Source organism: Vitis vinifera, chromosome 8 (assembly GCF_030704535.1).
Source record: "Vitis vinifera cultivar Pinot Noir 40024 chromosome 8, ASM3070453v1".
NCBI lineage: Eukaryota > Viridiplantae > Streptophyta > Magnoliopsida > Vitales > Vitaceae > Vitis > Vitis vinifera.
The window spans coordinates 12,694,428-12,755,375 of NC_081812.1; the positions used below are offsets into that span (position 1 = coordinate 12,694,428).

The 60,948-nt window shown below is 35.3% G+C and overlaps 6 protein-coding genes across 6 annotated transcripts in view; 4 read left to right on the plus strand and 2 right to left on the minus strand.

Moving 5' to 3' along the window:
* The window catches only part of LOC100263596 (uncharacterized), a 14,020-nt gene extending 9,396 nt beyond the window's left edge, over window positions 1-4,624 (plus strand). The window contains exons 10-13 of the mRNA XM_010655360.3: window positions 349-456; window positions 1,686-1,811; window positions 2,002-2,053; window positions 3,890-4,624. Coding sequence (XP_010653662.1) covers window positions 349-456; window positions 1,686-1,811; window positions 2,002-2,053; window positions 3,890-4,042 — 439 coding nt within the window. The 3' untranslated portion in view covers window positions 4,043-4,624. The remainder of the gene's footprint in view (window positions 1-348; window positions 457-1,685; window positions 1,812-2,001; window positions 2,054-3,889) is intronic.
* Window positions 4,625-6,544: 1,920 nt separating this feature from the next.
* On the plus strand, window positions 6,545-9,533 carry LOC100265395 (probable E3 ubiquitin-protein ligase RHC1A). The gene is made up of 2 exons (XM_010655359.3): window positions 6,545-6,731; window positions 8,169-9,533. The coding sequence occupies exon 2, from the start codon at window positions 8,254-8,256 to the stop codon at window positions 9,196-9,198; it is 945 nt and encodes a 314-aa protein (XP_010653661.1). The 5' UTR covers window positions 6,545-6,731; window positions 8,169-8,253; the 3' UTR covers window positions 9,199-9,533.
* Window positions 9,534-10,751: 1,218 nt separating this feature from the next.
* On the minus strand, window positions 10,752-14,914 carry LOC100243098 (nascent polypeptide-associated complex subunit alpha-like protein 1). Its single transcript, XM_003632571.4, has 4 exons — window positions 14,419-14,914; window positions 12,462-12,549; window positions 11,424-11,551; window positions 10,752-11,291 (listed from the first exon to the last, which is right to left on the minus strand). The coding sequence occupies exons 1-4, from the start codon at window positions 14,476-14,478 to the stop codon at window positions 10,959-10,961; spliced, it is 609 nt and encodes a 202-aa protein (XP_003632619.1). The 5' UTR covers window positions 14,479-14,914; the 3' UTR covers window positions 10,752-10,958.
* A 214-nt stretch (window positions 14,915-15,128) lies between these two features.
* On the minus strand, window positions 15,129-27,144 carry LOC100241331 (transcription elongation factor SPT6 homolog). Its single transcript, XM_010655357.3, has 17 exons — window positions 26,906-27,144; window positions 26,729-26,815; window positions 25,856-25,985; window positions 25,692-25,779; window positions 25,425-25,578; window positions 25,188-25,311; window positions 24,829-25,075; window positions 24,534-24,734; window positions 24,322-24,447; window positions 23,841-24,227; window positions 23,648-23,758; window positions 22,750-23,529; window positions 21,781-21,922; window positions 20,523-21,700; window positions 18,280-18,489; window positions 17,246-17,747; window positions 15,129-15,921 (listed from the first exon to the last, which is right to left on the minus strand). Exons 1-17 carry the CDS (start codon window positions 26,937-26,939, stop codon window positions 15,425-15,427), a joined length of 4,998 nt encoding a protein of 1,665 aa, XP_010653659.1. The 5' UTR covers window positions 26,940-27,144; the 3' UTR covers window positions 15,129-15,424.
* Window positions 27,145-28,799: 1,655 nt separating this feature from the next.
* Window positions 28,800-46,503, plus strand: LOC100246460 (uncharacterized). Its single transcript, XM_010655356.3, has 10 exons — window positions 28,800-29,036; window positions 36,124-36,346; window positions 36,444-36,601; window positions 36,702-36,847; window positions 41,412-41,474; window positions 41,578-41,670; window positions 42,004-42,165; window positions 44,841-44,932; window positions 45,057-45,226; window positions 45,907-46,503. Exons 1-10 carry the CDS (start codon window positions 28,952-28,954, stop codon window positions 46,221-46,223), a joined length of 1,509 nt encoding a protein of 502 aa, XP_010653658.1. The 5' UTR covers window positions 28,800-28,951; the 3' UTR covers window positions 46,224-46,503.
* Window positions 46,504-53,234: 6,731 nt separating this feature from the next.
* Window positions 53,235-58,990, plus strand: LOC100248215 (uncharacterized). The gene is made up of 5 exons (XM_002283506.5): window positions 53,235-53,738; window positions 55,872-55,984; window positions 56,091-56,459; window positions 56,866-57,676; window positions 58,567-58,990. The coding sequence occupies exons 1-5, from the start codon at window positions 53,513-53,515 to the stop codon at window positions 58,635-58,637; spliced, it is 1,590 nt and encodes a 529-aa protein (XP_002283542.1). The 5' UTR covers window positions 53,235-53,512; the 3' UTR covers window positions 58,638-58,990.
* The last annotated feature ends 1,958 nt before the right edge of the window (window positions 58,991-60,948 follow it).

Below are 60,948 nucleotides of genomic sequence, written 5' to 3' on the forward strand. Positions count from 1 at the left end.
ATGAAATGCATTATATATTATATGCTTACTTATCAAAAAAAAAAAAAAAAAGAATGAAATGCATTAAAAGTGCCTGAAAAGGACACACTAAAATACGTCTGACTGCAAGAATCCTAGTCACATCCTCTAGGGCCAAGAGCATCATTGTTGGGCAAGCAGTGTACTAACACAAATTTCTATTGTGTTCTGATGGGTTGATCTTATTTCGATAAAAAAAAAAAAAACCATTTTCATGGGTTGATCTTATTTCAATTAAACTTTTTTTTATTGAAGCATATTGGTACTTGTGTATGTTTTGTTTTTTCTATTTTAATTTTTAAATTTATCTAAAAGCTATTTCAAATGCAGAGTTCTCAACCTTCCTCAAAGCCAATACTTGGCATCCAGTTTGCAGCAGCAATCCAGAAGTAATGTGAATATCAAAGGAGATTCAGAGAGAAAGCCTTCTAAGCAAAGGTATCCTATCTTCTGTTGAAGCATATATTTTGCTTAAATGGCTGGCTTTTTGAGAACCTAAAATACACTTAAAAGTTTTTTTGAAACAATCATTTTTACATCTATGCCTGATCTGCAAGTATAACCTTGCTTGAACTTCCACCTCTTCCCCTTCTTGAGGTTTGGATGTGGAAGAAAGGATCTCCATCCCAAAGGGATCAGGCAAAATTAAGATGGTAGTGATCTTCTGCTTTGCTGGAAGTTCTAAAACTATAGGACTGCACTCTTGATAATTTCTTCATTAGTATTCCTTTGTTTTAGTCAGAAACAAGAATATTATTAAAGAAAGGAAAGATTTCAAGAGCAGAGGAGAATTTTCCTTGAGAAAAATATAAACAAATAACCAAGTGGATCAAAAAAACAAAAGCAGAACCACCACAAATGGGAATTGACTGAAGACTTAAGGTTGAATATATTCCCTGAGGGACAATATGAAAAGAAAACAAATTACCAAGGGCACCTCATGGGTGAGCACTCTTCATTCAATTGGGCTAAAAATTTGTCTGGAGAATGTGCTTCTTCCTAGCATGTAATTAATTGACTGAAGCAATATCCTTCAGATGTCAACAGTGTCTTTTGAGGATGGAGACTTCCAAGAACTTTATATGCCTTCTCTGACCAATTAATTACATTGTAACTATTATCCTTAAATATGGTACTGATATTCTCCCTGAGCCTCGTTTGGATAAGACAAAAAGGCAGTGATACATGATTTTAATGGTATTCACTACCAGAAGATGCAGAGAACAAGAAAAATGCATTGTTTTGGGTCTTACCAATACTTGGCCTGAGGTTTCCTAGATAACTTTTTTCAAAGAATTGTACTTGTTTGGAGTCCTATAGCCCTGAGCAGGACACAGCTGGGGCTCCAGAATTTGCCACCATAGTTACTTCTCACATTTATATTCTTGAAAAGGAATATTCACTGCCACCATGCTTTTAAAGATGGAAGAAGTTTAAGTAGTCCATCAAAATAGAGTGGAGGAAACTTCACTGCTTGAATCTACTGCCCAAGTCCTTACTCTATCACTCAACTAATAAATGGAAACGCTGAGGTTGAGAAACTCCTCAGGCATCCTTTTTATTTTGAACTAATAGATGGTGTGTGAACTGGAACCTTCTTGGAGCTTCACTTTTGCCAATAAATATATGTACATTCTGAACTGATTTGTCTCTCTGTGGGTTTCCAGGTCCAACTTAAAACCCCCAATAGGAAAAGGCAGTAAAAGGGACAGCAGGAAACGGGCCTACACAGAGGATGATGAGTTGGATCCCATGGATCCAAGCTCTTATTCAGATGCTCCCCGGGGTGGCTGGTATGTCATATGTCTCACTCAACTAACTTTTTTTGGCACTAGCACTGTGTGTGTGTGTGCATGCGTGCATGTGCATGTGTGTGTCTATATATATTTATATATGAACTGCACAGTTACTGCGTTTTGGCCTACATAATATTGAGAAAGGTTTGAGTAGTTCACTATTGATTTTATGTAATGCTGATTGTAGGGTTGTAGGGCTGAAAGGTGTACAGCCACGGGCAGCCGATACCACAGCCACGGTAAATAAATTGATTTTTATGAGTTTATTCCTTTGAAATGACTTGAAATACGTTGCTCTTCTTCCTGTTTGTAGCAGACATGTCAAGAGACCAGATTATACATAGCTTAATTTCTTTTCCTTGCGTATGCTATAAGCTAAACTAAAGTTGCCTTGCAACTTAAATCTTATTTGAAATGGGGATGAAAACATAGGCAGCTTATTTTCTTTTCAGAAAATATATGGAAACAATCCAGAAGTTTCTAAGGAACAGTTAGGAAATGCTTGGAATATTCCCCAGGAAGTGTTTCAGAAACATAGGAACATTTTTTAACTTCTGGTTGAGAACTTCAAAATTTATAAGAAACATGCTTCCTTTTTTTTTCTAATGATCCAAGAACTCCTATTGCAAGTTTATTTGTCTTTCCCTTTTTGGTTGCAATATTTTTTGTTGATGTTTCCTAGTCATGGTGCCTAGGTTTCTCTTAGGCTTCCCTGCAATCTGAGTTGTTTTTAGGCCATCTTCTTGTGTTACAAGGTGTGTGTATTGTGTTTACTGTCTTTGTTTTCACTTTTCCCCATGTTATTTCTTTTTTTTTTTTCATACTGGCTACTGTAGTGGCAATGTTTTGCATCCTGATTGGTGACATGGTCAGAAGTGAATATAGGCATTTGGTTTTGCATAGGAACCAGGAAGAAGTACTTTAATATATCTATCAGCAAAAGCAATAGGAAAATCTCCAGAAACTTGTTAGCTGTGAGAATCTGAACTTTGGTAGAGTGGAACCTCTTCTACCTCACATCTGCAGTGGAGCAGAATGAAAAATAGCTAGAAGTTCCGCTTTCTAGTATTAATTTATTTTCTTAAATGGAAAAAGGGTGTGGTTGATGAAATCATTTTAATGGAATAAGCAATAAGATACTGACTTGTCGCTTGAGTTCTTCAAGTTCCAACAAATTGGCAAAGAGATTTTTTTTCTTCCTTTTCTCTACTGTAAATTGGTCAAAGTTATCAATTGTTCTAGCTAGCCGATTTGATAGACCCTGCTTATTCATATGGTCTAACAGATTATTAAGGTTAAAACTTCATATAGGGTGTGCTATAGTTTTTGTGATCTGTTTTGATTGGTTTGCATACATATTCCAAGCATTGAAGTGTAGGACCAGAAACTATGGGCCAGTTAATATATCTGTTAGACATTGTTTGTCTGCTGCTGTCAAGTATGATTTTAAACTAGAACTTCCATAGTGTGCTATGAGTTGTGATCTGTCCAATAGTTTGCACATGTTTTGCAAGCATAGAAGACTAGGATCAACACCCATCTGTGTGAATGTCGTTTTGAGTTTTGGCATGGACAATCTCATTGGTAGGACCCATCCAATGGCAGATGATTTTATGCTTCCAAACCTCTCTTTATTTCAAACAATGGTCCACTTACTATTTTTCTGTTGGGCTGTAAAAAAAATGAAATTTATATTAAAGAAGAAAAAAGAACTACTGGACAAGAAGTATGTTCAAGCAAGGAAGAAAAAGGAAAATGTAGAACCTTGAACATTAAAGGTAAACAAAAACTACCATCACAATTAGATGGGAATGCAAGATGTTCAAGCAAGGAAGAAAGAGGAAAATGTAGGGGAACCTTTTAACATGAAAGATAACAAAAGCTTTTATCATAATTAGATGGGCATGAGTCAAATGACGTTTCCTCTTAATCCTCCAATATATACACACACATAATGCATGCATGCACATGCCTGTGGTTTTTTTAATCTTTGCCTTTTAGTTGAAGCTTACTGTCTGACCATAAAGAGGATGCTATGCTTCAAAGTAAAACATTATTGTTTCTGTGGATTTCAGGGTCCCCTCTTTCAGCAGCGTCCATATCCCTCTCCTGGAGCTGTCTTGCGAAAGAATGCTGAAATTGCTTCACAATCAAAGAAACCAGGGTCTCATTATGCGCCTATATCCAAGAAAGGGGATGGAAGCGATGGACTTGGTGATGCTGACTGAGAATCTCAACTATGCAAACATGCAGTCATTAGCATCTTTGATTCTGCAGCATTCATCCAAGCCATGTGAATTGTTTGCCCTTTGACCAAGCACAGTATACCATAGTTTACCCTATTGTCAGCTGCACAATACGCTCTTCAATGCATGGAAGAATTTCACTCTTTACCAGAATCAGAACCGTTGAGGAACTGGATGGCTGTTCAAGTGAGAAACTTAATAGGGTGACTTTCTAAGAAGAAGCTTGAACCAATGTGAAAGTGGTTTTTGTTGATTCGGCTATGCATTTTTGGCTTCATAAGCCCAATTTCTGCAATGTTGAAATCGGATCTCTTCAGCATATCACTGTGAGCTGGGGCAGGATTGTAAGTGGTTTTGACATGTAGAAAGAAGGGAGTATACCGAATTGACTATTTTTAACTGAAAAAACAAGTAGGGCAACCTTTAAAGAATTCTGTTGTATTTACCCTTAAAGTTTGATAGGTATTCTATGATTTTGGGGGCCTTCTCCTAAGAATGTGTTCTTTTACCCTAATAGTAATAAATTGGTAGTGCTGCTACAGCAGTAAGTTTTGTGTCTTTCTATATTAAGAGGGCATGTAGATGTTCCATGATTGTAGAGTATTTTGGGGTTGTATTTAATGGATTAACTTGTGGTTTCATCTGGGGATGAGATATAAAGACTTGGGAGCATTCCATGTGCATTCCGTCGGTCTTCAGGTTTAGCCTCTGAGTTCTGCATCCTAAATTCAGATTTCCCTCTAGGGCAAATGGCCCTTCAATAATGTCTAGTAGGGGTTTTAGTCCCCATAGGAATACGCCATTCCCCAAATGCTAAAAGACTTTCCTCCTTGTCTAGATAAGTATTGTTTAGAAAGCAGTAGGCAAATTTAGGTCGGGTAAAAGAACCTACTGAGATATCTAACAAAAGTTATGATTTCCCAAACTGCCATCATCTGGAGTCTTGGGTGTAAACACATTTGTTGGAAGTAAAAGCCTTTGGAGTGAGAAATCAGCCTAGATGGAAATGCTACTGCACCATTTGGAGGTATGTATAACCAGTTTGGGAGAAGAGCTGCATGTAAGGTTGGTGATTCTTTTGATGGTGGAATGCAAAAGAAGAGTGGCTACATTGAAATGTCGGTTCTTAAACCTGCTAGCTTTTGGTTCGGTCATATTGTTTTTTTCTCATGCAGTCTACCCATGCCACCTAAAGTAAAGAGAAAGTTCTATGCAGGGCAAAAGTTTTTCAAGGGTCTTTAGAGTTTGGAATTTGTTATTGAACTTCATGGTTTATCTTTGCTTCATATTTTTTTCTTCTTATCCATTTAATATTGCAACAACATATTTTTCATCAATAAACATTAAAACAACCCGGATGTTTAGAAACATTTTCTATTTTTTATTTTGCAAAATAAAAATATAAAATGTATCTAAACATCCGGGGGTAAATTTAACTTTATGTAGGCAACAACCTTACCCACTTCACATCAATAGGGGGGGAATGGAGGGTGGATTAACAACAGTACTCGTTGATTTGTTGAAGTGGTTAGACAGCAAGCTTGAAAAAAGGGGGGTTGGGTTGGTGTTTGGTTAGAGGTAGCTGGATAAAACCAGAGATATGAGATTCTGGGTAGGTCATTAGGAGAATCCGGTGTAGAGGGTATGTAGATGGTCTCCAAGCAACATTATCAAGTCTAGACAAAAAGGCAAGTAGACAGCATGGTTTTACAAATAAGAGGCAAAAAGACAAGGATGCACATGCTCATCACCATTATTGCTTCTGCCCTTTTATCATTTATTTCACACCATATTTGCTACATTCAATAATGCCTTCCTTTTTTGAAGAATGATGGGAGTCTTTTATAAATAGAGAATAGTACAAGTGCAAAATGCAAAATTGTTTAAGCTCAAGCCTTCCCTGGAGCAAAAGTCAAAATATCGATAGGTTGGTATTTACCGACAGAAGACCACCAATAAGGTGATGACATGTGTATGACTTAAGTTGTACTATTTTGTATTGTAGTCTCTGTCCTTTGTATCATACATCAATTCTTATTACTTTATATTTTAATCTTATTTTATTATTTTATTATATGATATTATTATTATTATTATTATTATTATTATTATTATTATTATTATTATTATTGAGGATTTGATGATCACCAAGCATGGTTGGCGCTTGTGGCAAGATAATAACAGACCATGTAGCTTAAAAACAAATTATGGCATCTCTCACCCTCCTCATGGTGAAAGAGACAAGGGCTTAAATAAAATTGGTACAACTTCTAGAAATTAGGCATCTGAATTCCTTTCATTTATTATTGAATTTCTATAAAATAATAATGATAAAAGGAAACTCATGGTGAAAAAAATTAAAATTTTCTATTATGGGCGGGTATGGTTTTTGGTTTTACCTTTCCACATACGCAGGGTAGATACATGTAAAGAGGCGAACTGCAGGGTGGGTATAGTTGGCGCAGTACGCACCACGAGTATTTTAGGACAGCCTGGCCTGTTCCGATGTTTAAAACTCAATTTTCCACTCAAGGCCAGGGTTTTCTAGGCAGCGTCTTCTTCTTCTGCTCTCCCTTTCCTCCCTCCCTCCCTCCCTCCCTCCCTCCCTCCCTCCTTCTCTCTCCTCACCAGGGCCGCTGGATCCACTCGTTCCTCGCTTGATCTCCTCAAGGTGCCTTCTCAATTCATTTGGCTGATTTCATTCACTTTTGTTAGTATTGTTGTTGTTGTAGTTTCGTTTCATGTATAAATTCTGTTGATTTTACCACATTTTTGTGTTTCGTTGATTATTTTATTTATTTTTGTGTTGTATCACTTCTGATTCATTCTCTCTGAAATTCTGTTCGGTTGCTGAGAAAATCTAGAAAAAAGGAGAGATTAAATATGTGAGTTTTTTGTCGTATGTGTTCTTTAATATTTTTGTTGAGGTATGAAATGGTGAAGTAGATCTGGTTTCTTATGTGGCTAGGGCTGTGGGATGAATCTGTAATTTGCCGAAAATAATGTGATCTCTGGGATTGGATGGCCTTGTTTAGGTTTTTTGAATCATTTGCTGTTGAAAATTGATGGGAATCAAATGGATGCGTTTGGCTTTTACATGTCATTTGGAGGTGGAATTCCATATTTCTATCGTGGGTCCATTGAAGAAAATTAGAACTTTACCACAATTCAACAGTGGTAAAATGCTAGCTTTACGATTTTATGAGATGTTTGTGGTTCATATTTTTGCAATTTGGCTGTCTTTGCCTGTAGTAGCCCATGTAGAGGATGAATGTGTAAAGAATTACGTGTTGAAAAAAATTGGAATTGTAATGTTTGTATTTCTGTTCTCCCTCTCTCTCTCTCTCTCTCTCTTAATTTTCGGCCTATGCTGAGATTAAAAGATCTGGAGTTCTCTGCATGACAATTTGCATTTCTTCGTGGGGGAGGGTGGCTCTTTTTGAGGAACACACAACAGATGATCATCCAATATGGGGCAAAATGGATATCTAGGTGTAGAAGAGATTGAAAAAAAAAAAAAAGAATATTAATACCTGATATCCTTTTTCCGGTAGGTAATAAACTTTAAATCCAATGGTAACTGCTTGCGAATTTTGGAGGGAGAATATCATTACCTGATTGCTTTTTCCAATAAGTAGTAAAGGGAGATATTTGATATTTAATTAAAAAATGAAATTTTTGCCTACAGCACTGAAAACAATCAGTTTTTTGGCATATCGGGGATTGATTTGCACTTTTATATTGCAACTTTTCCTAGGTGCTATATCCATCCATATAATTATGAAGGGAACCCCAAAATGTATGTTTCATTCTTCTATATCTGTGTGAATGTGTGTGATTGATCTTGTTTCTGCTGTTTTAACTATGAATATCAGGAATTTGACTATTTTCTTGCAAAGATATTATTCTATGTTTTGAATTTCAAATTTGACAAAGCAATTTGTAGATCCATATGTTCTATTTTTATTTTTATTTTATTATTATTATTTTTAATTAAGAAAAGGGGAATTGCAATCTAACTTCATCTCAAAATGTAAGTCTTCTGTAATTATTTTCAACATTTTCTCATGAGTTGTATCTTTATGAATTGACTACTCGTCTTGCTCAGATAACTGTTAAAGGCTGAGGAGTCCTTGAAACGAGATTTGGGCTTTTGGTTTCTAGATTTTGTGGGGAGAGAGGGATAGGCAGAGATGTCGAGTGGTGGAAACACTCATTGGTGTTACAGATGCCGGCGGCCAGTTCGACTCCGAGGCCGAGATGCAGTTTGTCCCAACTGTAATGGAGGATTTATTCAAGAACTGAATGATATGGTGAGTATTAGTCCAATAGATTTCCTTGGACTGGACACTGATGAAGATCGTGACCGTAGGTTCGGAATTATGGAAGCATTCTCAGCTTTTATGAGGCATAGATTGGCAGGGATAAACCAAAACCATGATATCAGAGGGAGATCGGGCTCTGTTCCTGAACACGGTCAGGGGTTCCCATCATTGTTTTTTGGGGGTCAGATTCCTCTTAGGTTATCTGACACTGGAGGAATTGAAGTTCTTTGGAATGGACCCCATGGAATTGGTGCGACACGGGGTAATGTTGGTGACTACTTTATAGGTCCTGGACTGGAAGAATTGTTTGAGCAGCTTTCTGTTAATGATAGACGGGGTCCTCCTCCAGCATCCAGATCTTCGATTGATGCAATGCCCACAATTAAGATCACACAGAAACATCTTCGCTCAGATTCTCATTGCCCAGTTTGCAAAGACAGATTTGAGTTGGGTTCCGAAGCAAGGAAAATGCCATGTAATCATATATATCATTCAGATTGTATTGTCCCATGGCTGGTTCAGCACAACTCTTGTCCTGTTTGCCGCCATGAATTGCCACCTCAGGGATCGAGCCGTGGTCATAGTCATCAAACCTCAAGCAGTGGAAATAGAAGTAGCAGTTATAGTAGTAATTCCAATGGAAGGGAGAACGGTAGGGATAATCAGGGAAGACGAAGTGCATGGTCGCTTTTGTGGCCATTCCGCTCATCTAACTCTAGTTCTCACCACAACGAAACAGGTGGAAGCAGCTCAGCAACTGTGCATGAAGATATTCACCAACAGACGGGGTATCATGGATGGCCTTTTGATTAAGGTCAGCATGTTTAGAACATGGTTTGCCTCTTTTCGTTTTTTTTTTCCCTTCCCGTATCTGAGATCGTACTTTACGGTCAATGGCTCCAATCCAACCAACTATTGCTTGGAGGTAAGTGGTTTCAGACCTTGGAGCCTAGCAGACTGGAATCTGTTTGAAGGTAAATGAAAGTCTTTGTGTGTTATAACCTAGATCTTTTCATGTAAATGACCCTCTTTTTGGTGAATTACATCTTTTTCGTAGATGCTTCATGGATGTTGGTCTGATGTTGCCATGAGCCTATGAGAGCTTGTAAGGTTTTTTTAAGGTCTGCAGAAGCCTGTGTTTCTATTTATCTTGTTTTCTTCTTGTTGGATTTTGGATCTACTCATGGTTGGACCTGAAACTGCGGGACCCAACTTGGTTAGCTAATTGGATTTCAAAGAGCCAACATGAGCAAGTCTTACCCCCCCCCCCCCCCCCATTTTTTTATTTTTTATTTATATTTTTCCTGGCCGTTTATTTGTGTTTGGAATGTTCATGGATCCAAGTTGAGTTGAGTTTTGAGGGTATCCATAGAGTGGAGGTGAAAAAAGACCTAGAAATTTAACTGCTTTGATTATTTATATCCATGGGTTTTACGCATCCCCCTCTATTATGAGTTTTGGTGGTGTGGATTATATATAATTGTCTCGAATAATGCGTTGCACGAGTAGACTCAAATTGCTTTTTTTTTTTTGCAAGATCTGTTTCCTGAAGGCTATTTTTGGTTATTGGAAATTTTGAAAAAAGTGCAGGGAAAGAAAATATAAAGAAAAAAAAAAGATTTAAAGGTAATGAATTATTTTATATGGCGTTTCAAATTTTTTTTACTTATTTAACTCATCTAAAGATTAAATAATTTAAATATATATATATATGTATTTAATTATATTTGATTATCTTTACTATTTTTTGTTGTAAAATCATTTCTCTAATATTTTTTTATCTTTTTATAATATTTTCCAGAAAGCAAATATAGCCAAAATGTTTGTGCATCATCATAAAGCTGTTTTTAATCCACATGAAAGTATCTGTTTCTGATTGAGCTCCTCAACCACAACCCCCCACCCCCAAAAAACCATCTGGAGTTCTACCTAAAGTTAAAGAGAAAGTGACCTACAGCTCAGGTTAGGGTTCAGTTTGGACTGAGCAATGGACTTGGATCGTCTGACTCCAGGTTTAATCCTTGAGTTTTTGCCCTCTCATTAACCAAGTCACCTTCATAAGTGGGTAGTGCCAGTGGGTGAGGATAGAGTACATAGGTTGGAAGTCTAACTGACGCTATAATATATTATCTGTTTTTAGCGTAACCAGTTCTGAGTCGGCCAAGTTTTGTAGCGCCTGGTTTGTCAAACTCTGTTTTTGCAGATCGGTGTATTTGGGTTGATGGCAATGGGTGAACTCTATTATTTAGAAAGTGCTCTAAACCCTTTCCCAAAATCAATGGGCTCTAAGTTTAACGAATCAATAGATTTGTGGTCGAGCCACTCCAATCATTTCCTTAAAATTAGTATTCTGCACCCGTTTAAGCTGCTGGAACAGCCTTGGCCTACTTCAATAATTATCCTGAAAAAGCGCAAATGTAAACAGTATTTGAAGGAAACCAGAAGGAAAAATAAAGATGAATTTAACATCCAAAAGGACCAAAACTTCAACCTAAAATCCTCCCAAGGAAAAACATAGAAGAGAAAATGTTTGCTGCTCATCTGAACAAGACCAAACCATACGAAATTGAGTCTCAGTTTGTTAGTTCCATGATTGCAGAAACTATGTCCCCATCAGCAGCCTTGAGAGCCTTGACAGCCTTAGATCTTGAAACACCAGCCTGTGTCATCACCAAGTCTATGTCCTTGGGCTCCACACCAGTCTCATCAACCTCTTCATCATCCTGAACCACAGCAGCTGTCTCTGGCTGTGCAGCCGCAGGATGCACATTGGGAGCCTTGAACTGCTCTGCAGCCTGAGTCTGCAGTTGTGAACTCAAATCCTCAATCTTTGCCTCGCCAAATATTACATAAGTGTCTGAAGTTGGGCTCTTGAACACATCTGGCTTCGAGATGACAAAGAGAATCTGAATAATAAAAACCATAGTAAACTGCTTTCAATAGATTGTAAAATAGAAAGAAACCTGATATTAAAGAGGTGACAATAGGCCCAACATGAAAAATAAAAAGTAATCAACAGTGGGCAAAGAGAAACTGACATTCTTGCTTTTTTTTATGGTAACACGACTGACACCTGGAATTGTCTTCATTCCAAGTTTCAACATTGCCTTGCGAGACTTCTTTTCACTTCTGCTCTGCTTTGACCTACCACTTCCATCATCTTGTCCTGCTCATCATATCCAAAAACTTAGAAGAGCAAAGAATTATACCCAACTTTCTACTCATTGTTCATAAGAATCCAGAGATTGTACAGTAATTTGAATAATTTGGTACCAGATAAAGCTTCATTTTTCTAAAATAAATAGTGCTTCAACAAGCACACCCCCCACCAATATAACAGCAATGGGTGTAATATAGGACAAACAATCATTTTTAGTACTCAAATTGAGCTTGCATTAAGTTTTTTTTCGACTTGAACTCAATTTGGGAGGGGGCTCAAGCCAGGGTTCGGTTAATCTGAGTCTAAACTGAACTGGTTTAATAAGTTTATTATATTTATAATTATATTCTTCTATTTAATAACATTCATTTTATTTATGTTCTTTCTTGGATTTTTAAGGAAAAATATCAAATTATAATAATATCATTTACTTTTTCATTTACTTTTTCATTTATATATATATATTATACGGATTTTAAATTATATAGCTTGATCTATCCAACCAACCCAAACTTAATCCAAGCTTAAAAAAAAATGAGCTTGAGTTGAATAACTTGGGTTAGAGATCGGATTGGTCTTGAGTTGGCTATCAACCCAACTCAACCCGCCCAAGTTGCAACCCTAATACAAACAAATAGTAATAATAGTAAATAAATAAATAAATCATTCCACCCATCTTCTAGATTTGCCCATATAAATTCAAATTTGAATTATGTCACCCATCTTCAAGTATAAAGTTCAAATTCTATGCACACTCTCAAAAATCTCAGATTCGGATTTCCTTACACCTTAAAACCATCCAACCAAATTCATTATTAACATTCATGTATAGCATATGCATTCAAATTCAGGCAAAAGGACCTCAAAGAACATTAAGAAAAATTCTTCCCAATTCACATTATAATAGCACACTCACCTTCAGCGTCATCCTCATCCTTGTCATCATCATCATCATCATCATCATCATCTTCATCATCTTCATCCTCAACCACAGGCTCATCAGGCTGCAACATATGTCATGCACAAAGACTTCAATAGAAATATAGAAAAAAGCATTGGCCCCATCACATTCAAAGCCTGTTCCTGACAAGTTAGCGCCCGTTTTGGATATTCTTATTGTTTTTTGTTTTTAAAATAAGAAACTTCTATATAAAAATAGAACATCTTTTGTATAAATTTACTTTATGTCATTAAAAATCACTTTCACAACATTTAGAATTTGAATTTGTAAAAAATTTTTGATACCTCAAAATTTTTAAATAGTCTTTCAAACCAATACTTTTTCAATCTTACATAAAAGTTATTACTATTTTCTGGTTTTAAAAACAAAAAATAGTAAGTTTATCCAAACGAGCACTTAATTATTACTTGCTCAATCAGCAAAAGGGAAAAATATATAAAAGCTTCACCAGCAGGAATTGGTGAAGAAGTCTGGAAATTACGAAAAATGCAAGGGAACATATGCAACAAGTTCAAATTTCATAATTTCTCTTCCCTTCCATGTGTATATTTAGATTATTTAGCATATTAGACCTCATTCTAAAAACTGCATGCTTTCACAAACTAAATTGGGGCTTATCGCATGTCAAATTAGAACATACATAAACCAAAAGCAGAAATTTTCTACATTCCCAAGCCTTCCCAAGATAATTTCAAAACAGGCTAGTGTGATTTATCCCCAAAAATTAGATTTCATATTCATTAGAATTTTTTTGAAGCAGCACAAACCAAAAAAATTAATACATATTTTATTAATAACTATATTTTTTGACAAAGGAAAAACCAAATACAACAGGGAACAAAACTAGCCCAATCATTAAAAGAAAAGAAAGAAGAAATCAAAGGAAATGCTGAAAATAGGTATCATGCCATAAGTAATCAGAAATGCAATAAACGGAAATCCAAAGAACTCTCACGGTGTGTAAAGCAGCCCCCTAAAATATTCACCCATAAATACCTTCTCTCGGCCAAGAACTCTGAAATCCTTGGCTTTTCCAAATCTAACCAACAAGTCAAATATAGCATACAAAGAAACAATCCTGTGAATAATTTATCTAACAATGAACTCATCTTCAGCTGCTCCTCACTCTTCTTCTGAGTAGCAAAGACTCAACTGAGTCTGCTTTGATTGTATGTGTGTGTTTTATTTATTTATTTATTTTCAAGTTTTAGTAATGGAACAATAAAATAAAATAAAAAATGAAACTAACTAAATGCCTGAGACTAAAGAAATGATGGTTTTCTTTTAAACTGGTTATTACTGTGATTTTGGAATAGGGAAGGATGGGAAGCAAGCCTCATATTCTATACCTAAGAGATCAAATGAATACCCTGTAAGAGTCCAAATCAAATAAGATCATTCATCCACCCAAATAAGCACACACTCCCTTTTATAGAGCACCCAAATACTTTACACTTGAGGGACGCTGCTTACTGACAGCACAATTTATCAACATTTCCCAACCCGAAAATTAAAAACCAAGAAAGAGGCCTAATCGACAAAACAAACATGCTCACAGGGGGGGCTCCAGCAAAACCCCACCATACAAATAACAGTCTCATAATCATACATTCAGAACTGTCTATCCATTCTTTTCTAGTTTCACATCTGTTACGCAAGCCCCTAAAATCTCCGTTTGGTAGCTTAGAAAACGTCGGAAAATACGAAGAAAAACAAATAAAATTAAAACAACAAAAAAAATTACAAGGAAAAGACAAGAAAAACTTCAATCAATTGACCCCAATACGACCATCAAAGGGATATAACCAAGAAATATTTGTTCTACCGGCATAGCAATTAAGAAAAACACCAACCAAAAAAAAAAGAGAAAATGAAAAAAAGAGTGCAGATGAGAGAGAGAGAGAAAGCATACATTAATCTTTTGTTCTTCGAGATGAGCTGCCAAGAGCTCTTCTTGGGTCTGAGCAGTCATGGTGTGTGAGTCGAAGAAGAAGAAGAAGACGAAGACAATAAAACCCTAGATTTCAAAACCCCCTACAATTGAAAATGAAGTTTTATAGGCACGTGTGGAAGCCACTCCGGGTCCGATCGGGTCTCTCACTGGTCCGGCCTTAACCCAATTTAGGTAAAAAAAAAATGATAACAAGATAAAAACAAGAGATAAGTGAAATAAATTTATGTATGTGGGATCATATCATTGATTCTGCTTTTCAACAAGTATGAATGGTATTGAAATTAAAATTAGATTCAAGTTATGCCATAAAAGTTATGGATGGGATGGTCTACACATATGATATATTTTTCCTTTATTTTTTTTGTTTTTTTTTTTTCAAGGACAAAGGTGATGAGTAAAATGAAGAATGGAATTAGAATTAGGATTTTCAGGGGTTGGGTGAAGATTGGTAAAGGAGGCAATAAGCTCATTCCGTACACCTTTTTATATTTTAAAAAGCAATTATTAGATGTTTCCACCATCCATAGTCCATACCCATCCATCCAAACCCTAAGACCTATTCCTTCTCTATTTTCTGCTTTTCTTTCATCCTCCACACCCCCCCCTCCTCTCCCTCTTATCCCTTTATTTTTATTTTTTTAATAAAAAATATAAAAAATAAAAGGAGCTTTTCCCTGACAAATAGCTTTAATAACATGAACCACAAAGGCGATGGGTTGCTCTACTGCAAGGTACCGAGACTTAAGTGAATAGGCACGAGCACCAATTCTTGAGCAAGCTGATACTCCTACTGCATGTAAAATCAATGATAGATACAAATATATAATTCGGACTTCACTAGAGGCAGAACCAAAATTCCTTTAAAATTGTCACTTCCAACATTTGGGAGTGTAAAGATATTGGGAGCAGGGCCAGAGCTGAGATGTGTTGCTTCACCAGCTGCCTCCAGAGTCCAGACCATCCATTACCAGCTTGTGCCTGCCACGCTTCTCTTAGGTCCACTACCCCATCCAGAATTTCCGGTCTCAGTCCCAGCATCATTTGCACCCGCACCATTCCAACTTCCCCCTCCCCCTCCACCACTGCTTCCTTGGCCCCATCCAGCACTGTCGCTGCCACCACCACCACCGCCGCCGCCACCACCACCACCACCCCCCCAATTGCTACCACCGGTTCCACTTCCACTTCCACTTCCACCTGCTCCCCAACTGCCGGGGAAAGATTCTTTGCCAGGTGAGTTTTGGACTTTAGCACCTGGAAAACTGTTCCAACCATCCTCCCCATCCTTGGATCCTGAATCCCATTTGGGAGTACCATACCCCGAATCCTGCCTCTCATTGTTTGCACCATAGCCTCTGTTGCTGCCATATGAACCTCGTCCCCGTCCTCGCCCACCATATGGCCTAGGCAGTCCACTTGGATGTCCATCCCGACCACCACCATTTCTGTAGTCATTTCGGCCTACAAAAACGCACACAGACACAAAACATATTACAAAATTTATATAAATCAAATCAGGACCAAACCCAACAATGTTTGATGCAAATTACATACATAAAGCAAAACAATGGCAACCAATGGTAAACCCACAATAAGAATCTAACACATTAAACACAGGTAATATAACCAAATGAAAAAAGGGAACAATAAGTCCAGCCCCCATTATAGGAGGAAAAGAAAATTTTGAGGGAAAAAAGATCATGTCACGTGATGCAAGCTCAGTGATTGCGCGGGTGAAAAGGACCCTATTTAAAAACCGTTTCTTTTTATTTTTTATTTTTACTTTTTTTATAGACAAACTCACAGAGAAAAAGGCGCCTAAAAGGCAACCCAAAGCATATAGGGAGGAGTATACAAGAGGTGCCAAAAGACAAGAACAAAAAGAAGGGGGATACAAAAACTCATCAGCCCTCGTCTAGAACCCAACTAAACAAAAAAGTTGATTAAAGGTAAATGTCTTACATCTAAACAAGACTTAGACCAAGACCAAAAATTACAAACAAAAGAATATTTCATCATTTGAATCGAGATATCCTCATTTTCAAAAACTATCATGTTTCTTTCCTTCCAAACCGACCAAAATAAACAAATAGGAGCTGCTATCTAAGTCTTTCTACGCTTATTGCCCACATAGGAACCATGCCAACCTAGAAGGGTATCTCTAACCGAAGGTGGAAGGACCCACATCATACCAAACAGTGCAAAAACAAGCTCCTACAAAACCCTAGCCTTTGAACAATGGATAAGAATGTGATTAAATTGTCTCCTCTTCAGCACAACAAAGGAAACATCTGATAGCTATGTTCCACCCCCTCCTTTTGAGTTGATCTAGGGTTAGAACCTTCCCCCACGAAGCTTCCCAAGCAAAGAAACCCATAGGAACACATTTGAGAACTGTTGACAAATTCACTTCAGATTCACTTGAAAATCAGTTCAGTAGACAAAGAAACGGACTGGAAGGAAGAGTCCAGCATAAACCAACAAACCAGCACCAATTTACAGGACAATTTACTGATAAATTTGGCAATATTGTTGACCTTTGCACAGAGAATTCAGAAAACAGCATAAACATGTTTCTATATTGATAAGCATACCAAATTAAATTATAAGAAAAAAATTCAGGCAGCATATTAATCAAGTAACCCTAGGTTACAAGCCATCTTGAAGAAGGTGCAGAACTTAATCAAGCAATTTAAAAGCAAACCAATATACAACAGGACTCTTTTGACTCATCTAAATTGCAATAGCAGAAAATTCAATTGCATCCATGTTTTTGAGAGCCTACCTGTTCTGGAACCTGGTGTAGAAGATCTATCTCTGTCTGAAGACTGTCCCCTCCAGCCACCTTCACTGCTGTTTGCTGAGCCACCCCAGCCACTGCCTACAGATGCTCCAGAAGAACCCCCAGTTGCAGGGCTTCGCATAGGAACCATAGCAGCAACAGATCGGATTGAAGGAGCAGATTCATGCAGGGGATCATCAATATGTCTCTGAAAGTATGCCACAAGCCGATCAATGTCCTCAAACATCCTTTTCCTGAACTTGAATCCCTTCGGATATAGACCTACATACTCATGGTGAGGATTTGAACTCCGAATATAAGTCAGAATGAATGTGCCCGGATGTTCATGAGAAATGCCAAAACAATAAACTATCCTCATAGGATACTCTGATTTCTCAATCCTCAATTGCTCATCAACTTCTGCCTTTGTTCCCCTCCTGAACTTGCGATAACTTAGCATTGCCTTTAAGTGAGTCACTAATGGATCAACATATCGATCCATTACCTACATTTTTGGAAGTCAAAACTGATACATTAGATTTCAGTCCTTGTATGCCAGATGAAGTTAAAATAAATTAATACTAGAACAAATGCTTACAACTCCAACAACAAATGCATGAGCAACAATAAATGAATAAAACAGTATTTTGCTTCAACATAACCACAGGAAGTAATAAAAATTAATTTTTCAAAGTATTTAAAATGTCTATGTTAGAAAGAGTTCACTGAGGCCCCACTGGAAGGTTTGCAACATATAAAATCAGTTTAAAAAAAAGGTCTATTTATCAAGGAATCTAGCACCCATCAGCACCAAATCTTTCACATCTTTCTAAGAAGAATAAGAGCTTCCTACAGTTCCTTTTGCCATCAGGCAACCATTGAACAGATTTACAGCAGAATTTCCAAGAATATTGAAACCCAATGCATTCAGCTCAATCCAATCATCAGTGTTTCAAAGAATTATAAGCTTAAGTGCAATTGATATTGACAAAAGGAAAAACCCACTGTAAGCAGATGCTGTAAACAGGTATACTGACCTCGTCCAAATCCTCAAAGGTATCCTCTCCTATTTTCAAGGTTTTCCCAATGCGAAGCAAGCTTGTAATGTCCTTGTGTTCCTTTCCACCTTCGACTATATCTTTGTGCGCATAAACTCCATCATAAACTTTAAGAGTTAATGTCAGAAAAGAAGGCCCACGGGAACTAGGACGGATGATACTTTCGCCTGGATCCTTGTCCGATAGGAACTGTAAAACATAATAGAGAAGTGTTAGGGCTTAGCAAAGTTTTTATATAAGAAAATACTCTAAAAATCAAATCCTAATAAGTATTTATAGAAGCAAACAGTATTATTAAAATAAAAATTCAAATCCTAGCAAGCTTCTATAAATAAAAAATATATTATTAAAAAAATTTTAAAAATAAAATAAAATAAAATCCTAGTGTAATCCCTTCAAGGGTGGTAAGGAATATCCAACAGTTCATGTCAAGTCCGAGCCCTAGGCATCTAGATTGAAAGACAGTCAAATGATTAGAATTTAAACTTAACCCCAAAACCTGCAAATTGCCATCGTTTGAATGGAACTACCATTTATGGTCTCAAGTAAACAACCCTATTTTCTTGCACACAAGTTTCCTTTTCTTAATAAAAGATCCTCAGAATTCCCACATAATGCACATCTCAATTATAATGCCTGTTAAACACTAATGCTACTCTTTTTTTTCTCCTTGTGTTTTTTTTTTAGATAATGTGGAAACTCCCTAGCCCTGCTTGGAGAACAAGGGAAAATCCTGGGGACACAATCATGTCTCTTTAATATCTTCCATGCATATGCTTTTTTAATCAGAACAGCATCGTTCATGCATGTTGGACCCAAAAATATGAAAATTGATATTGGGAAGTATTGAAGGGTCATTACTCCCTTGTACATTTTTGGCACTACGCGGAAAGAAAGGAATCAAAGGTCTTTTGAGAATGAGGATCACTCTAATACTGCCCAGAAAAGTTTGTTTCTTAGTAATTTGTTCTCGTGGGTGAAATTGTTCATAGATGTAGGTGTTTGTGTCTTTACTCAATTTTCTTTATTGGTTGGGTCATCGTTAAGGAAAAGGGAGTTGTATTTGTGTCCTCTCTTTTTTGGGTGTGCCTTTCGGTGCCCATTGTATATATCCTGTGTACTTTAGTGCATTTTTTTTTAGCACTTTACATAATTTTATTATTTTCCTATCAAAAAAAAAGTATTAAAGGCTTATTTGGAATAAACTGAAAAGCAGGATAAAAAATCAAATGCATTACCAACATCATGAGACTACGCCTTAAAAATCCAGTGCAATGAAAACCATGTGAAGCTTCCTAAAAAATCTACTGCTTACTTAAGAGGAAGAAGAAGAATGAAAATGATGTGAGACTTTGCAGATTTTAGGTGGCTCAGTCATATGCATAGCCTAAACTGAAAAGCAGGATAAAAAATCAAATGTGTTATCAAACAACATCATGAGACCATGCCTTAAAAATCCAGCGCAATGAAAACCATGTGAAGCTTCCTTAAAAATCTAGTGTTCACTTAGAAGGAAGAAGAAGAATGAAAATGATATGAGACTTTGCAGATTTTAGGTGGCTCGGTCATATACATAGCCTTGCAAATTTCTTTTTCCTCATTTTCCCATTTGATGAAGATTGCATATAGGTTTTCTTTTTTTTTTTTATAACCGTGGATGTCCAGGCCAGCTTACGCGCACCTCGACTAATCCCACGGGCCCTGAAGTTAACGACCGGGTAAACTTCCAGTAGTCCTAAGGAGACTCGAATTGATGACCATTGGGGAGCAAACCCAAGGCCGGACCAACTGAACTACCCCTCAGGGTTAGATTGCATATAGGTTTTCTTCATTGAGATCAAGCTGAACCACTTAAATTGCATAATCAAGATTGCTGTATTAGCCCTACAAAGCTAGGTTAGCAAGTTATTTTTTTCCATTTGATGTCCAATCCTACTCACTTCTACTCCTTAGCAATCAATCTGTCTGATTCCTTTCTCTGACCTTGTAAGTCCATCAGTGCGGGAATTTCACCAAGAACGCTAACTTCTTTTCTTATCAATATCACATAAAAGAGTTATAAAACATGAATTTTTGAAGTGTGTTGAAGATTCATGATAAAGGTGATAAGAAACTAAATAGACCATCTCTTAATTTCTACTATAACAAAACCAACCTAACCTTCATGATTTAATTCAATCTAGTAAATGCATACTAGAAATTTAACATCATTAAGAACACACCTCCATTGCTTCATCAGCTGTAATATTTTGGAATCGGGGATGAACAATCATCCTTGGCTTGAAATGTTTTTTTGCAAGCTCCTTTTCTTTGCGAGCCTTTTCTTGCTCACTCTGCAAACTGCTCCGATCTTCACGGTAATAGGGATCAAGGTTTGGAGCATTCTGATATCGGTTACTCCTCATCTCACTTTCTTTGCAAACTAGGAACACCTGAAACCTATTCTTTTGGATCGTTTTAATCTTGCATGTGAGCATGTCCCCTTCATGCATGCTATCACTCAAATCAGAAATATCCCTCCAATCATCTGAATAATCTTCCTTTGCCAGCATCCCAGTTAATCCAGATTCAAGCATACAAATTGCCCTTTGAGCCTGCACTTTGCGAATTGTTGCTTGAACAATTCTTCCTTCAGCAAGGGTATCCTCAGTTTCTCCAGTAACCATATAAAATTCCTCATCCTGAGTTGGTTCTTCATACTGTCTACGCCAATCCTGAAATCCTTGTATTAGTTCCATTTTGATAGCATATAAAGTCTCTCTTTTATTCTCAAGCTTCTTATCCTTAGCATACTGATCAACATCAAGTGCTTTCAATCTATTAGGTCTGTCTCTAACATGCTCTATTGCCATCTCTAATGCATCATCATCATCATCATTTGCATCATCTTCAACATCTGCTCTATAAACATCTTTAGCCAACTCCTGAGCAAGACCATAGGATTCTGGATGAATTCTTGTATCATCCAACAAGTCAATGATTTGGCTGCTAGCAGCAGCCAATCCACTCCGCCGCACACGCAGAAATCCAGCTGCATTTAGAAACACCTTTTTACCAAGTCCATGCAAGACCACAAAGTCTCTTCGAGTGGAAATTGTTCCAGCTCTTACAAGAGACCTTTGCAAAGATGCTGCCTTTCTGGGTCCAAGCCCAGAAATAAATTGTAAGGGAGAAAACAACCATTCATGGCTTGCAGCCAAATTGATGTCAAGACCCACCTGGTTGGTGGCATCAACCATAACCTGTTCAATCATTCCATACTTCTCATCAGGAGTGATAAAGTCCTCTAGAGAACAAAGTTTCCAAGACAATATTTCCCTCCCTGGTCCACACAGTGTGGAAACCATTGCTAATGGATTTTGAAGATAACGCCCAAGAGCCACAGCCCGCTTGACAATGCCTAAAACACAAAAGATGATAGAATCACTATAACTTCCCCAAGCCACTCATGAAAGTGAGAACTGATGACTGTGCACTTACCTGACTGTCCAGGTAGTTGGTCAGATGATATACGTGTATTCTCATAAAGATGAGGGAGAGATTCATCTCCATATACAACACTTATCCCATCCATCTCATGGCCAACATCCCTAGGATTTTCCTCCACCATCTTAAAAATGATCTGAGAGAAGCATAGAAAAAACCAAAGACCAATATGATATGAGATTGTATTTCCACAAATGAACAACAAGAAATAAAAATGAAAACTTAATAAATGAACCTAAACAACTTTAATCACTCTGCCACAAACAACATTTATCAGTGCATAACTCCAATATCCAGAAACAAAAGCACCAACCCCTCTCCATTATGCTCATCAAGTCATAAATTACAATGGAAATAGCATGTACTTTGTGCAGGTAAAAAGATGACCTAATAAAGCATCAGGCAAAGTTTAATGAGCAAAATACAGCAAAAATGCATCCATCTAATAAAAATAACAAATCTTGAATAATTTGAGAAATGGCGATGATGATGAGGTTTGGAGGCACGCTTATTAGTTTTTATTTCTTTTTTTTCTTTTTCTTTTAAATTAAAATAGAAGATTCCATAACTTTAGATGATAAGCGGGCATTTTTTTTGGTGTCTCAGAATAAAATACACCAAGAGCAAAAGCACAAAATACCATTTTCTCAAAGATATGATGTTGTATATAGAAAGTGGAAGCATTGTAAAAGGTAGTTGCATTGAGGCCACCTCAATCAATATTTTCACAAACAGCATAACATAGTGATCACAAACTTGAAACAGCTGGAAAAATAAATAAATTGCCATCCAAAAACTACAGATTCTCATGCCAGAATAGTGAATAGCAAAGTTAATCATAATCACTTCCACAACTAGGGCCATTATAAAGATGATCTATACTAAGCTAAGGCAAGCATCTGAAAATAACTAATCCCATTAGCAATGGCTCAAAGGCTAAAAAGAAGTAATTTAGGGCTTTACCTCGTAAATATCGTCCTTCAGCTTGTTACAAGACAAATTTACGGCTCCTAGGACAACAACATGCGGTTGATGGTCTGTCATGAATTTCAGAACACGTTGCTGATCATTTTTCTTACGTTGCTGATCATTAACATTTTGAGACCTAAGAGTAAGGGACCCAGTATACAACACATCCAGCACTTCTCCTGATGAATCCAACATCACAAAAGAGGTGGCTGGCTTTCCAGGGCCCCAACAGCAAGCCATGACCCTCAATGCAGCTTCATCATCTGAGCTAACATCATTTTCCTTCCGCTGATATGGAGCCACAGAGACTTTGTTCCACAAAACCTTTCCATATTCCAAAAGTAACCAGTTTTTTGATCTACTGGTCAACAAGGATCTAGCCTCCTTCTCCATTGAAGGCAAGAGAAAACCAAAAATTGCATCCTGCAGAATCAGCTTCCTCTGCTCATTCCATAGTTGAGCAGATTTACTAACACCATCACTGAGATAATAATCATTAGAATCACTTATTAACTTGTTTAGCACAAGTTCTGGCAACTTAATAGTAACTTGGAGAAGCTTCTCCTCCTCAGCCTTTTGGATTAGGAGCCACTGTGCATCCTCAAATTTGGTCACTGGCTTTTCACGTAACCACTTAACCCCTGCAAACTGATGGAAAGCATCTATAACCACATTCCCATCAGGTGTTGGACTTGTCGATACAACAGCATTATCCATATAGATGCTGCGAACATGTTTCCTGACACATGGCTCACAACTGATCTCAACGGCTGCCTGGAAAAAAACCACATCAAATTGAAAAGCGACAAAGACAATATGAATTTATAAATCAAACATCATATGGCAAAACATTTTAAACAGGCAAGTAAGGGAAAAAAGCAAAGCAGCATACCATGTGCCTAGCCCCCTTGAGCACAGCCTGAGGTGTCTCAAACATCGCACATGTGAAATTTGAAGCCATCTCCTCTGGTGGTTCTTTGGCATCTTCCAGCTCATCCATTCTCTAAAATCAAATGAAGTAACAATCTTATTCTTTCATTCAGAAGAATCAGAACAATTACAATTAGAAATCAAAACAAGCATACCATCTTTTCTAAAGATATCTGCAATCCAAATTGTTCAGAGCTATAGCCAAACTTGTTTGCAACCTCCCATAGGCCAGCCTTACTGCAGATGCTATATTGTGACTTTCTTTTAGGTCTCTTATATTGTCCTTCATCAACACCAACCTCACCAGGAGGAAAATGCAAATTAAACTTTGAGTCAGCATCATCGACCTCTCTTTCTGATTCTGCAGCCTTGAGCGACTTAATAATTGATTCAAAAAGCTGCTGGTTCAAAGAGAGCCTTGTTTCATCATATATTCTCCTAGATTCTTCTTCAAAACGTCTATTGTAATATGACTGTAGAGCACTCTTTCGCTTCTGAAGAAGCAGCCACTTTCTGTCCAAGTCCTGAATAGCCCAAAGTACCTGCAAAGGATCATATTTGGCAATTATTTCATTTTAAAAGTTCATTTTATCCCCATGTTAATATAGTTGCTACTAGTTTAGTTACATGTACTACCTTGTGCCACTTTAGCTTAGGTGTTTTCTCAGGGTTATCTAGATTCCCATCATCTGCTTCCAGTTGATCTGGGTCTTTCAATAGGCTTAGGCACTCCTCCTTTCGGTACATTGCAATAAAAGGGACCTAGAGAAAAGAACGAAAGGTGGTTATACTAATATAAAAAATTGATACAAAAAAAAAGGTTATCAATCATGTAAGCAAATACTAACATCTAATTTTTGCACGTGGACCAAGTCCAAGAATCTCATAATGTCATCCTTGTTTATTGACAGATCGTGACCTGCTTCAGATGTCCCTTTGCTTCTCAACAAAGGAACCATACCAGTTGCAAGCTGATTAAAAATCCAATTGCACTCTTCTTCTATACTGATTTCATCAGTTGGAGGAGATCCAGTGCTTTCCTCTAATATCTACAGAGAAAATAAGATAAAGAACACAAATTCATGTCAAGGACCTAGGTTACATCTGGAATAAAATCATAAACCTTAAGAAGCATCAAACAACCTGCATTCTTTCCGGAATATCAATCTCCCGCATCCGATCATCCTTCTCTGTCATATATTTTTCAGAAAGAATAATTGGTTCAAATTCATCTTCAAGCCTTCTTTCCCTCCACTCTCCAGAATCTAACCCTTGTTTGCGGAGCTGCAGGAGTTCATCAACATCACCAAATATTTCATGTGCTTCCTGTAAGGCAGATGATGAAACTCCTGGTGCTTGCCTAGACTTCTTTTTGTTAGGTTTTCTCCTTCTACACATAATTTGATTGACAGGTTAGTAGCAATTTCAAAGTAAAATACATGCTTAACTACATATGCAACCAATTGCACATATGCATCAAATACACATCAAGGAAAATTTACCTCACTGGAGCACCATGCTCATCAACTTCTTCCTCTTCCACTATGAAGTCTGCCATTTCATCATCTTCGCCAATGTCCCCATCCTCTTCAAATTGTTCCTCTTCAGCAATATCATCAATTGGTGCTGCAGCAACATCAATAAAATTAATGATAAATTGGATCTGAACAATAAAAGATATAGGAAGAAAGATATTTTCCAATAGGCAATAAAGAATTTTTTTAAAAAAAATTTATCACCTTCATCATCACCAAATAAGCTCCGCTTAAGCTTCTCCTCAGCAGTCCTTCCACTCTTCCCACTTCCATCAAACTCCTCCTCGTCAGAAAAACCAGAGCCCTCCCCCCTAGTGTCCCTTTGAGCTTTTTTCAGCCGCTTGAACCTTTTGCTCTCCTGACAACAATTCCAAGTGAGAACCTCAAGAATGTGAACAACAATGAACCAATCAAACAAAAATAATGAATTTCATTAAAGAGAGCAACCAAAGGAAACACCAGAAAACTCACCATTTTTGGGCGATGAAAGCCTGTAATGTTATTATCCTCAAGAAGCTCATAGTCATCTTCATCCAGAACAAAATTCTTCTCCGACTCTCTATTATGGGTGGCAAACAAAATTATTAAGGACAACTTCTTACCTAAAAAGATAGCAGGTCACAAAAAAGAATTACCTTTTCTTTCTTTTTTTCTTCTTCTGCCTCTCCTCATCACTGTCTGCTCTTTCTTCTTCTTCATCCTGTTCTTCTTCATCAACATCATCTACTATAAATCCATCCTTCTCATATTCATCCTGCCCTTCGTCTGCTCAGCAACAGATAAGGTAATTAAATATTCCATACCTACCCATCTGAAAAGATAAATACTCTCAAAGCTAAAAATATAGCGAGTTCCTTAAAAATCTAAATCGAAGAGTGTGAAAAATACAAACGAGAAAATAATACAATGGCTTTCAAAAGCACCTCCGTGAAGCAAGAGTATTGACAGGATAAGAGTTATTTACAGAGCATAACATGTACAGACATAACCTGCGTAACCATACCCACATCATCTGGTTGCAAAAAAACCAGTCAAAAAGTCAAATGAGACTATGTGTTCCGGGTGCAATCTAAAGTACCGTGTTTAGAACCTTATATTTCTATTCGGTCACAGAGAAAACAGAGGAAAAGAAACGCATAGTTTCGGTCTCATAAAATGGAACTCTTCAAAACTCTAACAATTGCCAAGCAGTTGTTGCAATAAGCACAGCCAAGCATACTTCTTTTTCAGGAGCCAAAAAATCAATTTCCAAAATCCAACATTTGCAGTTCTCTACTTTTTTTACCTTCACACAGCAGTTAACAAAAAAAAAAAGGTAGCTAAAACAATTTCATTCCCCATCGAATCAATCAGAGCCCTAGCGCAAGCACAAAAAACCCTGGTCGAATCATTCAAACTCCAGAAAACCTAAACACGACCGATCCATCAAAATCCCCAAACATTAAAAAAAAATAAAAAATCAGAAGGCACAAAAAATTAATCGCGTGAAACAATAATGAAACTCGCACCATCCTCTTCGTCCTCGTCATCGTCATGGCGACGGCGGTCTTCTTCGTCAAGGGGCTCTCCCTCATTATCTTCAACCTCAACATCCTCTGCAAAAATTGAAAGAAAACAGCAAAAAATGTGAAAACGCAATCAAAAATCAGGAAAATGCACGAAATTCAAGATTCTAGGGCTCTCACCTTCATCGTCCGAGACCACAGTTTTGCCAGCCATTTTCGGGACCAAAAATCAGAGCAGAGAAACCCTAGCGAAAGCTGATGCGACTACAAACCCTAAGGTTAGATGTTCCCGGGAGAGACAGAGGAGGTGGGTCTTTGCTGAAGAGAGAAGTGAGGAACACGGGTAAAGCCGAAAGGGCTTCTCTGCAGTATGCGTTTCTGCGGCTCCTGCTGCGCTTCTTTTATTTGGGTCGAAAATCGAATGCTGTGCCACGTGGAACGTGGGGGTGTACTAATGACCGAAATGACAAAAATATCCTTTTGAGGTGTAGTAATATGATGTTGCCGATCTTTGTATTTATCCTTCTGGGAAATCCTAAAATTGGAAAATCGAAATGTCAACCCTTTTCAATTCAATTTGCTCCTTACATGCTCATGATCCAATAGTACAGTTCCTATTTTTTCACATTATAAGAAGGCAGTGGGTTTATTTTTTATATGATTTTATTTTTATATTGTCCAATCCTCAAAAAATTCCATTGTCCAAACCGTCCTTAATAAACACACCACATTCGTAAGTGTAAATCATTATAATTTGCCTACTATTTAAGTAAGATCCTATTTAGATTAATTTCTAAAAATTCATAAACTATTTTTTAAACTTAAAAATAAATTTTATTCAAAAATCATTGAAGGTGAAACCCAAGCCTCAACCTAAGTTGAAGGCCATCATACCCAAATTTATAATGGTATCGTGCTACAAATATTTTATTTTACTTAGATGGTGTTTGTTTTTTTACTTAATTTTAAATAGAATATTAATGCTTAATAGTGTTAAGTATTATGTTATTTGTTTTTTTAGTATTTTATTTTTATTAAGTATTAAAAAGTAAAGAAAAAACTACATATTTTGGTTTTTTCTATTTAGTAAAAAATTTATAATAAGTTATGAAAAAATAGAAAAACAAATAATCTAAATTCTGACAACAAATTGCTTTACAAATATTTTAGCGGTGTTTATTTTTTTTACTTAATTCTAAATAGAATATTAATGCTTAATAGTGTTAAATATGATGTTGTTTGTTTTTTTAGTATTTTTTTTATTAAGTACTAAAAAGTAAAGAAAAACCTATGTTAGTTTTTCTATTTAGAAAAAATTACATATTTTGGTTTTTTCTATTTAGTAAAAAATTTATAATAAGTCATGAAAAATTAGAAAAACAAATAATCTAAATTCTAAAAACAAATTACTTTCAGCAAAAAATAAAAAAACAAACACTACCTAAGGCTATGTTTGTCCCCATAAATTTGAGGGAAAATGTAAGGAAAAGTAGAATGAAATAAAAAATAAATGAAAATAAAAAATAAATTTAAAATTAATAAATTGTTTTTATATATTTCTTCAAACTCATTTAACTTAATTTCCTTCATTATATAAAGAGTAAATAATTTCAAAATATATAAAATTTTAACTAATTTTAATTATATTTATAAAAAAAAATTATAATGAAACCAAACATGAGAAAATTATTTTATTTTGCATTTTTTTTTTATTTCCTTGGTACTTTCCAAGAACCAAACATAACCTAAGGTTTTATTTGATTTATGGAAAATTTGAAAAAAAAAAAGAGAAAAATAAAAATAATAATAAATTAGATTTAAAATAAATAAATCATTTTTTTAAACACATTTCATTTTTTATTTTAAAAAATTAATTTTAATTATTTTAATTATTTTCTATAATAAAATCAAATGCAAATAAATTATTTTCTTTAATAATTTTATTGTTAATATCTTTCAACAACCAAATATACTGTTTTGACCATTCATAGTGGCACCCGCCCACTTTGATGTGGGTTTTGGGCCTGGGCCCAAACAGACTTCCTTAATAAACAAGTTACGAAGACGAAGGGCAAAAGAACCAAACCGAAAACGGCACCGTCTCAACGCTCAATCCATGCGAATAAAATCTGCGAGAGCGCGCGTCTCTGATTCTCTTTAGCGTTCACTTTTTCAGAATGAGAAACTGAGCGAAGAGGCCCAAAAAAATAAAAAAAAAATAAAAAAATGAAGGGCTCTTCCTCTGCACTTCTTCTCTTCTCCATTCTGATTTTGATGATTTCTTCTTCCAGACAAGACTCCTCATTCAAAGGTATTCTTTTCTATAAATTTCTATTCTCATTCATCTGTCTTCGTTCTCATTCATCTGTTTTCGTCGTAGATCTGTTTGATTGCCCTGAAAATATAATTATAGGGAAGCTTTTGAGTCGGTTAGGTTGCCGAGTTATAACTTATATACAGTTTTTTTTTTTTTTTTCAAAGCACTAGATACGTTGGAGATAAAGTTCGAAAGTTTGCATTTTTTAATCCTCTGTTTCCTCTGATGGTACTGTGGTTCGATGTGGTGGTCTGAGGGTATCGGTGTTTCTAAACAATTTTATAGCAGAAAAAGAACTGTAAATTTAGGGTTTGTATGACGTTAAATATTTACTTATTATTTATTCTTTGCTTAGATGCGGGGGTTTGCATCCGTTGTCGCATGCAGTTAAGAGTTATGATAATTGAAACTCCTTTTTATTGTATTTTTCTTAGGCTTCGTTTGTTAATTATTATCCTGGAAGATTTTTGTGGAGATGAATATAAATTTTCAGAGTTGAGACTTTGCATGCAACTAGTAAAGTAGACATCATTTGATAAATGACACCAGTAGAGAGATGTTTTCTCATGAAATAAAAGTTGCATTGTAAATATGAAATCTTGATTTGACTGATTTATTTAAAATATAGAAGTGAAGTGAACAAGTTATTATGAAATTTTATTCAATAAGTTTATTCTGAGTAATTACAAAATAATTGTCTAAGTTCTGTTGTTTAAGCTAAGATTTGGTTGGTTGGGGGAGGTGGGATGCTGTAGTTTAATTGAAATGCTTTTGTGGGAGTAAGGCTTAATTGTGATAGCAAATTAGTGTTTAGACAAAGAAGTGGACTTCCTTGGGTTATTTGTAAATTTGATGCAGGGAAGGCACGTTATATTGCAAGTTATCTCTTTTTAGAAAAATGTGTAGTTGTTAAGGAGGATGGGATATGTAGAGAGAGAGAGAGAGAGAGAAAGATGGAGACGTGGGTATTGGTTTCAATTTCTTCATCTTAATGAATGGTAGCTCCCAAAGTTGATGAGATCACTATCTTGTTTTGCAAGGCCAATCTCCATCTAGGATTTGAACTAGTTTTGGGACTTGGAATTAGTCTTAGTAAGAGTGAGCTCATTCTAGCAAGGAGTGTGTAGTGAACTTAACTCATATGTCTTTATGGGTCGGTTGCAATAGTGGATCCTTGTCTTCTACTAATTTGTGTGCCTCTAGGTGCATTTTTAAGCCATCCTATGTTTGGGTGTCTATGGAAGGAAGGTCGAAGAAGAAACTTTACTCTAAAAATGGCAATATTTGTCAGAAAGAGGGAGACTTACACTTCCAAAGAACATCTTTAAGTTTATCAATTTATTCTTTGTCTTCCTTCAAGATTCTAAGTAGAGTAAGGAAAAGAATGGAGAAGCATTGACATGATTTTCTATGGGGAAATGGGTTTTTGAGGGGAAAATTTACTTGGTGAAATGGACTTCTATTTGCTTTTCAAAATCTAAATTGGGGGAGGAGGGTGGCGGCGCTGCACTTGTGGAGGGGTTTGAGGTGTAGAAATCTTTCTCTACTTGATTCAACATTGTTTGGAAAATGGTACTACATGTTTTCTATGGAGCATAATAACTTGTAAAGAAGAGTCATTATAGGCAAGTATGGGGAAGTGGAGGGGGTTTGGTGCTTTAGGATGGGAAGGGAGATGTATAGGATGGGTCTTTGGAAAGCCATTAGTTATGTATGGGATATCTTTGTTAGAACTATACTTAAAGTAGGCAATCAAAGGAAGACTAAATTTTGGCATGATGTGTGGTGTCGGGAGAACCAACTTAAAAGGAGGGAATGTATGATTCCAAATAGATGCTATATGTGTAAAGAAGAAGAAGAAACAATGGGTCATATCCTCCTTTACTACTTGAAAGTGGTAATATTGTGGCAATTGAACTTTACTCTATTTGGAATAGAGTTGATACACTCCTTAATAAAGAAAGTCCTTTTGAGTTGACATGAATGTTTTGTAGGGAGCAAGAGGAAGAAAGCTTGGAGAATTTCGCCTTTATACCTTTCTGGACCATATGGAAGAAGAGAAATAGGCGAATGTCCAAGAATACCAAAAAAGCATATTAAGCACTCAAACAATCATTTATGTATAATTTTTGGAATGGGCTAGAGTGTACATAGGAGTTGATTCCTTGTCCATGTTAGACTTTATTGACTAGTTGAGCTCTATATAGCGGATGTGGGTTGTTTTTTGTGTACCCCTCTACTTGGTTTTGTGGTGCTTTTGTATACACTGTTTATTGTAGTGTGCTCTTATGTTTGGCACTATTAATACAATGAATATTTACCAATCAAAAAACAAAGGAAGGGATCTCTAAAGGATCAATGACCTCACCTTTATGTTTTAGCTTTACATAGAATACTTGGATTGCGGATTTGTGGGTGGAAAGAAGAGGGTACTTGGTTATTGGTTGCATCGATTCAAAAGGATCTTTTAGTACTTAACACCTGTGTAGTCTTTTTTGCAGCTTATCCATCTTTTTTGTACTAATAAGCAGAATTGTGAGGATAAGTTGTTTTGATGAGAAGCAAAAAAGGGTATTTTACCTGTGAAACCCTTCTATTTTCTCTACACTCAGGAAGCTCTCTCTTTCTGCTCTAAAGAAATTTAGCTTCAGTGACTCCTAAAGTGTACCCTTCTTTTGGGGAGGCTAAACAGGGGGAGATTCTTACCATGAGATTCTTTTATTTTTCTCTATACTCAGGAAGCTCAATTTTGTGTAGCCTCCCACAAAAAATTAAGCATGCTTTAGAAGGGGTCCTTTTAGCTAAATTTCTTACCATTGATAGACTTATGATTAAGAGGTGCTTTCTTTTGAATGGATGTTGTATGTGTAAAAGTGAGGAAACAACTAATGGAATCCTCATTCATTTTGCTCGTGTGGCATGTTAGCTTTTTGAGAAGGAAAGCAAAAAAAATTTCTTTTGGGTGGAGGGTGATGGGAGCAAGGTTCAAAGTATCAATCGAGTTGTAGTTGTATCTTGAGTGGCTATCGCCCAAATGTGTTTGAGATCCATTCTAAGATTTTCAAATTCCAACAATGAATTGGTTGGTACTGTTTTCATGGCCAAGTCATGACTGATACATTTTAGTCATGGTCAACTTGTCCCATGCTGTCAAACTCGTACAACTTCTAAAGCCATACTTGCCTGACTATGGATTGTCAAGCAATCGACTCTACTGGATCCAAGTTTTGATAATTCTTTCAACCATATTCTTACCATGGAAATTATCATCCTGCTTTCTATACTCATCTTAAGACCGACGATGATAAGTTTAAACTTTCTAGTGTGTATCATTAAATGTGGGTTGCATGGAATTATTTTCTTTTTAAGTAGAAAAACAATTCAACTTGAAATTCTACTATTTTGAATTTTTTATTTCATTGTAGACTAATTCAAACACATGCTTTTATGGTGTTTTAAATTGAAAGAAAGTCAAATATGATAGGTGTTCTTTTTTGTTTAGGACCTCTAGATTTAGCGATTGATTTGACAACTTTGAACTATGGATGGAAGGGAGAGGTCTTATTCCTCTTTTGTGGATTTCATTAATTGTTTTGGTGTGTGTACCTATCAAAAAATATATAAATAAATAATTGTTTTGGCATGTGGTAGACTGCACCTTGGCCTATTGTATTTTTTTTTTTTTTTTTCTGGTGCTTCCTTATGGTGCTTTTTGTATACTGCTTGTGTATGTGGGTGCCCCCTCTTTTTTAGCAGTTTTCTATAATAATCCATTGAGCTATCAGATTTTGGGGTAACATTGTGCCCCAAGCCTTGCATATAATGTTCGCACATTTGCCTACAAGGCATCTCAAAAGTACTTTGCCTTAGCTATAGTGGATATTGATAGTAACACTGAAGCAAAAGAAATAATCGTCTCAAGCTTGTCTTGTGTGCACCGAGCCTTGCATATAATGTGCACACTGTGTGCCTACAGAGGTGCCTCAGAAACACTTTGCCTGAGCTCTAGTGAGTTGTGGTGATGTTTGCCTCACTGCACCTGGATTCTTTTTTTCGCCTAGCCACACCTCAACTATTATGGAATGATTATCATCAAGTCCTTTTACAGTTGTTGGAGGCCACCAGTGTGTATGAACTTTTTTCAGCTGGGAGAGTTTGGTGCTCACTAGCTTCATTTAGGTTGCCTGCTTTGTGGGAGGATCTGTGAGAGATGTTGTCAGTTGATGGCTGGGTATTGGGCATCCTTTTCATCATCAACAGGTTGGTTGAGTGCTTTGGGTGCTTATGTGTTGCTTATTTGTGAACTACTGGGTCATGGCTATATCCATGATTCCATGATAGGCCCATTTTGTCGTTGGTTGATCAAAGCTGGAAGTTTTGGTTAGTTTGTTTGAAACTGTGCTATTTCTTGTCTTCTTTGGTATACTAAGACAGTGCACAACAAGGTTTTCCAGGACTAAGGACTTTCTGATTTCTGTGGTTGAATCTTAAATCCATGTACTTGTAAGCTTCCTTTTTAAGCTTTGTTTGGAGGTCTTGTTTTGTGATTTTCTTAGATATGTTTAAGTTCCATTAATGTGTTTGTTCTGCTTTCCCTTTCTTATACCTTATGTTTACCTTGGTTTTTCCATTTCTCCTCCTAATGAAATGGATATCTATTCATTTTTTATTTGATAAAAACAAATTTAACTTTTATATATTGTAATTAGGTTTGCTTAATGTGATGTTAGAGGTTATTTATTTATTTATTTTTATAAGTAAATAAGATTTCATATATAAAAGAGACGCTAAAAAAGCGACTCAAAGTATACAATACCTATACACCCGCCTTCAACAAGGCCAAAAGACAAAGAAAACCCAACACTACAAACCTACTTAGAACCCAACCAATCAATAAAATTAGCTATAGTTAGAGGGCAATCATCTATGAACAACTTAGTCTCAGCCCAAAAAGTAAGAATAAAAGAGTGTTTCAGTCTCTGAATTGACAATGAATCATCCTTGAAAGCCAATCTATTCCTTACCTTCCAAACCGTCCAGAAAATGTGAAGAGGAGCAGCTCTCCACGCCTTCTTGTGTTTTTTGCCCAGGAAAAAACCATTTCAACTTAGAAGGGTCTCTCTAACTGAAGAAGGCAAGACCCAAGACACCCCAAATAAAGTAAAAAGTAGATCCCATAACACCCTTGTTCTTGAACAATGAAGGAGAAGATGGTTTATGTTCTCCTCTTTCTCAAGACACATAAAGCATCTATTTGCCAAAGTCTATCCTCTTTTCTGGACCATATCCAAGGTTAAGGCTTTGCCCCACATAGCCTTCCATGCAAAGAAACTAATCTTGGACTGCACATTCACATTCCAAATATAGCTTGAAGGAAACAAAGATAAACCACCTGTTTCAAGGGCTACATAGAGAGACTTGACTGAGAATTTACCACTCTTAGTTTCAGTCCAGGACGCCATATCCTCCACATCCTTAATAACTCTCTTACCCTGTAGCCTCTCCAAAAATCTTTCCGCCTCCTCTACCTCCCAATCATTGAACGCTCTTAAAAAACAGGGGTTCCAACCCCCCCCAGCCCCCCTCAGCCAAGGGGTCCCAAATATCTACCACCCATGCTTCCTTCTCAACAGTCAAAGCAAAAAGAGAAGGAAAGGACATACATAGAGGAGAATCCCCACACCATCTATCCCTCCAAAAACTTACCCTTCTCCCATTACCAACTATGAAAACCAACCTATCGCTCACCAACTTCCAATCCATCCTTATTCCTTTCCACAACCCCATACAATGAGCCTCTCTCACTTCCCAAGAGCACCAACCCCCTCTATCTTCTCCATACTTCCCTCTAATCACTTGATTCCACAAAGCCTCTCTCTCATTTGTGAAACTCCATTTCCATTTAGCAAGAAGTGCCTTGTTGAGAAGGGAAAGGCATTTGACCCCCAATCCTCCTTTCGACTTACTTAAACACACCAACTCCCATCTTACTAAATGAGGCTTTCACTCCAAATTGCCCCCACCCCAAAGGAAGTCCCTTTGGATTTTCTCAAATCTCCGTCTAACTGAGCTTGGTAAGCACAACAATGACATTAGATAGATGGGTAAATTCGATAACGTGCTTCGAATAAGAGTCGCTCTTCCTCCCTTGGATAAATATTGTCTCTTCCACATGGCTAACCTTCTTCGGAAGCGCTCTTCCACACCTTCCCAAACTGTAACTGACTTAAAAAGAGCACCCAAGGGCATCCCCAAATAGGTGGTTGGAAGACTACTCAGACTACAACCAAATTCCCAAGCAAGATCATCCATATTCTCTACCCTCCCTACTGGAATGAGTTCACTTTTTTCCAAATTTATTCTCAATCCCGAAGCAGCCTCAAACCACATAAGTAGCCAACTGAGATAAGTCAACTAATCTTGTGAAGGTTTACACAACACTAGTGTATCATCAGCAAACAACAAGTGGGAAATTAGGACCCCTTCTTCACTCCGACCTTTCACCCTACAACCTGATAAGAAATCTCCCTTTACGGCCCTTTTGAGGAAAGCACAAAAGACCTCCATAACTATGACAAAGAGGTAGAGGGAAAGGGGATTGCCCTGTCTCATACCCCTGGAGCTTTGGAAGAAGCCCGTAGGGGTTCCATTGACCAACACGGAGAAACTTGCAGTGGATATGCACCACTTAATCCACCTGATCCATTTCTCCCCAAAATCCATTTTCTGCATAACTGTGAGAATAAAATTCCAGTCCACTTTATCATACACCTTCTCTATATCCAGTTTGCACAAAATGCCACTCTCATTGTTCTTAAGGACCGAATCGATGGCTTCATTAGCTATCAACACTGCATCTAGGATTTGTCTATCTTCTACAAACGCCCCTTAAGCCTTGGAGACCACCTTTCCAACCACCTTTTTTAGCCTATTGGCTAAGACCTTGGCCAGCCACTGATGTTAGAGGTTATGTTATGGAACTTGCACTATTTTGTTCATATCTTGTTATTTATTTGTTTCTCATCACATTCTATGGATTTGTTTTAATATTTGAAGTTTATATTACCTTTTGAAACTGCAGGTGTTGGCCTAGGAAATCCAACTTTAGATGTCATTCCATCCACACTTCCCGGGCATTTATCCAGTCGTGGTTCTAAAGATGTTTTATTGTGTGAACGTGTCCAAGTTGCTGGTCTGTCAAGATTGAAACTTGGGCATTATGCAAGTTCATTTAGGGTTACTGTGGCTCCATCTGTAGTAATACCTGAGAGATTACACAGCAAAATTCTGGTTTGTTTCCATGGGTAAGTGAAATATCTTGGAATCTCTGGTCTTTGTATGCTCCCTTTAGTTCTTTTTGATGTAGAGTTGTCACACTTCTTTTTTTTTTTTTTTTTGCAGGAATGCTTCCCTTGGATCATGTCAGTGTGAAAAGGATGAATGGAAAACTAGTCAGAAGGGACTTTGGAACTTTGTCATGTCACCATATGAGGACCGATATGTTGATGTGAAGTTCATTGGTGAAATATCTGGCTCTGTCACTGTCTCAGTTGAAGAAGGTGAGTCATTTTCTCCTCATGACTCGGTTTGATATTCTGTTATGCTCTATTATTTATCTTAGATGTTTGTTTTTGGGCCTTCAATATTCACTTTCTGCAGATTTTCAAAGATGGCGCCTGTTTTGCCTTGCATTGGGATTTTTTTTACTCTTGCTAGCACCAGTTGTCAGCAGTTGGGTTCCCTTTTATTACAGCAGTTCAATGGCTATTGGGATTTTGCTTGTGATCATAATCCTTCTTTTTCAGGTATTTGAGCTCACTTATAAACTTTCATGGATCAATAGAAAGAGTTTGTTTGTATTTTTATTTTTTATGCATCAGAAAGATAATTGAAATGTTTGTTTTTCCAAACATGAATCTCTGCAAGATTAGAGAAAAAGCAGGTTAGAGTCTCATAGGTCTACCAACTCCATTTTCAGCTAATCTAACATCAATATTACAACATGAATTACAACAAGAATGCCTCAAATCTTTCTTTTAGCAGTAATGTATAGTCCAATGTGCTTTAGTTAAGCTTTCTTTATTTTTTCTGAGGCATAAGGAAGCCAGTCAATTATTAGTAATTAACCAGGACAGTATTTTTAAAGAGCACTCAATTTTTTTTTGACTGACTTCATAAGAGGCCAAGTGAGAAACCTTGAAGGATTGAGGGTTTGGTTGTTCTCCTATCTCTGTGAAGAGTATTGGAGTGCCCTTCTTCTGAAAGAGAGATCTGAGAAGCAGTCATTCAAATGAACGAGTGAGAAGCACCTGGTTGTCATGGTATTTCTTTGATTCTTTAACCAGAAATTTTGGGATATTACAAAGAGACAATCTGTTAGGAGTTCACAGAGTTGCATTACAGTGGGGTTTTTTAATAACAGTACCACTGCTACCTTTATAGAAATCGTTCCCAAGAAGCGCTCCGCCATCTATTTCATCTATTAGGGCCATTAGTTTGGCGATTGGTCTCTACAAAATCATTGTTAATGTTTTACTTAAGCATCTTGAAGACTCAAGAGGTACTACAAGAGCCTATTTCATCCTTATAGAGAGCCTTTATTAGAGAGAAAAGAAACACAGAATATGCTATGTCTAATGGACTTGTTGATAAGAAACTATGTTTGAGAGAGGAAAGGCAGTGGTCTTTAAAGTCAATTTGGAAAAGCATGTGATGATGTGGATTGGGGTTTTCTGGATCATATTTTTTTTTTTTTAGAAATTTTTGTTCAAATGGAGATCATAGAATCAAGGCTGTCTATTTTGGTTAGATTTTCTGTGTTAGTGAGTGGTTACCTCAAAAGATGGGTTAAGGCATCTAGAGGCACACTTAAGGCAAGATGATTGCCACCTAAGGTTTTAAGTGAATAGATGCTTAGGGCAGTGTATAGTGACATTTTAAAGTTTTTTAGTGGGCTGAAGTTGTATCGAGGTGTCGCCTCTATAGTTTGTGGATATTACTGTATTCTTCCCTAAGCCTGAGCGGAGGATGTGTAACATTAGGCTTAATTTTTTTAGTTTTTGGATGAATTTCAGGGTGCTAAATAAATGTAAATAATAATACCCTTTTAGACATACATGTTGATCATGATCATCTCCTTAGCCTAGCTTCACTCCTAGGTTGCAGGACTCAGATTGGACTCATACTGCTGGGCTGCAGGGAATCTCTTAATCATCTTCTCACATGGTCTCTTTGCACTAGGCTTTTGCAGAGGTCATTTTATGCTTGTTGGAATTGCTTCTATTTCTCCCAAAGTGTTGTTTACTTGATCATTCTCATTTTAGTCTTTGAGGGACAAGAAGGGGTAAGGTTCTTACAGGTGTTATGTGAGAAGCAAGGCTTGTGGTTTTCTCTTACTCTTGGATTCCTTGTTTGGTTAATCAAACAATGGATTAGTTGACTAACAAAGGAGCATCATAGCTAGGCTTAGTTGTTTGTTGTTGGTGTTGTTTTTGTTTTTTCCTCACGTATTAGAAGCAACCGTTTCATAGCCTTGAATAGTAACCAGATAGAAGGATGAGAAATCCTTTTAGCAAGTACATGGCTGTACAAATCTTGATTAAAAGAAGGAAAGTAGATCTATACTAGTCAAAAGCAACTCTAACTGCACAACTCTTAACTGCACAGCTTAAGATGGTGACATCAATGCTTAACTCATAGGGGTAAAAAGCCTTGTACTAAAGAAAGAAACTGCATACTTTTCTGCTTTCAAATGTTAGAAAAATCAACTTTTTAAATTCAGAGTTTTTGTTCGTTTCAAAATAGTCCCTCATACTTTGAACTTCCAATTATTGCAGATAGTCCTCTCTCTAAAACAGCCTTTGTTACATTAATCCTTCCTACTCTAAACTTACAATTACTGCTTACAATCCTCTCCATGAAACAGTCTTTCTTCTTCTTACTTTTCCCCCTTTTTTGCATGTGTTTCTTGTGTGTGTGCGCTTTTTCCTTTTCTTTTTTTCTTTTTTTGACAAGAAAGCATAATAGAGTAGGCTCATTATGTGGCTTCCGGTTATGTCAAAGGTTATTTCCTTGGAAGAATTGTTTACAATCTTGGGTCACACAATTTAGAATAATAACCCAACTATTAAGCACATAAATGGTCCCAAACATTTTTTTTACTTAGGGAAAATCTTCTCTTTGTAGATTAGCCAAATTGTTTTTTGGTAGGGAAGCAACAATCTTGCATTTTGGTGAAAGATAAGACACTAGAACTGCAAGTTGTTTAGGGAGAGAGAACATGGTTAAAAGATTTCCAGGTTGCATGTACTAATACCCCTGAAATTTGACCAGTGTCCCACTGTGGTTGTTAAACTAAAAATTGTGTGAATTTTCCGTTTATTTTATATGAATAGTGCCTAGCAGATCCATCTGTTAGTTGATTGTTGAAGAAACTAAGAGAGAACGTGCCTTTTGTACATGATGTGGCTTACTGCTAGGGCACTTTTGGAACTTCACATGCATTCCTTCAAATATAAGTAGCTGCCAGCCATGTGGCTCCATTCCTTACTCCCATCCCCTTCCATGTGCTCACTGTTTCCTACTCCAACTACTCAACAGTAGGGTCGTCATTAACAATTTGAAACTTCCCTTTCAGTGTAGAAATGGATCCATTGTGAGTGAAGGGAAAACAAGTAAATTGTGGGAATAAGACTTGGTTGAAATGTTTTGAATATCGTGATCTATGTTGAAGATGTTACGACACTCTAAGAAATGAAATATTATATAAAACAGAACAAGTTTACATGATAAAAGTGCTTGCACCGAAAATCAAATATATGGGCTTAAGGAAGACATAAATCAATCATTTGCAATAATGAAATTCACTAGAATTACTGGGAGAAAGAGGGGCACTAAAAGCTAAAAAAAAAAGTGTGAAAAAGAATAGGAATAAAAGGAATACTACAAGCAAAAAGTTTAAGAATATGGTAAAAGTTTCACAATTAAATTAAAAAACAAAAAACCAAACATTCATTTTGTCACCAATTAAGAATAAAATATATAGAAATAGATTTATGATGATGCTCCATAACGAAATGAGTGGAAATGAGAACAGCCACAGCCTCTTCAAAAATCACTTACACCCATTGTCCGATTGCATAAACCAAAAAAAAAAGAAGAATTAACATTCATAGAACAAACCCATAACCACAACCTGTTTACTTTTTAAACAAATAAAAATAATAGTGCACTAACGACACACACAATCAAGCACAACCATAGCTTCTTTATTGTTGCCCCATACTTCATATTTTCGTTCTCCATTCTCCTCATCCCTTTTAGCATCCGGGTATAATGTGCATTGAATGCTCACAAGTTGGAAGATCAACCATGGAAAAACCCACGATCATCATTGCTATACATTTTAAGAGGAAATTCAGTCAAAAACACCATTAATGGAGAATGATATTGAAAAGGCTACAAAAGGAGAATGATATTGAAAAAGCTACAAAAAGACAGGTATCATGCTGCTCACCTTTTTGTTGTCACACCTATTGAATATTCCCTTATTTTATTGATAATTGTTCTTCTTCTTTTTTGGGGGGGCCCTTGCAGGACTTAAACCTGGAACGTCCTACATTCCTACTCTAATCCCTTGCCACTTGAGCTAGGCCTTAGAATATTGTCCTTGGGTTTACATATGTCCTAGAATTTTTTTGTTGGGCAACTTTCTCACCATAGCAATGGATTGATTCCATTCTGACTCTGCTGAAGTGTGACTCCAGTGCAATGAGAATTAATGGAGAAAATTGTGAGTGAAGGATAGTTTCCACATGAAAAATCATTCACTGGCCACCAAAATTCCCAAGGTCAAAGTCTTTCTTTTAAGTTTTAATTTTATTCCTATTCTTATTCTTATTATTGACATATTATTATTATTATTTTATTTTTTTACTCAAATCCATGTTATGCCCAAAATGTCTCCTTTGTTGTTTTCTTAAGTGGTTGACCAACAAAAAGGAATTATTAGCCATTGGTCCTATGATTAGAGGAAAAATGGAATGATTTTTAGTTAAGGGATCAGAGTGGGATGCGCATTGAAGCACAAGAGGCATTGGTAGATTTAACCCCAGATTTCTTAAGAGATCTAATTGAAATTTTCCAAACTTAAAACTCCCTCGTTGACTAAGAAATTCTTAGATCTTCCTTAGATGCATTAATTAGTGGATGGTCTTGCACTTTTGCATGGTGATGATGAAGATAGGCTACTTTTTTTTGCAATCTGTATCTTTATGGAATCTCATAAAAAGTTACTTCCATTTTAGCATTTTGATTTGCCATTGAATCTTCCAACAGTTCTCATTTTCGTTGTTTTGCATAATGATATAGGGAATGAAATTATTACCCACAGGGAGGAAAAATTTCTTCTACCTCACTATTTATGGATCAGTAGTAAGTCTTCTTTCACTTGAACCTTGTGTTGCAAGAGAGTGATTCTCCTATGTTTCATTCTGTATCTAATGCGTATAAACATACTTTCTATTTGATTATTCAGCTTGGAGCTGGTTCTTTTCTTTTACATCAATTCTCAATGCTGGTGAATACAATCCTTGTCAATTTTGGGCTGAGTGAAGAGATGCACAACCCTGTAAGTTCTTGTACCTGATTATTCTTTTTCCTTGTTTCAGTCGAGATAATTATTCTATGCAACACAAAGATATAAGGATTGTCTACTGCAGTTGATCTAATATATTGTTTATTAAAAATATTTAATTTTTATACTAATAAAAAAAATGTTTAATATTTATCAATTAACAAGTTGTGCATGTGATTTTCTTTTGTTATGACTTGTTGGTATTTTGTCTTATTTTGGGTTAGTGCTGTTTCTGTTAACGATATTTCTATTAACAACAAAAACATGGTTAACAATCATTTTCTTAAACATTGTTAGGTTTTCATTTTTCTATTTTTTTGTTTGCAGGTCTCCATATTTGCATTAGTAGGTCTTATCCTCGCAGGAGCAGCACTTGGGTACTGGATTGTGCGGAAATTTGTTATTTCAGAAGATGGAAGTGTTGATGTTGGTGTAGCTCAATTTGTTAAATGGGGAATGCGCCTCATTGCTACCACATTTATTTTACAGGTGTGCTATTCCACTCATGTTGGTTGAGTTACATCATAATGTTAGGAAGGTTTTGGTTCAACCTTGTCACTTGATTGTACATGCTGGTTGAATTTCTTTGATTTTTTGTTGTTTTGCATTTTTTTCCACATGCCGATACAAACTCAAACAAATATATCAGTGTATGTGTTTTTAGAATACTTATAATATGCTTACAAACGTATATACTCATCAGGGCGTGGCCTAGTGGTGAGGGTGAGTGCCAGGATGTGTGGTAGAGGCACATGGTCTTGGGTTCGGGAGGTTCATATATATACTTACAAACACATATGTGGCCATGTGGCAACGGGAGGGTCTAATTGACTAGTCCCTCTTGCTCCATCCCATACTGTACAGGATGGGAATCACTTAGGGTTTTGGTACCCACCAGAAAAAATGCTATTTGGGCTCCACTTAGTTCATAGAATGAAATAATGGGAATGGGCTATCCATTTGTGGGATGAAAAGATTAGGAATGAACTATTATTCACTAGTTTGGCGATGATAGGTTTCAAAACTATAAAATTCTTTACATTCCCTATCACGTTTGGTGTGTATAGGAGTGGGAATCAAATGTATCCTAAGCTTCCAAAAATATCCTTTTTAAGTCCATATAAACCATCTGTGTAAAACCTTCAAAGAAAACTATAAAACATGGCAGAAAATGGTAATCACCTGAAAGCTATTTTCTAAAATTGAATGAGAACAAAACTATGAAATTTATATAATAAAACCAAAGAAATTAATGAACTTTAAAGCATGAATAGATAATTGACAGCAAACTCAATAAATTGATAGGGAAACAATCTTCATATAATTGTTTCTTTTTTAACTTAAAATGATTTATTTTTAAAAAATAATAAACATTGGGTGAATGTTTTACAAAAATCTACAACTTATATTTCAACCCATGTATTCATGCCAAGTCAAATTTTATTAGTAGCAATGGTAATTTTTCATCCAATAAGAATGGGATACGTAATCAATAAAAATGATTGATAGTAGTAAATGTAATGATTTTTAATTAGTGAGAATTCTAAGATAAGGATATATTTGTAGTGATAGAATAAAATTAAGAATCCTAAGTTCATTATTTTGTATTTTTGTGTGATGAAATTAAGTTCTCATTGAAATGTTTTCTAAAATATTTTTGTAATTTGTGATTTATTTTCTAGAGAAGTTAACAAATTTAGTTTCTGAAATGATAAAATTATATTTATTTTTTAAATGAATGAATGTCATTTTGAGAATGATAATGATATTGTTGTAGTTTGAGTGAGAAATACAAGGATACACTTTTCCCCTAAATTATTATGTATTTTTTTTTTCTAGGACTCATTTTTACAGACCAATGTCTCTTGGTGGGTTCCAACCTCCACATTTTATAGGTGTAGCAAACCTATTAGAATTCCAAAACAAAACACCTTTGTGAATAACCAAACATTTGAATGGGTGGAATGGAATGCAACACCCACCCCATTCATGGACCAAACATTGCCAAAGATTTTTTAATTGTGGTTAAACACGATCTTTCATTTCCATCAGCTTTGCTGTGGGATATGTTGATAGTAGAATATTATAGGCCACTTGGGTAGTTGTTCATATTATTCCCTTAAACATCTCTCTTTTGACTCTAGAGTGAAAATTACTTGATAGTTTAGGCCTGTAACAATTGCTTACAGATGTCACGAGACAAACCCTGTCTGTAAATAGTAGTCTTCCCTCCTTGCCGTATGCTCCTTTGTGTATGAAAGAGCAATTCTAGATACATTTGAACCAAATCTTATGTATTTGAGCGGTTAAGTGATTTTATTAAAAAAAAAAAAAAAAAACTTTATATTATTTGTCAAATTATATCTAATGAAAGATCAACTGCAATGGGCCAATCCTGCTATATGTTACTTGCCTATTTCACCCAACTTGGGTTAGTACAGGTTTGTGGAATCATGCTTTTATATTTCAATCAAGGAGGAGGGTTGGGTGGCAGGTGGGGGTTGGGGGTTGCGGTTTTCAGCAGCTCATGTTTGAGTTATGCATACCTCTAGAGATTAAAGGTTAAGGGTCTGTTTGATAACTGTTTTAAAAAATAGTTCTCTATTTTTCAGAATAAAAAAAAATAACGGAAAAACTCGTGTGGCAATAAAAATGAAATAAAAAACAGTTTTCTGTTTTTAAAAACAAAAAACATGGTATTTTCAGATAATATCTTTTAATTGTTTTTACTTGTTTTTTAGGGTGTTTAAAAATTGATTATACAAATATGAAGAATGATTAAAAATAAAGCATTACATATAAAAGTTATTTTTAAAACATAGAGAACATGTAAAAAACATTTCAGGTTAGATCTCCATTACATGTATGCACACAAAGCATGTGCTATCTTTTCGCTCTGTATTCATTTCAGAAGCTGGTTTTATTTTACCCATTGTGTGGCAACTGGCAATTATTTATCTTTTGAACCCACTGTTATTTAAACTGATAAATGATGCTGTAGCAACTGTCAAATTTTATTTTATTTTGCCTATGAAAAAAGAGAATGTCCTACAATTTTTTATGATAATTGATGCGAGCATCAAATTTAATGTGATTAAATTATATTCATATATATTTGTACCTAAGTTTATCACTTAAAATTGTCTGATTTTGTACTGTGTCAGAGCACACTTGATACTCCTCTAGCCTTGGGGGCATTAGTTTCTTGTTGGGTCATCTGGATTCTTATTACATCCCCAAAGTGGCGACGTCGAGTGTAAGTTCCAATTATTCTCCTTTTTCTACTCTGATTTAGGCCTTTTATTTCGTCCATTCAACATACAAGTCACAAGATTCAATCCAAAGATTGACCATGGAAATGCATCTGTCGTTCCATGCAGGTATAAAAAATATTCAGAGAATAGAAGTCCTTGGGGATGGAAATCTAGAGAGGCAACTGCAAAGCACAACCGTGCTGAGTTTCTTAGCAGGTCAGGAAAGACAATCCCTCGTGGGACACCATGGGATAGCCCAAAGAGTTCGTCTGCTTGGTCTGATTCACCGGTTAGAGGTAAAAATATTGCTTTATCCCCACTAGTTTGTTGCTGTTCTTTACCATTATGTTTGTGTTGCTGGTGATGCTAGCCATTGCTTAGAAGTTGATGCATGTGTGCGTTTTCTTTTCATCCTGAAATACATATATACAAAAAAATGTTATGTTCAGAAGAAACTGACTCAGTGCAACCCTATAAACATTGATATTTAATCGAGTTTGATCATCAATTGAAAGGTTTTCCCTTAGTAAATTGAAGAAGCAAAATAGTATCTACTCACATGCAACCCTGAGTTAAAATTATTGCAGGTTCCCCCCAAAATATGCCATATTTTGGGGAGGAACATCTTCCAAAGAATGAGTTTTGTGCCCAATAAATGACTTCTAGTAGCCTATTTGCAGTTTGCATTTTGGCCATTGAGATTGGTGATTGAAATTTTCTGTTAAATTAATAGCTCCATCTGAATCTCCAAATGATAACTTGGAGAGACACATGTACCATAATGAACTTCATCACAACTGAGTACTTCCAGGGCAGTTCATCCAGATGCTTACCTTCCAAAAGATTGTGTAGTTTTAAAAAATGTCATTAATATCTCTGTATTTAGGATTTTTAGCAGGGATTGAGGCGTGGCATTTGATTTTAAACATTGACCTCTACTAGGATTATGGCATTTACTTGCTTTTGGCTGTTGCAGGTGTGATATCTAGACACAAAACTAGAGGGATAAGAAATCAACAGGATTACTATTCGACCTTTCACAAGACACCTTCACGAAAGAAGTTCTCGAAGAAGGATTGGGAGGATTTCACACGGGAATCAACTAGACAGGCCATGGGAGACATGGTATCCTCTCCAGAGTTCACTGATTGGATTGTTGAGCATGCTGACCGAATACAAGTCCTTCCTGACGACAGTTCAGACGAAACCATTGGAAGCGGGTCGGATTCTACGGAGGAGACTGCTGTATTGAGTGGCAATCGGCCTGGTTTATTCAAGTGGCAGCGAGTTTAGTATAACACATTCAGGGCGCTGCATCCTTTCATGGAAACATCCTTAGGCTGTGGATCCTCCATATTAACATGTAGCATTATGGAAACTCAAGTTCAAATTGTGGTACAGGTTTAGGAAATAGTGATTTTTTTTTTCCCTAGGTTTGTTGACTATGAGACCCCCGTCACACTGTTTTGCATCAAACTATAAGCCTTGTGGCAATTTTGTGAAAATTACAGTTAGTGCTCTCCGAATTCTAATTCTTAAACTAACTGTATTCCTTGTTGCAGTTTTGTTAAAATTGCATTTATAGGGTTCTGCTCTCCAAATTTTCATTTTCATAAATAACATGCTTAAGAATCTAAGATGAGAAAAAGGAAATAAGTAAATACTTTCCAATGTAGTTCATTCATAAATACTAATCTTATATTTGGTTTTTGGAAAATTTAAAGAAAACTATGGTTATGTTTGGTTTTTGGAAAGTATTAAGAAAATAAAAAAATATTTTAAAAAATGATTTTCTCATATTTGGTTGTCTTACAAAAAATTTCAAAAAATATATATATATAATTAAAATTAATTAGAAATTTATGTATTTTTAAATTATTTAAATTTCATATTAATGAGTTAAATAAATAAAATGAGTTTGAAGTACCAAATAAAAATAATTTATTGACTTTAATTCTATTTTTTATTTTTCTTCATTTTTTTTAATTTATATTTCCTCCCTATTTTCTTCTCCTCAAAATTTCCAAACATAACCTAAAAGAAATAAATAAATGAAAATAAAAATTAGATTTAAACTTAATAATATATATATATATATATATATATATATATATATATATATATATATATATATATATATATATATATATATATATTAATTTAATTTTACTTAATATTTTTAATGAAGGATAAATTGATACAATACACAGAAATGAAACATTAATCTGATCATGCTCTTCGTCCTTGTTTTGTGACATTACTAAAACAAAATGGTTTTGTCATGAAAACATTGAACAAGAAAGAAAGAAAAAGAAAACCTATCAAGTGCTAAAACAAAGTGAAGCAAACATCCTTACAAATACCGAACAAAATAAGAAATTAAGAAAACAATTACAATTATAATTACGATTAAAATTAAAATACTTAAAAAAATTTTAAAATAAAAATAAAAGAATTGATACCACTTTATATAAAAATTAAATAAAAATGAATAAAATTATAATGTTTTGGTAAAATAAGCTCATTTCACCTACAACACCTAAGTTGAGATTGGGCCCAAAAAATGAGTTGGAGCCCAATCCTTTTGTGGTCGGTTGATATCTTCTTGTTAAGGTTTAAATAAATCTTCTCTAAATAGAAAACAAGATAGTCTAAATCCATGTATGTAAAACAATCAACGTCAAACTGGTTTCCTTGTATTATCTCAAAAATGTCCAATAATTTTAGTTTTAGTTGTCTGATAATTAATTGTATTAATGACTATATTTATATAAAAAAATAGTTTTAATTATTTAATAATTAATTGTATTAATGATTATATGTATAGAAAAAAGGAAGGGGAGTAATCCACGTTTGTTTTTTCTTAACAAACTTCAAATATTTGTAGAATATCATTTTTTAAAATATTTTATTTTAATTAAAAAAAATTTAAATTTTATTTAAAACCCAATTTATAATTAATAACATTTTTTCATTAATTTTATTCAAAATATATACATTTAAACTTATTCATAAAAAGACAAATATTAGATAAGATTCAAATTGAAAATACGATTTATTTATGATTTGGTGGACTTTTTGGATGAATTGGTATGAGCACGATTGAACTAAATTCAAAAAGTCATACTTGGTGGAGTGGCCAACCCATCCAAAATCAATTTCCAAAAAGTCCAAAAGGAAGTTTGAAACAAAATAATTTGATTTTCGTATAAAAAGGGAAAAAGTTTTGACTTTTGGAGAACATTGGACGAGTAGAAAGAATTTGTTGACTCAGATTATAGACCTACTCAGAGAGATGTCCTCATAGTTGATGCATACCCACCCACAAAAATCCGTTTCTTTGAACACCATGTACCATGTCAAAGTTTAGATTGTGTAAATCATTGAGTAATGGATTAATCATACATTGCAAATTAACTCACATTTTAATTAATCTTCTTTAACCAAAAATGTCATTTCTATTGTCGAATTTGATTATAATTTATTTTAGAGATAACTCGGTTTATTGTATGGAAATATTGTAAGGAAAAATGAAACTACAAAAAATAATACCCACACGTACTTCATACTTTCATGTAATTTCTTCAAAATATTACAACAAATGATGTAAAAGGGTTTTTAAATCGATTCATATATTTTTATTTTCATTTAATTTTATGCGATGAAAAATTAAGTATGATTAGACAAAAAGTATAAAGTTATTGGTAGAGTTGGTTTCAATGAGCCACATTTGTTTTTTTTTCTTATGCTCTACAATCTTCGTGTAAATGAAGTTAGTCTTAGAGAAAATTTCCCTAGGAAAGATCTTCGAATGCTAAATTTAGTTTTTTCTTCTTGAGAATTCTTTATTTTATATCAATATGTATTTAAATTATAGGGTTGTTATATTGGAAAGAGTCGAGATAAATATAAAATAAAATGGCTAAGTTATTATTATTAGTATGCATATTTTAATTTCACTGGAAAACATGGTTTGAGCCTTATTTCATATGGAAAATGGATTTTGCTTGGTGGGTATAATGTGTCTCAATGGACATCATCATATATTTAAGGAATAATGAGTGCTTGAATTGAGCTTTAGTTGTTAATGCCTTACCATTATAGAATTGATCACATGTCCTTCTTTTAGAGGTAGTTATCAAACATGTGTTAGTAAATGTGTTTGCTTAATTGCATGCCGACAGGGAGAAATCTACCCTATTATGGCTTGCCATCATTTGCAATTTTAAGAAATTTGCTCTAAGGTGGTTGAAAGATTGCTAGAAGCTAGACTTTTTAAAAGAGGTTAAGTACCTAGATTGGCTGTCTAATGTGGTCAGAGTGCCAAAAGAAAAAGAATGCAAGATGACTTAAACTCAACGAGTCATGCTTAAAAGATACTTATTCTTATGTTGACACGGTCATGGGTTCACTAATGGGGTTTAAGATGCTCTATTTTATGGATTTGTTCTCAAGTTATAATCAAATAACTATGTATTAATCGAAGGCTATTGCTACTAAGCTATGTTGTTTTGGTTAAAGAATATTTAGAGCCACTTACCAAAGACTTGTCGATTTTGTAACTAGCGAGGAAATATTATGGAAGTATACATTGACAACTTATTTGTTAAAACTCATAAGGATATTCAACATTTTGAATACTTGGATAAAGCTTTCGAGATCCTTAGTAAATATAAAATGAAGTTAAATCCTGTGAAATGTACATTTGTAGTAAGATTAAGAAAGTTTTTAGGATTTTTAATAATCAAAAGGACATTTAGACTAATATCAAGCAAATTTGAGTTATACAAAAATTTCCTTTTCCCACATTTGTGAAGGAGATGCAAAATATGATTGGTCGAATTATTGCATTAAGTGAATTCATCCTGAAAACTGTTGACAAATGTCATTCTTCGTCAAAATCTTGCAAAAGGGTTGGTAAATTTGGATGGGATAGGCAATATAAGAATGCTTTCAAATTAACCTCCAAACTTGACCTCTTCAACATTTGAATTTTAGCTCATCCTATTAAGGATGAGGATATTTATCGTTACCTTTTCTTTCAAAGGGTAGCTACAAGTGTTGTCCTAATTAGATAATGAAGGTGCTCAACAACTAATTAGTCATCCCTTGCTTGATGTTGAAACACATTATTACACATTTAAAAAGAGTGTCTTGGCTCTACATATGGTTACAAAGAATCTGCCCCCTTATTTCCTAGCCGACAGCATACACACATTAAGTGATTAATCTTTTCAAGCAATCCTTAATAAGTGAGATTTCTCTAAATGACTCAAACAAGTGAATAATTTATCTAGGTCTCTATGACACTAAATACAATCTCGTAGGCCTATAAGGGTTCAAGCCCTTATGGATTTCATAGTGGAATTGACACTTATTAACAAACTTCCTCACCCCTAAAATAGAGAAGTTTGACATTTGAATGTTGATAAATTTTCTCAAAAAACAAGGTTAATAGTTGGAATTATGCCTAAAGGAGCTAATGGTATTACCTTGGCGTAATTGATTAAATGGGTTAATAAGGACTCAAAATATGAGGTTCCCATAAAAGGCCTCCAAATAGCTCGATATTTGATTGTCACTCATCTCAAGTATGCAGTGCTAGCTGATAATGAATACCTAGTTATTTGTCTATTGTAAAAAAAAAATAAAAATCCTTATCTCCCATTTCAAGCAAATACCAAAAGAAAATAACAAGTAAACAAACGTTTTAGAGAACTTGGATCAACTTGAACAAAGACAAAAGTATACCACTAAATTTCAAATACATGGTCAAATTTATATGATGTTTATTTCAACGCTCCTTATTGGATGAACCTCATAATTTTATATCTTAAAATTAAAAAAACTCTTAAATGACAAGATGAAAATAGTTAAAGTACAATCCTATTCAACTCTTTATATTCAAACTAAATCAAATTTAAGTAAAAAGTTGTAAAATGGGTCATATTTTAAGTGCGGAAGACCATGAAAAAACTTTATATGTCTTGATTGAAATTCACGAGGGAATATACAAGAATCATAGAAGAAGAAAGTCTATGGTTCACCTAGCCTTACCCTTAGGTTGTTACTCTCAACCATGTCAAACAATGCCAAAAATTATACAATAAAGTACTACAAATACCAAAGGTTTGCATATGTCTAGCATGTGCTAAGCGAGAGCATTCATCCAATCACTAGCCACCGTCTCTTTTGCATAATGGTGAGTAGATATTGTAGGACCCTTACCAATGCCTCCAACTTAGAAGTGTTACCTACTACTAGTTATTGCTTACTTAACTAAATAAATACAAGTAGAGTTCTACACCACAATTTATCGTGATATAAATAAGTTTATAGATAAAAATATCATTTTCCATTTTAAAATATCGGGAATCATAGTATTAGAGAATATACCCTTCAAATTTTAATTAAAGTTAATAACTATTTTATGTAGGGGTCTAAGAATTTCTACAAAAAAAAAAAAAAATGATTTTATGATATTTGAGTTCACAATAAAAAATACAGAAGAAAATTAAATATAAGTAAAATTAATTAAAAATTCATATTTTCAAATCATTTAATTTTTATATAAAATAATTAAAATAAATAAAACGAGTTTATATTAATATATAAAAATAATTTATCAAATTTAAAATTAATTTTACATGCATCGGACTATTTTTTCGCATTTGAAATTATACATTTCGCTTTAATTCTAACTGTAATTTTAATTTTCAGTTTTATTCCACGTAGAAAAAGTATTTCAATTGACAGCGTGGAGTCAAATTCAAACCCATCCAAACATTAAAACCAACCCCAAGGCGGCTTGAATGGATCACGGGTGGTGGCGGTGCCTCCCTAGCCCAAAGACCTTGCATCCTCCGTGACTGGCGCGCCAGCCATCATGCGCTGAGTCCTTTCGCTTTCCGATTTCAAAACCCCTCTTCAACCATCCCTTTATTTTATTTTCATTTTTCAAATATTAATAATAAAAAATGGGGTAAGTTTCTACAAGTTGGTGTAACTTCTCCAAAGTGCAAGTTTTACCAACTGATAACTTTTTCCACGCCTTCAACTCTTCAACTCCTCCGTCTAGTAGTTGATGTATTAAATTTAATTTAATTTAATAAGCTTGATTTCTATATTTTAATTCATCCTTCAGCTACCATAGTTGTTGGCTTGTGTTTTTCTTTCTTTCTTACTTATTTTTTTCTCTCTCTTTCTTGTTGGGTTATCTTATCCACATGGTTTTGGGGCTTTATGAATTTTTGCAACCAAATTAATAAATTGGACAAACAATATATCAATTAGTTTCCTCATTAATTTTTCTTTTAATTTAAAGAACCTTTGAACTTGTTTTATTTTTATATCAGTGTCTTCTAAAATTTGTCTTCGTGGTTAAGAAAAAATCAGTTTCCACATATTCATGTAAAAATAATAATAATTTAAAAATAATTATAATTCCATGTTTTTATGGTTCAAATATAATAATTACATTTGATTAAAAAAAAATATTAAAAATACTAGTCATTTTTAAACGGGTGCTTAAAATTTATACTTTATAAATTTAAATTTCTAGTTTATAATTTTTTATAAGAGTGTATTATAAAAACACATTTTTTCATAGCAAAAAGAATTTTAAATATTTATTTTAAAAAATCAATAAATTTAATTTTTTTTTATCTTTTATAGAAATAATTTTATATTTTATATAAAATTTATTAATATTTTCTTATTTTAGAAGATTTTTTATTTTGGTCATAAGTTATTATTTTGGTTATACATAATATATATATATATATATATATATATATATATATATATATATATTGGTGGTTGGCTTAATTTTATATTTAAATTTTGTGATAGAAAATGATTTATAATTTATAATAATATTTTATATATATATATATATATTGTGGTGGTTGGCTTAATTTTATATTTAAATTTTGTGATAGAAAATGATTTATGATTTATAATTTATAATAATATTTTTCACAAAAATTATAGAAAAATGTATATAGAATATATATTTATGATAAAAATAGTCTAAATTTAGAAGCGAAGATTTTGGCAAGGATTTTAAAAAATTCAGATAGAAAAGATCATTTCAAAAGAAGACAAGGGATTTATAAAACGGTGTCGTATTAAAGAAAGTAACATTTATTCGCATTTCCACCGTGGTGCAGGCTGTAGTGCGCAGGGGGTGCGCAGTCTAAAAAAAAGGGAAAAACGCACTGTCAGGTGGCCACCACTGCTATCTTCCTGGAGTGTACTTCCCACTTCAATTTTTTTCCAACCAAAAAATTTCAAAAAATGGAAAAAAAAGAAAAAAAGAAATAAATAAAGAGAAAAAAACGGATAAACCACCACCCAAAAGCTTCTCTTACTAAAGAAGTGACTTGCAGAAGTTACTCCACTCTCTCTTCCTTGAAACCCTAAAAAATTATTCAGGCTATCCCACTTTCTCTCTCTATCATTCTGTCTCTTTCTCTCTCTACACCACTGGTTTCAGTCTGAATTGTGAAATGGGGTTGTGCCCTACAAACCTAGGGCACCCTAAGGACAATGAAGACTAGCCTTAGGAGCTTGCATTACACATGGGAAAGGTCGAAGAAGAGCAGCCTCTTCCCTCTGCTATTGTGGTGTCGGAGCCCTCCGACCAGAATGTCGGCAGCCGGTGTCGGATCCGTGGTCGCGTTGGGTTCAGATGCGTACTGGCGCTGCTTCTGGGCGCTGCCGTTATGCTCTCTGCGATATTCTGGCTTCCGCCCTTCTTGCAGTACGCGGATCAGAGGGATCTGGATCTGGATTCGAGGTTCCGAGGTGGGGTTTTAATTTTAGTTGTTTAATTTTTTGGATTCGGTGTTGTGGGTTTTGGTTTCTGGGTGTCGGCATTGTGTGGCAGACATAGATCTAGGTTTTTTGTTGGGGTTCGGGGTTATTTCTGGTTTGTGGGTTTTTGTTGTTGGTATGTGATGATCGTAGTGGAGTCTTTTTTGTTGCTGAGGAAATGCTGGGGAAGTGAGGACTAGAGGAAATCTAGTAGCATTGAATGGTGTGGTTTATGTTGTTCTGATGAAATGATAACCGAAGATGCGCAAAGCATATGATTTATGGTTTATGAGTTTTGGTGGTGTTACAGGGTTTGTGGGTTTTGGGTGGTGCTTGTGTTAGATGACACTGCTGTCCTCTATTTGGTCTATGAGAAAATGTAGGAAAAGACAAGCAAGACGAATTTCAGTCTTATGTTTGTATGAATTTGTCCGCCGGGATTTCCTTCAAATTTATTGCTGTTGCCATTCCTTTGGCTGCTGAAACATTGTCGGAAGAAAATGGAGTGTTTTCAATCTTGTGTTCTATGTTGAAAGTGGAAAACTTACCTCAATTAACCTGCTGGTTGTGTTCCGCTTAGCTGAATGATGGGTTGGCTGCCTCCTTTCCTCACCCCCTTGGATCCTAAAGATTGAAAAAAGAAAAAAATGCTGGAGTTAATTTTGTAGTTTTCTTTTACACCATCCTTAGCGACCAACTGGGGCATTGCCCAGTATTTAATTATATAAAATGCTGCTGTTGTTGATCTTGTTGTTTTAGGATTTGAATTTCTGACTCAGCTAAGTTTCATATTATATTGATATAAACTTACTCTTGTCGAGGTAGGATGGATGCAATGGTGGAAGTGTTCAGTGTGAATTTTAATAGGCAACAAGGAGAACTTTTCTTGATATGATCATGACCATCTTGGGATTTGGTTATTATTCTCATTTTTCAGTTTGATTGTTAGCATAGTATTCATTTATTGTGGATTAATTGGTCTACTGGCATCGGTGTTAAGTGTTACAGTTTTCCATTTTAGTCAAAGGGAATAATTTTTCTTGATAGGCAATATTTTTTCACTTTTTCCCCCTGTGCTGTAAACCTGGAATGCCCCACATTCCACTCTACCATTTAACATGTGAGTCTGGCCTTAAGGGCAAGTTGCAGTGGAAGTTCATATCGGTTATCTCACAATGTGGGTGAACTGGAGTTTCATTCCTTGAAAAGTTACATTAAATACTTGACTTTCTCTAATCTTTTTCCAAGGGGGGTTGAGTATTCAAAAAATGACACCCGCATTTGTCTTTCTACACTAGAGCTAGACTTTGTCTTTTAACTTGTTTACAAAAATGAGCTAATTGTTAGTTCTAGATGTTCATGGGATGATACTAACAGAAATGCTGACTGATTCTACATGGATTAGATTGCTTTCTGCAATTTATTAGGCTATTAGCTTCATCATAGAGATTGGAGAGGGTGAGGTAAAATATCAAACATTAATTGTATACTTTTCAGGCATATGATTGTGTGTTATCATCTTTCAGGATAGGTTCTTGATGCTAATTATATGTAAATTCTAGTAGTGTTCCTGAGTTTCTTGTTGTGGCTACTTGGCATTGTCTGTATATCATTTTTGTTGCTATCATTATCAGCACCCACTTTTCTTAGGTGGTACTTGATGCCTGTGATAATTATAGCATCAAAATTTATCATGCTTGTCAAATCTTACGCTGTGTGGTGTTCTCTGCCTGTGGTGCTCTTATGTGGCTGTTGATGGGTTCTTTGTTGGAAAACATACACTTTCCCCCTTTGCAATCTGTCAATATTGTTAAAATGTCTAGTTGGAAAACATAAAAAAGATAACAAGTTGATGAAAACTGAAGAAGTGAATTCTTCCTTCATTTGATGTTTTGATGCTGTTACTTCATTTTGAGTATTTCACTATCTTTTGCATTGTCATTATTTAAAATACATACCATGCTATCTTATTTTTTTGATAATATTAAAATACCAATAAATTCGGATTATGGGTTCTGATTTCTAAGTCACAAGTGTTGTACATTCTTGATGCCGTGCACACAGTTCCTAACTTCTGTTATAGTTGTCCAGTGCTTAAGCAACTGATAAAGGTTGTTTATCTAGGTCATGATATAGTAGCAAGTTTCAAAGTTAAGAAGTCAATTTCTTTGCTGGAAGACTATCTATTGCAGCTTGAGAATGACATCTTTGTTGAGATAGAAGGTATCGAGTCCAAGGTATCTGCTTTCTCCATTCCTTTCTGATTATGTACTGTTTATACATGTGTGTGGATTTGGACACACATGCTTCAATTTTCTGCATCTAATTCATTGTTGAAATCAGGTGGTTGTTTTATCTCTAGAACCCTCAGCTGGAACAAACATAACGAAGGTTGTGTTTGCGGTTGATCTGGATGCAAAATCTTCAAGAATATTAACTTCTCAAAGTTTGATCAGGGAATTGTTTGAATCTTTGGTTACGCAACAATCATCTCTACGTTTGACTGCATCTTTGTTTGGGGACCCATTCACGTTTGAGGTGCTAAAATTTCCTGGAGGAATAACAGTAAGCCCTCCACAGAGTGCCTTCCTTCTGCAGAAAGTGCAGATCCTTTTCAATTTTACCTTAAACTTCTCTATCGAACAAATACTAGAAAATTTCAATGAGCTGACCAGCCAGCTGAAGTCGGGTTTACATCTAGCATCTTATGAGGTTTGACAATACTATCTCCATTTCCTGCTAGTCTTTTGAAAGTGTACATTAGAATTACTTTTTGTGTGCTTTTTTATTTTCTGGGTGGGGTGGGTGGGTTTTGAAATATTGGCAATTAAAAAGTTTTGTGAAGGGTAGTGCTTGTTACCTATAGTCATAGAGAAGGATTTGCTGTTCTGTAATCAGAGCTGCTTCTTTGCTCATCAAAAGATGCTCTCAGGTTCAGCAACTCTTATAGACTCCTTTTTTTTTTTATAGGTAAACAAAACAAATACATGAAATGCTCTTGGGCTTATGGATATGTATGATTTATGACATGGAAGTTACACTTTTTATTTAATGTAGGCATCTGGCAGTGATAATATTAATTTTTAGTAACTGACGGGCATCATTATGTGTGATGCAGAACTTGTACATCAGCTTGACGAATTCAAAGGGTTCAACAGTGTCTCCTCCAACTACGGTTCAGTCATCTGTTCTACTAGCAGTTGGGAATACCCCCTCGCTTCCAAGGTTAAAACAGTTGGCTCAAACCATCACAGGTTCTCATTCTAGAAACCTTGGCTTGAATAACACGGTATTTGGTAGGGTTAAGCAAGTTCGACTTTCATCTATTCTACAACATTCCCTCCATGGTGGTGCCCCTTCTTCATCACCTACTCCTGCTCCAGTGCCACATCCTCACAACCATCATCACCACCATCACCATCATCACCACCATCATCACAATGCCCATATTGCTCCCACAATTGCAGCAGCACCTGTGCCTGCATCTTGGAAAAGTTCTCCTGCACCTGAGAAAAGTTCACCTGCACCTGAGAAAAGTTCACCTGCACCTAAGAAAAGTTCACCTGCACCCAAAAGTTCTCCTGCACCTGAAAGAAGTTCTCCTGCACCTGAAGGAAGTTCTCCTGCACCTGAGAGAAGTTATGAAGCAAGGCCTCCTGGTTGCCAAAATGGGCATAAAAGAAAGTTCACGAGCAAGACCAAAAAGCCAGCTCAATCAGTCCCTACTGTTGCACCAAGGATTTCTCCGCACTATTCTGCGGCCTCACCTCATCCACAGGTGGGCCCACCTGGGACTGTCACCCATGCAGTTCCTGCACTAAGTCCTTTGCCAAGCATAGTTCTAGCTCATGCTCAGCCCCCATCAAAAAGTGAATTTGATGCAAAGCCTCCAGACATAATGCCATCATTTCCACCGTCACCATCCTCATGTAAGTTTAAATTTAAAAGAATGATTTTAGTTCAGCGCTTTTTCACATTCACAAGTGCACATATATTAGCTTCTTATCAAATCTCACTTGCTTAAGACTTAATTTTTTCTCAGTAGCCTTTCTTGTGCATCCAAAATTGGTAAGGTTTACTATTAAATAAGATGTTTCTCTCATGCCCATCATGCTTATCAAATATTAAACTGATTGGAGGTTAAGAGTTTAGAAAAATCATATAGGGCTCTAATAAGAGATTAATTTTTAGGGAAAAATATGAATCTATGGATTGTATGGCCACTGATCTTGTGTTTCATGCTTTCAAAGATGAAGTTGATTGGGGATTACGTGTCTTCTAAGAATTTTATCATGATGTTTTTAGAAAGATGAGACTTTATTGATTGGGTGGATAACTGACATTTGACTGACTTGGTTTTTAGCAATTATGATGGCAATGAGGAAATCTTATCTAATGGTAGGCTTTACAAAATGTGGATTCATATAAACTTAATAAGCAGTATAAAGATCAGATAGGAAGTTCTATCCCAGGTGAAATTGCAATGTTGGAGATTATTTAGATCTGGGCAATTTTATCTTCTGAAATTGTTGTTCGAGTATTCCTTTTGTGTAGGGTATTCATGGAGTTGTTCATGTGGCTATTGTTCATGTGTTCTTTAATAATCTGCTTCTTTCTTACAAGCTCTCTTATTGCCTGTTGGTTGTTGAAGCATTATATTTGTTTGTTTGATTGTATTTGTAGATAGATGCTTAATAAATGTAGCACTAGTTTCTTTCTTTTGCTTATCATGGTCTAGTTAGTGACTTAAACCCTTAAAATCAATGCAATGTTTTGTTTAGAAGTTGTCTTTTGGATGCCAATATGCTGTTTCTTGCAGATGCTGCAGGTCTTGTTCCTACTGTTCAATGGGTATTTCCACTATTTCTAGCTTTTGTATTACATTTGTAACGGCAGAGAAGGAGAAGCGTTATGCTTCCTAGTTAAAATATCTTCTCCAATATTCGATGAAGGACTCGCTTTGTATCATTCAATTCAAATGAGCGAGAAAATTGGAGGAGCTTTGCAAGTGGGAGCAACGCAAAAGGGCGTGCCTCACATCCGAGTGGATATAAGGTGTTTTTGTGCATGTAAATATTTCATCAAAAAAAAAAATCAGTTGGCTGATGTGTTTTCAGGTCAAAGTCACAGAGGTGGCAGGCCCTTGATGACATGCATTGCCGCTGTTTTGTGTATGATTTTTCTTCTGCAGAAATGTAAGGGGGATAAAACTCAACAAATATATGACACTGCCTTTTTGTTTCTCTTTGCCTCCAAGTCCATCAGGTATGGTTTCTAACCATGAAACCTCCGAACTCTGTTTCCTTCACTAATCTGTTGAACATTGTGAAACTTTGTGTTGCCGATAAATAAGGGATCTTCAGTGTTCAAAATGGGGTTGATAAAACCAAATTGTTATAATTTGTGAGAGAATGAATGATTGGAGGCAGCTTGCATGAAGCTTCATTCCAGAGCATTGTTCTTGAATACCTTATTAGAAAAGACTGATGTCCAGGGGTGGATGATTAACGTGCTCCATTTAGTAGAAGTGTCATAACCTGCTAACATCAAGTTTACAAACACTTATAACCTAGTCTCCCTCCCTCGAAGGGGAAAAAAAAACCCTGAAACAGAAAATGCTGATATGCCTGGAGGTTGCCCAATGGCTGACTGTAGCAAAGGTTACCTCCATCCTCGACCTCAGGACCCAACACAAGATTTAGGACAAAGGGAGCTTAACTAATGGCACCTGACAAAGAGCAAACAGCTTGAATGAAAGGGTTCGTTTTGACCATGAAAGAGTAGATAAGCCGCGGTACCCTGTCTTTGTTTCTATTGCAATGCTAGGAGAAAATCAATAGCAGCACCAGATCAATTGACTAAGTGCTGAGAAGTATTGGAAGGTCATGTTGGGTGGGCTAGCTTACATCTGCATCTGGTATATAAAATTGCCCATATAATATGGCGATAGTTTTGGTTGGTTGCACCATCCTTGACCTTGACAACTACAAGCATGGTAAAATGAAATGGATCCAAAATAGGGCACCATGTCTTGCGCAACACATTTCCTTAACGTAATTTCAGGAAGTCTGGTCTCCTTGACTTTCATGGGTAGTGCTTGAATATTTAAGCATCCTCGTACTAATGGACCATGCACTTACAATATTGTGAATATTTTGTAGAATTTCTCAAGATGGTTTGATGATGGCGTGTAAAGTGTGAAAAGTTGATTAGGTAATTCTACTGTATCAATTGACTATTTTGCCTTTTTAAGTATACAAATGAGTGCAAGTTTAAAATTGGTAAAGAGAGTTGAGAAAAGTAGTTCATGGATATCAAAGACAGAAAATGATGAGCAGGTATGAATTAAGCCATGGTGGCTTAAATGCGTTTAAACCTTTATGCTGTGTTTGGATCAGGAAAATGGCAAGGAAAGAGAACAAATGTCTGGTTTCAATTCATGTTTTGTTCTTTTATATTATGAAAAATTTGAAGAAAAAAAAAAAAGTCAAATGTAATCCTTTTGTCAATTAATATGAAATCCAAAATGATAAATGCATATTTTATAAGTCATATGAAAGTCCAACATGACCCATGAGCCTACGGGCCAATTGTGCCGGTGGGCCATGCATTTTATTAATATTTAATTTAATTTTTCAAATTATTATATTTTCTTAGATTTTTTTTATAAAAAAATTATTAAGGGATATTTCTTTTGTTACTTTAAACAAATTAAATAATTATACTTTTTTATTTTTTAAAATTTATGAAGTTTGTAATAGTGGAATTTGTAGATATGTTAAATTTTTGCTTTTAAAAATAGGAAAAAAAAAATCATATCTGAATTTGGCCTTTTCTTTCATTTATAAAAATAACAATAAATTTAAAATATTGAAATATAAAAGAAAATAAAATATAGAAAATGTAATTCTTTTGTTCAACATTTCAGCCGATTATGAGAAAAAAAGGTAAGAATTGCATTACTATAGTTTAAGTATATCCCAACTATTCAATCATCAATCTTTAAAAATGAATTATATTTAATAAATTTAGAAGAAACGAAAAATACACAATTCTTCAAATTTCATATTCATTTTTGGTCTTTTGTATTCAATCTTCATCCTTATGTTTTTTCAATTCAACTTGTATATCCATCTTCATTTTTGTCCAAAATGCCTAGCAATACTTTTCACACTATGCAATTTTGCATTTATTGAAGTCA

Excerpts from the sequence above, each read along its gene's own strand:
- LOC100265395 (XM_010655359.3), top strand. The coding sequence starts at position 8,254 with ATGTCGAGTGGTGGAAACACTCATTGGTGTTACAGATGCCGGCGGCCA.
- LOC100243098 (XM_003632571.4), bottom strand. The coding sequence starts at position 14,478 with ATGACTGCTCAGACCCAAGAAGAGCTCTTGGCAGCTCATCTCGAAGAA. Across the intron at positions 12,550-14,418 it reads TCGAAGAACAAAAGATTAAT|CCTGATGAGCCTGTGGTTGA; the intron begins GTATGCTTTCTC and ends CATATGTTGCAG. Across the intron at positions 11,292-11,423 it reads CCATAAAAAAAAGCAAGAAT|ATTCTCTTTGTCATCTCGAA; the intron begins GTCAGTTTCTCT and ends TTTATTATTCAG.
- LOC100241331 (XM_010655357.3), bottom strand. The coding sequence starts at position 26,939 with ATGGCTGGCAAAACTGTGGTCTCGGACGATGAAG. Across the intron at positions 25,579-25,691 it reads GCTTTCATCGCCCAAAAATG|GAGAGCAAAAGGTTCAAGCG; the intron begins GTGAGTTTTCTG and ends AATTGTTGTCAG. Across the intron at positions 21,701-21,780 it reads CCAACTACCTGGACAGTCAG|GCATTGTCAAGCGGGCTGTG; the intron begins GTAAGTGCACAG and ends TTTGTGTTTTAG.
- LOC100246460 (XM_010655356.3), top strand. The coding sequence starts at position 28,952 with ATGAAGGGCTCTTCCTCTGCACTTCTTCTCTTCTCCATTCTGATTTTG. Across the intron at positions 36,347-36,443 it reads ATTCTGGTTTGTTTCCATGG|GAATGCTTCCCTTGGATCAT; the intron begins GTAAGTGAAATA and ends TTTTTTTTGCAG. Across the intron at positions 41,475-41,577 it reads TCACTATTTATGGATCAGTA|CTTGGAGCTGGTTCTTTTCT; the intron begins GTAAGTCTTCTT and ends TTGATTATTCAG.
- LOC100248215 (XM_002283506.5), top strand. The coding sequence starts at position 53,513 with ATGGGAAAGGTCGAAGAAGAGCAGCCTCTTCCCTCTGCTATTGTGGTG. Across the intron at positions 53,739-55,871 it reads TCTGGATTCGAGGTTCCGAG|GTCATGATATAGTAGCAAGT; the intron begins GTGGGGTTTTAA and ends TTGTTTATCTAG. Across the intron at positions 56,460-56,865 it reads TACATCTAGCATCTTATGAG|AACTTGTACATCAGCTTGAC; the intron begins GTTTGACAATAC and ends TGTGTGATGCAG.